Below are 72,089 nucleotides of genomic sequence, written 5' to 3' on the forward strand. Positions count from 1 at the left end.
CACCTCACGAACAGTGCTAGGTGTTTCCCACTTTAGTGCTTGCACAGCCTCTTTTTCTTTGGGGTTCATGCTGTACCCATGTTCAGAGATGATACGGCCTACATAGCAGACTTCCGGCTTAAAAAAATCACATTTCCTTGGCCTTAGCTTACTGCTCCTGTCGCTGTAGCACTTTCTTCAAGTCCTCCAGGTGCTGGTTGAAGTCCTTGCTGAAGACTAATACGTCATCAAGATAGGGAACACAAATGTCATCCCTGAACTCTCCTAGACACTCTTCCATGTACCTCTGAAAGGCGGCGGGTGCATTCGTGAGGCCGAACGGTATCCGTACCCACTCATAGAGTCCCCAGGGTGTTATAAATGCTGTGTATGCCCTACTGTCTTTACTCATGAAGCCCTGATGATAGGCTTTACCCTGGTCCAGCACAGTGAACCAGGAGTTCCCCCCTAGATTTTCTAGGATCTCTTGAATTCACGGGATGGGATGCCTGTCAGCGTATGTCTTCTCGTTGAGCAGCCGGTAGTCCACACATAGACGCAAGCTCCCATCCTTCTTTCTCACACACACAACCGGCGAGGAATAGGAGGATGTCGACTTTTGGATCCACCCCTGACTCAGCAAGTTCTGTATGTGGGTCTTTACCTCTTGATACAGGGGTCGTGGTATTGCATTATACGTCTTTTGGACAGGGATGTTGTCTTTCAAACGAATGTCCATTGTAAGATCCTGAATACATCCAGTATCCCAGTCATCCTTAGCAAACACTCCACTATTCTCTCTCAACAGCTGTCTCACACGCTCCTGTTGTTCCCCAGGTAAGTGACTGAGGTCCACTGGAGGGTCCCATCCTTCACTCTCCTGAACCCTGAGCGGAGTCTCTGGAGTTGAGTCATTGTCACATTGTGATACCTGAAATTGGGATTCAGACGGTCGCGGTGGTTTCACTTCCAGCTGATGAATGGCATCCACTGTATGCAGCCACCCCAGGACAGTCCGTGCTGTAAGTGTCACCTCTTCTTCCGTGGTATTTTCCACCATCACTGTAATGTTGTCATTATCATTTTGAGGCATCTGGATAAGCTGTTTGTTTACCTTTATACCTGCCGGCCAGGGTACTTCTGAATTGGGCTCCAGCATCACGTGTGTTCCAAGGGTAACCGTCTTATTCAGTTTGCCACAGCTGACGTTCACTCTCGCGCACCTTGGAAGAATTATGGATTTTCGTCCAAGTCTTGCAATATGACAGCTGCTGCTGTTTTTGCGTTTCTTCAGCAGTGACAGAACGGCTTTTGCTTTCCTAGGGCTAACTTCCAGAGATGAACTCAGTGTGTTCACAAGAAAACTCAAAGGAATCTGCTGGGCTGCGTTAGCTTGGACCAATTCCTCAATCACATTAAAGCCGATTATGGGTTTCTCCAATTCACTGGATGCAATGAGAATTGGTGCCAGCAGGTGTGTGCCCCCTCCTTCAGTCTCAGTGTTTCCAGACAGACAAAACTCCACTTCCATCCAGCCTTCATATGGTATGCTCGTCCCATTCGCCGCTGTCAGGTTGAGTTCTCCCTCCTCAAGTAGCTCTCTCACTGGTCTCACCTCTGTGTCAGGGAGATGTCTCTTCTTCCACTCCGAGCCCACAATTGAAACCTGTGACCCCGTGTCCCAAAGCACTGATGTATTAACACCTCCAAGAGAACATTGCACCAAGCATCTGCGTCCCACCAGACTGGCTGTTTTCTCCTGTTTGTTCGAACATGGTGCTTCAGATAAGCAAGCTCTTGGTAAGCTTTCAATGATGTCTGATGTAATCTCAATCTTGCTTGACGTCACATTGGTATAGTTCGTTTCCGACAACCCGCTGCCCAGTGCTCACTGCTGCCACACTTGTAGCAGTGTTCACATCTTCCCTCTGGGTTGGACTGCTCACATTGGGTACAGCGCCTGGTGCTTGCTCGAACAGGTGGAAATTGATTTCGAGTGAATCTCTGGTTACTGTTTCTGATTGTCTGAGGCCGTGATGTTTGAGCAAGGCTCGCTACTTGAGACGTAAGGCTCTGGATTGCTTCACAAATCACTTTGTCTCGTGCATCAAGCTTTTCCATCAGGTTGTTAGGCTTTGGAGCTTTCTCTTTTTTTATAATGACACCTTTATCTTGTTCAGCAGGTGCCTGTTCCTCCTCCATAACTGTGGCCACCTTGGCTATTTTTGGTCGAGTGGTTGAGAACTTTGATTTTCTTTCAAGCTCCAGACTATATGACATGTTCATTTTCTCCAAAAGCACTTCATCTTCTACGCATGGGTTTTCCAGGTAGGGTTTTAGATCTGTGCGTATGCTGTCATCATGAAGGCCAGTCATAACTGTCTGCAAAAACTGATTCTGGATTAGTTCATAATTATATCTTAATCCTGTCTTTACATTTTCAGATGCTGACAAAACCCTCTGTCTGAGATCCATGGCTCGAACTAAGAACTGGATAGGCGTTTCTTTGGGTTCTTGAACTGCACGTGTGAGTGAGTGATACAATTCAGTTGGATCCTTTTCTATAAAATGTGCTCTGAGAATTTGTTTAAGGACAGGCAATGTTAAGTCTGTTCTACTCTCCAGATAACTTCTCAAATTGCCACCTGGGATGATGGCTTGAATGACTGCCTCGACAATTTCTCCCTCATCATAACCCCTTTTGCATGCCCTGTGAATCTGTCTGTCCAGGCTGGTAAAGTTTAATTTGTCTCTCTGGCCAGGTTCACCAATTTGTCCAATTATTTTGAGTTCTTTTTTGTACACTGGATGCACTAGTGTGACGTTTTCTCCTGAAACTGATGAATTTGGCATTTTTCGGTCTGTTCTGGCACGTACTGATTCTGTTGCAGTGATTATCACAGGCTTTTCTGATGCAATTCCACTAACGCCCACAGAGTGGTGCTCCAGGTCAACTTTTCGCTGCCCCTCGTTGGTTTCTTCATCTTCTGCACTGGATGATCTCTCGCTTTTCTCTTCGTCAACATTTATCAAAATGTCAATTTTTCCCTTTGTATCTAATAACATAGATAGCCCTTCATCTTCAAGTGAAACAACATCATCTCCCTCTAAATACTGCAGAATACGTCTTCTCAGCGCGCGAGCCGTGTGTGTCTCATCCTCCCTCACATTTAGCATTAACATTTCACACAAATCTCTCAGTTGCGAAGCAGATAACTCGAGTAATTTACCCTCTATTTCATCCATCGTAGCTTCCCACACAGGCAACATTATGGCCACTCAATGAACAGATTAACTCACGTTTGCAGTTGTTTTTCCGCCGTTTCAAAGCCCACTTTCTCCGTGATTCGCGGCTCGTTCTCAGCTCGCACTGCACTCGCGGCTCGCTTCATCACTCGCTGGCCGCTCCGCACTTGCTGCTCTCTTCCTCCCGAAATCCGTCACAAACCGAGCAGAAACACCAATTTTATGTTGCCCCCTTGGACAATAACAACGACAGCTTTTCTTTTCTGTAGATTTATTTGCCCCGGTTGTTTTTCTCTTTTTTTTCTGTGACAGATTATGGGGCTGAAAGTTTTAACATGAACAACGACATGTGTTAACTGTGCTTCTTCTTTTTCTTTTTACCCACTACTCTTTTCTTCTCACAGCGCCCCCAACAGTATACATCATTTCTGAGACTTTCAATATTTATCCTCTACATTATATTAGTGCAAAATATCTACAAGAAACAAAGACAAGAAACAAATTAAATAATTATTTGAGGTCCTTACACCGACTTCATTCTCCAGCAGGATTTGCACCGGCCCACACTGCCAAAAGAACCAAAACCTGGTTCAATGACCGTGGTATCACTGTGTAATTACTGTGTGATTTCATGTAATATTCTAATTTTCTGAGATTTTGATTTTGTGGTTTTCACAAGCTGTAAGCAATAATCATCAAAATTAGGCTATAACAAATAAAGGCTTGAAATATCTCACTTTGCATGTAATGAGTCTATATAATATACAAGTTTCACTTTATGAATGGAATAACTGAAATAAATCAACTTTTTGATGATATTCTAATTACAGTATATGACCAGCACCTGTATAGGCCTATGTGTGTGTGTGTGTGTGTGTATGTGTGTGTGTTAGTAATTGGACTTGAACTTCCATAAACAACCCTTTTAGATTAGTGTGGATTCAAACATTCCAACCATGCAAAATGAAGTATTCACGTTACTTGCACAACTCTTCCACATTCTACTTATTACATGTTGGGAGTTTCCGTTCAGCACACCTACACACATGAGAAGATAGTAACTTAGGTCTACTACGTTTTATGGCTAGCAATTGATTTAAACAATGAATCGTGATCTCTGCATTAAATACCTTGAGCCTGCTGAAATGTTCATATATTTTCTTTCCAACTGTGCATTCTGAATAATAGGCCTAAATAGCCTAGGCTAAATGTATTTACCCACTAAGCTGCAGCAGTTCAATGCTCATCTTCTCATTAACAGTGTTTTTCTCTTTACTGGCATTTCATACCTGTTGAGTTTACATTTTTAAATAAATTTGACTAATGAAAAGGATTGCTTGTCTGTGTTGGTGCTTTTATTCCAGTCTTTGAATGAATGAATGCTTGGTGCCTGTAATGATGTTAAAAGTGGCTAGGCTATTTAATTCATCTTAAACAGTAACGCACACATATATATTGAATATTAATTATGAATTTTGGGCATTTTAAAACATGAAAAATGACACACAATAGTGTTTAAAATATTTAATTCAAATATATAAATGTTCGTTCTGATGTTATTCATCTGTTCTCACACACTTCAGCGTTGCTGTCACTAGACGAACACTGACACCCTGTGGTGAAATAATGGCGTATGTTTAACAGCTTTCTCAGATCGGTTTGTGTTGGATTAAAACTTAATGTTCTGATGAGTTTGAAAAATTCTGTACACAGTAAACATGAGAATATCCCTTCTTCTCCAGTCTATAAAAATCTCCAAATATTTAAATCTTCTTGCGGACACTCATTTTTGGTGGCATACTAAATGACAGTACATTGAATATAGCGTACACATAACCGGAAATAGGTGAGATGTAGGCCTACTATTTCAAAACGGAAGTGCGTCACGATGCTCAGTGCAAGTGGTCCAGTGCCGCTTCGATTTTCGTTGATCACGTGTTTCTCTGAAAACAATAAGTGCTCCGGCATGCTTGGAGCTTCATGAGAAATTGCGCTGCCAACTCGATAAAGCGTTGAACTTCAGTGTCATATGTAGCCTAATCACTACAATATTTAACCATTACAGTTTTTAAAAATTGCTTGCACACAATTATTAATTATTAATAATTATGGCTCCTTTTCTCTAAACTCCACACACAAAACACACACACACACACACACACACACACACACACTCACCATGCAAAACAATCACACATCTCTTTCGAAAGCAAACATTTCCTTCAAAGCTATTTCGTTTTTTTGCATACTTTAAACACCATCCATCAAATGTTAGCCATACACACGTCAGACTACACACAGATGTGAAGAATGTAAAACATCTTTTGCATGTTCAGTATGCAGTGAAGTGCACAGGAGTTTGTCACACATAGGCTATGTGCACAAATACACGGTATAGCCTACAGCATGTGCACAAAATATATGAACTTCACAGTTATGTTTGTAAAGGTGAAGGAAATAGTTTTATACATTTAATCAGTGATTTCCAAACACTTATAAAACAGAAATTCCAACTTAAAAACATTGGAGCTGTCAATATATATGACAGTTTTTTTTCTGAATTGCTACATTTCTTGAAACCATAACTCACTTTCTTTTAAAACCTTTATCACAAAATCGAATTTCAAACCACATTCAGAAAACCTCTGACTCAATTGCCTCAAAACCATTTTATCTGTGCTCAAAATCAAACAGTGCTTTCAGATCATACACACATGAGTCAATATTATAAACACTACAGATCAGACATCAAAACATAGAGAACACAGAATCCAACGCATGCAGTTACAGGAAACATGTATATTGTAACAAAGTAAACAAATTTTGCAATTATGTAAAAAAAATTCTGTATATTGTGTACTGTTAAAACTACAGAACTCTGATCATGAAACTAAGTAAAATATTCTTATTATACTATTTAAATATTATCTTACTAAGACATATTGGGAGATATAGAGAGATAATTATTACAAGCTCATTTTACCTTTAGGCCATATACAGTAAATAACATTTGCACCAAACTGAATAATTTTGCTCAGGTGCTGAGGTGTTTTTGACCTCCTCAAGTATCATGAACCGTTTTAATTGGTCTTTTCATGGTGTTGAAGAAGAGGGCTGGTCGAGTGTCAGAATAAAAAGCATCTTCTTCCTCTTCCTCATCACTCCTGCTTCACTGCAGACTCACACAACATCTCTGAACCTTCTGATCTGAGCAACAGATAACATGGTAAGTTATATTCATACTTCTTCATCTCTTAATACCATCATTAGTGGATCTGAAGCAGAATCGTTGTCTCATCCAAACAATGCTTTAACATAAAAAATAAGCTCCTACAAAGCCTTAAAAGAAGACTTCAGAGAAGCACAGAACACAGCAAACAGAAGTACTTGCAAACAGAAGCAGAAGTAAATACTTAAAGACCACATGTTTAAAGTACTAGGGGCCTGTTTAGCTTTTGTTTAATGCCAGGTTCTGGAACAACTTACCCAAGTTTTGTGTACCTTCCAATAATTTGATTAAGGTTTCAGCTAAGGGTGCTCTGATCAAGATTTTTGGGAAGATACCGATCAAGAATCTGATAACGGGGTCTATTTGAAGACTTCTTTTTATCATGTAGCATTATCTATAGTGATGATCTATCTATCTATCTATCTATCTATCTATATTCTATTTACACACTCATAGTGGCTGTTGTCAGACAAAAAATCTCATTGGATTATTACAATTAATCACAAAAGAAATGTTTGGAAATGTAAACGGATATTTCCTACTGACACACTACAGCAAAAGATATAATATAGATATAGTTCACAGTGCATTAACTAATGTTAACAAATAGGCCTACAACTTTTAATTATACAGATTTATAAATGCAGTTAAAAGTGCAGTAAATAAAAAGTGCAGTTCATGTTAACCAAAGCAGTTAACTAATGAGAGCTTATTGTAAAGTGTTACCGTTAAAACAATAATAAAGTTGCTTTATCAAAAAGACAATTTATAACACCCAATCTAAAAAGTAATTGAACAGTCTGACAAACGCTGAAGGGATGAAAACAAATTTAAGCTTTCCACACAGCACGGGAGTAATAAAATGTAAAATACATGCACATAATTGGTATTTAGAAGACAAATAAATTGTTAAAAACTTACGTGCTCTCGTTATGTTTTACAGTTTTTCTCAGTCGCTTTGGTGCATTTCTCACATCACTATTTACATTTGCACAGCAGATAATGCAGTTCTCAAAACAATTAGTACAAACTGCAAAACCTACAGTAGTTGATAAATCCCCTTGCTCATCACCCCCAATTTTGGCAAGTGCTGCATACATGACATACCCAAAATAAAAAGGTTGCTGCTCATAAGTCATTCTGAATAGACACATAACACACATATATTTAGAAAGCCAACCCTTGAGAGTTTATAGTTCAAGACTCAAAATTAACCAGACTGTTATTAACATTGAGATATATAAGCTCAAACATAAAAACAAAAGCAACAAATATTAAGAATATATTTATTAAATGTATAAAAATATTATTTGAATTTAGGATAGCAACTTATAACCACAACTAAAGTGTAGCCACAACTGTGGTCATGCTTCATTTCAAATCTGAGTATGTTATCTCTAAAATTATGCATTTTATGAAGCCTATTGTGAGACCATGTCAGGGGAGGATTTCAGAGAATTTTTTTTAGAAGGCTACAAGTTTCTCATCAAATCCTGTAAACACCCATTTACTGTCTCTGACTCATGTCTGGCAGGAGAACTGACCCATTAGTGTTCTTTTCATTTAAATCGACCAAACTCACACCTTTGCCGGCATGAAACTTAATCTTCATTATTCTTTTATCCTTATTCTTTTGTTTGAATTCAGCCATTACAGCCTTTCTTCTGGCATAATGCTTGGCCATCGATAGCTATGTAAATCGTGAATACATGATTAATCCTTAAGTCTTGTTAAAAAACAAACAATACAAAACTATTATTGGAACTTTTAAATGCGAATTATTTTTATAAAATGATTGTATGGAACTGAAAGCTCCTGCAGCAGGTGCATTAGCACAACAGGTAGCCTCAAGCTACATGACACAATTTAATTTATTAATATTACACTTTTCTTTAAAGCTCACTTTTAAATACCATCGAGTATTTGTATCATATTCCGGTCGCGGTTTAAAATTGTTTCAAGTCATAAAATTATTTTGAAATATGTTATATTTAGCATTTTAGATGAAGCTATGGGCTATCATTACCTAGCATATGCATTCTGTAAACATTCTTTATTCATATGAAAACCCCAAATCGCACGAAAATCACCCACAAAACACAAATACTTCGTATCGTGCATTTATTAGTTACTTGTTTCAGGTGAAGAGATGTCACTTTCGCTTTGTTATCATGGATGTGCAGAATCAGGAAGTGCAAACATACGCGTCATGCAGAAGAGGTCACGTTGAATCACGTGAAGATGATTGACAGCTGGTACAGCGAATAATAAAGATTTGAGGTCAAGTATGACGCAAATCAGGAAGAGGAGAAACACATCTCGCTCTGTGCGCTGTTTGAGCTCTAAAGATCGCATAATTCAGTGGAAAATGAACAGAATTTTTATTATGTATGATCAAAATATTGTACTAACATGTGATAATTAATCATTTTTCTCCAAATATGCGCACTATTGGACTAATAACCCTGGCGGATGCTGTTTATTATATGTATTTGACCACAAATAAACCGGAGAAGACGAGAATGAATATTTTGTGAGTGATAATTTCTATTCAAAATAACGATCGTTACAGATGAATTATTTTGCACTCCTGGCATAAATTAAGAAATTAATGTCACTGCAAACCACTTAAATCATAAACAGTTGTCAAATATCGAAGCTGGAGTCTTAAACCTTCCTTATGATGCTGAGTTTGTCCAGATCAAGTAAGAGTGTGATGTTTTAAAGAGTAATGAATTTTGAACAACGTTAATTTCGGATCACCAGTGATCCTATGATGGGTAAGGGGGTTGATAACCTGCAAAAGCGTGTCACTTGCTCAAAATGGATAGCTCATTCCTCAAAAGCAAGTATTCATGTCAATGAAAGTGTCAGTGTCATCAAGATGAAAAGTCCTGACACCATCGTTTATGAACAAGATAGTCAAATGGCTTTGTCATGTTTTCATTATGACAGTTTACTCTGTAAATGTTTTCCAATGATAAAAGTCAGATCTTGGTGACACTACCTGAAAATGCTCAAGACAGCACTATATACTATTGGCACAGCCATTTGAAAAATACAGTAAAGTTACACATTACTGTTTTTAGCGAGGTAACTGAGTACAAGACACTGAATATGTATGTTTCACATTTTTACTGCATATGCTCTTTGCAATTCTAATTTGTTCACAGCATTGTGCAAAAGAAAAAATACACTCTTATTTACAACAAACATAAACCCCCTTTGGGTAGAGTTGTGCAAAACTGTAAACAACATTGCAGTACAGATTGGAACTGAACATACAACATACATAGTACTGTAATCATTCATGCATATCCAGATGTTCCTCATCAGTGAAAGCTGAGATTCACCTGAGAGAAATTGTTCAATTTAGGAGACATTTTCAGGAAAAAAAAAGATTAAAAAAAATGTGTCAAATTTACTTGACAGATTTTGACAACTAGTTCAACATTTTTGTGTGTAATGACTCAAGCAATGAAATGAGGACTATTAGTTTTATATGGAATGACTATTCATCATTCACAAGTATAGTTAATTTTGACTGACATGACATAAGCAAATGATAATGTTATAAAACAGCAGAGAGTTGTATGAAAGCAACTGATGCATGTCCAAAAGCATTTGCAATTTGTTGGAAGGAATGAGAAACTGCTACTATGATGTGCACAAATGACTAAATTTTGTGGAGATTGAACTAACTGTTGTGCAAATGTAAATAGTGATGTGAGAAATGCACCAAAGCGACTGAGAAAAACTGTAATAACTCCGCCCCTTCACTTTCTGCCTGGGACGTGTGGCCTGGTTTGTGTGTCAGCGCTTTAAAACTACATATCTGTGTTTCTCTTAGTGTATTCTTTTTCTCAGCTATTTGGTCTTTTATCTAAAGGCATTCATGGTTCCATCGAGAATTCTCATCTTCCTCTGCCTGCTTCATCTGTGTGTTCAAGGCATCCAGGGCAATGTGAACACTGCTGCCCTTGCTAAAATGATCAAGTATTTTGATGACAAGTAAGTTTATTTATACTATTTAGTAAATTAAATAAAATCAACATATTAAATCAGCCAAATACAGGTCCGCTAAAAATTGTGGATGGTGGAAAGTTGCATTCTTATTAACAAGGCAAATACATAACTTTAAGTTTCTTAAAAATTGTGATAATCTTATGTCTTCCAGTGTCCAGCCAAAGACCAAGCCTGATGTTCAGTACGCAATAGCGATCTCTGTCCCACAGTCTCAGTGTACAGATGAAAAATCTGATATCCAGAATGTGTTCAGCAGGGAGGATGCAGAACATGTGAGAAATATTCTCACTAGAGGAGAGAAATGTGTGCTCTGCACTCCATCACAAAATGTCATTGCTGCACGACCAACACCAAAACCAAAGGATCTTGCTGCACAAACAACACCAAAACCAGAGGAGCATTCTGAGCATTTTCTGCTCTATCCTTTAAGTAATTCTCCAATGGACAAACTTCTAGCAAATACAGATCAGAATAGCTGTATAGTTTTCTATTCGTACAACTCACCTTGTGTGACTAAGTGCATTCAGAGAGATAGCAATATTTTGCCAGGTCTTTCAAACTGGAAGAATATCAGAAAAGAGGCAATGGATGTTTTTGTCTTTAAAAATATCTGGCACAAGGACGCCTGGAGGAAGGATCTGGACAAAGAACTCCTACAGATTGATGAAATAGTGCCTCTTTATCGGTGTGACATCAGCAATAATGTGATGGGATGTAAAAAATGTGAGGAAAAGAAAAATAAGAAAGAGCCTTTCTGTCCGCTCGATTAGAAGGTATAACTTTTTCTTTTCCTGAAAATGCTGTAAGGACTGCCCAATCGGTCCGACGACAGTTTCCGATAAGCGGGTGAAGGTTCACTGCGTGTTACTGTCTTTTCAGCGTGGTAAAGTAACTTAATTCCAATTAATCTTTTATCTGACTTCATTTTTATCACAACCTCAAATTCATTTATACAGTATAATAGTTTAGCAGCACTTTTTTTTTTTTTTTAACTCTGTATCTATATCTATGCTCTTTACACTTACTATCCTCATTCACTCGGGTGCCAAAGTCGCAGGGTCCTCACACCGGCCCTTCACATTATGCAGGCCCATGATCACAAACTCGCCAGTCTGATCAATAACCAGAGGTTATGGCTAAAGCAGTTCAACAATGCTGCCCACGTCTGCTATTGTTAAAAAGTACCCATGTAGCCCCCTATGGCCACCTATATTATATATAGGCTATATAACAACTTAGCTAAAGCCCAAACAATAACCATGGTTAGTACATTTAGATAATGCCGCTCCAACGCTTGCTATTACCTCAATAGTATTTTTATCTAGCCCCTAATGCGACTGCATAACAACTCTAGAATCCCACCAGATGTGCCTCACGCTTCATCTAACCTGAGATCTAGTATTTACTTTACCCTGGACGGAGCTTTGCGGTAACAATGGATACAACGTAATCCACTAAAGTTAATAATTTATTATGTCAGGTAAATGTATCATGCCAATTACATAATCAGTTCAAAGATAATCCATAATAACATCAAATGCTCAGAGATAAAGAGTAAAAGATGTACCTGACTCAGGAAATACATCTTTCAGACACTCTGCATTACGGCCCGATCTCATTACAAAATCGCACCGAGCCTCTTGAGGCTCTCTTATTCTATTTTCGTAAAACTTTTTTTTTTTTTTTATCTATTTTCCTTAAGTACTCAGACCGGGGCAGAAACATCCTCCAAATGTAAAACATTTGCTAACAATGGGAACGAGATGGGGAAGGGAGAGAACTGTAAATTGGGAGGTGATCAACTAAAGTGGGATTGTGTCTCGAATGGGGATTTCTCAGAGAGTTGCCCTCTTTTCCATTTCTTCCAGTTTTTCCAGTCTTACAATGCCTGTCAGTGATTAAACGGTGGTGTGTTAATAATTGATTTCCTTCTTTCATAAAACCCAATTTTTCACCACACACACTTCTTCAATTAGTATTCTTGCAAACCTGTTATGTGCCTGCCTAATAAAATTGATTTTAATCATGTGTTCTTTTTTGCATTTATTTATTATAAATGTGTCTAGACTTTGCTTTACTTGCTATTGAGTGCTTGTGCTTCACACGAAACTTATAACACAACCGTATCTTTGAAAGAGTTATTCCTCAGAAACTATCATATATCCACCATTTATGGCATTACGTTATGATGTTTTGTAAGACATGGTTTTCCTGCTAAGAAAAAAAAAAGCTGAGATCAAACACCCTGCAATAAAACTATAAAACTCAATAATCTGGAGAGAAGATCTCACTAGGACACTGCCTTGCCCAAACTTCTCTCCTTGTTTTTGCCTTGTGAATCTATTGTTTATTCCCCTTTCATGTTTGGTATCATTTTAAATGTCTTGGTAAAATGGTCTCAATTTCATTGCAGTCACTGGTATTATAAGAAAGATTGAAAACTTTTTGGCTGGTGAAGTCTCTTTAAGTTCTGTCATGACAACTCTCGGAGTGATTGGCATGGTAATAAGTATGACAATGTTGTACAGTATGTTTGGTGTTTTGGTGGAATAGATCTGCTACACTGCTGCAGCTGCAGAGCTAGTACGGGACTTGCTACTGCCAATACATACACGACACGCTGCTGTGAGCAAGTAAGACATGCTGCTGCTGTACAATATAGCGTACATGCATTACCCCCCAACAGAGCAGGTGATATGGTATTTAACAATACAATACAAGCCGAGTGTACTGTTCGTCAGAAAATCCCCCACCCCGATTAGATCTACCACCATAACATGTATAACAATGTGCAAACAAAACACAAACAACACAACGTACTAGCGTACTGTACAACACAACTCGTACTGCTTCTCCGAAGAGCCATAGGAACGTGTGTATGCGCTGTCTATGTGTGCCTGGCCCTTTAGTTTTGAGTATGAGAAATGGGGCATATTGGTCTAGGCGGACTAGATCTGCCTACCCAGTATTACCCCAAGCAGATCTAGCCGTTAGACATGTGGGCATGCCATGAGGTGCATATAAGGCGCGTGAAGCATCTCGCAGTGTTGGCCAAGCCAAAAAAGTGCATATGGCTTGTCATTAGGGTGACACTGACCACCCGTCCCGCGTAGCGCGTGCGCGCACAGCGTTTGAAGCCCAATTCACGCGTCACGCAAATTGATACCGAGAGGGCTTTTTATGACCTTTGCAAAACGTCCTTCTGACATGGAGGGAGGGGAATACGAGGTCAATCGTATTTTTTTTAAATACTTTTTTTTTTAAATGTTCCTGTGGTGTTGAGCAACTACAATTCCTGTTAATCCTATAAATGTATATTATAATTTATTAATTTATTTAAAGTAAATAAATTGTAATGAAAAATAAATAAAATTAAATAGTAAATCTTAAGTGGAAGTACATCTGTCAATTCATTGAATGTTCAAAATATTATGAGTCTTTATTTAGAAAAATTACACATTGGTTGGCCTATTCATGAGCATACATCAAAAATTACACGTTTAGGAGAATAGGGCATTATTAATACTATGCAAGGTGGTATGTGCTAGAAATGGGTAAACCACTATCAGTGAGTCTGCCAGTGGGGCACCGCCGCGCCAGACAGTGTCCCACATTGTCCCTCAGAAACATACCCCTTGTCCCCCCTTGGGCTTATTAGCAGGTGGTCACCCTACTTGTCATTATGTTAAAGAACTTTTTATACATAACATTCTCTCTTCATTCGCTCACTCTGTACTTCAACCTGTCAAATGGAAATCATCAATTGTTATTCCTGTTCCAAAAAAACGCATCCATCAGAGTTAAATCACTACAGGCCTGTATCATTAACCTCTATCATAATGAAATGTTTTGAGAAAATCGTCAAAAACATTATGCTTCCATTACAACATCTCTAGATTGTCTAATTTGCATATAATCAGAAGAGAGGTACTGATGATGCAGTGGCCTGTCTCTTACTTACGTTGTCTACTTCAACACCTGGACATCTCTGGGAATTATGCCAGACTTATTTTTATTGACTTTATGTCCGCTTTCACCAATACGTTGACATATTGTCATCCACATATTGTGTGGCAATAAATTAAATGTAGTAATAATAATAATTATAATAATAATAATACCAACAGAGTTGTTTGATGCAAGTAAATGGTGCTCTAATTATTGTGTGTGTGTGTGTGTGTGTGTGTGTGTGTGTGTGTGTGTGTGTGTGTGTGTGTGTGTTAGTAAATGGACTTGAACTTCCATAACCCCTTTTAGTGTGGATTCAAACATTCCAATCATGCAAAATTAATTCACGTGACTGGAAAGAAAGGGAACTTGCACAACTACTTCCGCGTTTTACTTATTACATCCTGGAGTTTCTGGTTACAGCGTTCAGCACACCTACACACATGAGAATGCAGATTATCACTATGTGTTATGGCTGCCAATTGATTAAAACAATGAATCGTGATCTCTGCATTAATTAATTTGAGCCTACTGAAATGTTCATATATTTTATTTCCAACTGTGCATTCTGAATAATAAATAGGCTAAATGTATTTACCCACTAAGCTCCAGCAGTCCTATGCTCGTCTTCTCATTAACAGTGTTTTTCTCTTTCTGATATTTCATACCTGTTGAGTTTACATTTTGAATTTGACTAAGAAAAAGGATTGCATTTCTGTGCTGGTGCTTTTATTCCAGTCTTTTAAAGTAGTTGAATGAATGAATGCTTGGTAGGTGCCTTTAATGATGTTAAAAGATGTTAAACAGTAACACACCGAATGACTACTTTGAATATTAATTAAGATTTTGGGCATAAACATGTAAATAGTAAAAAGACTGACATTGAAAAATGACACAGAACAGTGTTTGAAATATTTAATTCAAATAAATAAATGTTCATACTGATGTTATTCATCTGTTCTCACACACTTCAGCGTCGCGGTCACTAGACGAACACTGACACCGTGGGGTGAAATATTGGCATATGTTTAACAGCTTTCTCAGATCGGTTTGTGTTGGATTAAAACTTCATGTTCCGATGAGTTTGGAAAAATCTCTACACAGTAAACATCAGAATATCCCTTCTCCATCCTACAAATCTTCTTGCGGACACTCATATTAGGTGGCATTTAGTCAACTCAATGACTACAGTACATTGAAAATACACAGAACCGGAAATAAGTGAGATGTACTATTTCAAAACGGAAGTGCGTCACAAAGCTCAGTGCAAGTGGTCCAGTGCCGCTTCGTTTTTCGTTGATCACGTGTTTCTCTGAAAACAATAAGTGCTCCGGCATGCATGGAGCTTCATGAGAAATTGTTCTGCCAACTCATAAAGCTTTGAAACTTAAGTGTCATATGTAGGCTAATCACTACAATATTTAACCATAAAAAATTTTTAAAATTGCTTGCACACAATTTCTGAAACTATGACTCCTTTTCTCAAAACTCCACACACAAAACCACAAAACACACACACACCATGCAAAACAATCACACATCTCTTGCGAAAGCAAACATTTAATTCAAAACTATTTTAACTCTTCTAAAAATTGTTTTTTTGCATAATTTACACAGCATCCATTATGTTACATGTGGATGTGAAGAATGTAAAAAATCTTTTGCATGTTCAGTATGCAGTGAAGTGCACAGAGGTTTGTCACACATAGACTACATGTGCACAAATACATTGTAGCTGTCATGACGCACTGGAAAAAGGAAGCAAATGCAGGCGATCTCAAGAATGTATGTTTATTAAACACTTAAACACAGAAGTTCAGACTCAGGCAGATGGTGAGGGTCAGACGGCTGAAGCAGGGTGGCGCAGGGACTAGATGGTCGCGATGAATCCGGCGGTGAAACGGCGTGAAGGTGAAGACAGGATCCAGACACGAAGAACACACAGCACAGGACTCCAGGAAGAAACCAACTCACGGGAAACAGGAAACACAGCACAAACATCGACCAACGATCTGACAATGAGAGAAGAATTCAGTGAGTCTTTAAAGGAACTGGAGATGAGTGGCAGCTGGCGCCGAGCTGATTACAGATGAGATGATTGACTGATAATTGATACGGTGACACTCACACACACACGCACATGGCACACAGACAACAATAACAAATGCACGAGACAAGCAGGAAGCAGCGCACTCATGAACCGTGGCAGTACCCCCCCTCCTAGGGACGCCTCCTGGCGTCCCCAGACTCCCTTACCTGTCGATGGAATTCATCAATAAGGGAGTGATCTAGTATGTCTCTCGCAGGAACCCAACTTCTCGCCTCCGGACCGTAACCTTCCCAGTCCACCAAATACTGGAATCCTCGTCCCCTCCGCCTGGTGTCCAGAATACGGTTAACCGAATACGTCGGTTCCCCATCTACAAGACGCGGCGGTGGGGGAACCGGTACAGGCGGGTTAATTGCTGATCGAAACACAGGCTTAATTTTGGAGACATGGAACACGGGGTGTATCCTCCTGTACGCTGGAGGAAGGTTGAGGCGGACTGCCACCGGACTAATAATCTTGGTGACAGTGAACGGGCCAATGAATTTGGGTGCTAACTTATTCGAGACGGAACGGAGAGGAATGTTCTTAGTAGAAAGCCACACTTTTTGACCGACGACGTAAACGGGAGGCTTAGACCGGTGGCGATCGGCGTTAGCCTTAGTGCGCGCCCCCACCTGGAGTAGAGTCTCACGGGCTCTAGTCCAGGTGCGGTGGCACCTCTGGACAAAAGCGTGTGCGGAGGGAACCGCGACTTCGGATTCCAGACTGGGAAAAACAGGTGGCTGGTATCCTACACTACCTTCAAACGGAGAAAGGCCCGTGGATGACACTGGTATCGTATTGTGGGCGTACTCCACCATAGGCAGTTGTTGACACCAGGAAGTCGGATTCTTGGAAACCAAACACTGTAACATTCTCTCTAAATCCTGGTTGGCTCTCTCGGTCTGGCCATTGCTCTGAGGGTGAAACCCAGAGGACAGGCTAACAGTCGCGCCCAGTAATTTACAGAACTCTTGCCAGAATTTGGACACAAACTAGGGGCCCCTGTCAGAGACCACGTCAATCGGAAGGCCATGTAAACGAAAGACGTGGTCTATGACGGCAACCGCTGTCTCCTTGGCTGATGGCAATTTGGGCAAGGGAATGAAATGAGCCGCCTTCGAGAACCGGTCCACCACGGTCAAAACAACCGTGTTGCCCTGGGAGGGCGGGAGGGCGGTAATAAAATCTAGAGCGATGTGGGACCAGGGTCTCGAAGGGACTGGCAGCGGTTGGAGTAACCCATCTGGCGCGCGATTGGAAGTCTTACCAGTGGCACATACCGAGCAAGCCAATACAAAATCGTGAATGTCGCGGGCCATCCGTGGCCACCAGAATCGCTGCTTAACCAAAAACCTCGTGCGATTGATTCCTGGGTGACAGGCTATGTTGGAACAATGACCCGACTGAATAACCTCAGACCGTAGTTCCTCCGGCACGAATAAACGGTTCGGTGGGCACCCGACCAGGGGCGTTACCCCTTCTAAGGTCTTCTTGACCTTCGATTCGACCTCCCATACAAGTGTGGAGACAAATAGACTCTCCGGTAAAATGCACTCGGGAGTAACCAGGCGTTCGGAACGATCAAAAAGACGCGATAAAGAATCGGGTTTAATATTCTTGGAACCCGGGCGGTACGAGAGAGTAAAATCAAAACGACCGAAAAAAAGTGCCCACCGAGCCTGCCTGGAGTTTAACCTTTTAGCAGTACGAATGTATTCCAGATTCTTATGATCGGTCCAGACAATAAAAGGTACCCCCGACCCTTCCAACCAGTGGCGCCACTCCTCCAACGCTAGTTTGACGGCCAACAACTCTGTTACCAATGTCATAATTACGTTTGGCAGGAGACAGACGGTGTGAAAAATACGCGCAAGGATGCATCCTCTCGTCCGTGGGGGAACGCTGGGACAACACTGCTCCTACCCCCACCTCTGACGCGTCGACCTCCACCACGAACTGACGTGAGGAATCAGGGGCGATGAGAATTGGGGCCGAAACAAAGCGGTCCTTGAGTTTGGCAAACGCGGAGCCAGCCGCGTCTGTCCACCTGAACGTAGTTCGGGAGGAGGTCAAGGCGGTCAGAGGTGCGGCTAGTTGGCTGAAATTACGGATGAAACGTCTGTAGAAGTTGGCGAATCCCAGAAACCTCTGCAGGGCCTTGCAGGAATCTGGAATTGGCCACTCTATCACAGCCTTAACCTTGTCAGGGTCCATGCGAATCCCCTCGGACGAGATAACGTACCCCAAAAATTGAACCGACTGTGCGTGGAATTCGCATTTCTCCGCCTTGACAAAAAGCCCATTCTCTAGCAACCGCTGAAGCACTCGTCAGACGTGCTGCACGTGTTCCTGGAGAGATGAAGAAAAAATCAATATGTCATCCAGGTAAACATATATGAACTGATCTACCATATCTCGCAGCACGTCGTTGACGAGTGCCTGGAAGACCGCTGGACTGTTGGAAAGCCCGAAGGGCATAACCAAATATTCAAAGTGTCCCCGGGGGGTATTAAAGGCGGTCTTCCATTCATCACCCTCCCTGATGCGGACCAAATGATAAGCATTGCGTAAATCCAGTTTCGTGAAGAGAGTCGCTCCCTGCAACCTCTCGAAGGCTGAAGACATCAACGGCAAAGGAGAAGTATTCTTTACCGTGATGTTGTTCAGCCCCCGGTAATCAATGCAAGGTCGCAGGGATCCGTCCTTCTTCCCCACGAAAAAGAACCCCGCCCCTGCAGGAGAAGAGGAAGGGCGAATGAACTTGGTTGCCAGAGAATCAGAAATATATTTCTCCATGGCCTCCCTTTCTGGAGCAGAAAGTGAATACAACTTGCCCTTAGGCGGAGATTTACCTGGCAGTAGATCTATAGCACAGTCGTAGGGATGATGAGGAGGAAGAGAAGCAGCTCGAGACTTACTAAACACCTCCTTCAGGTCGTGGTACTCCTCGGGCACGGTTGACAAGTCCGCTGCTTTCTCCTGTAAGACAGACACGGAAACAGACGAACAGGCAGACAAAAGACAAGACTTATGACATTCAGTGCTCCACTCATTGATAGTTCTGTGTTGCCAGTCTATTTTGGGATTGTGTTGAGTGAGCCAGGGGTGTCCAAGTACTATGGGGGCCAGGGGGGAGTCCATGATGTAGAAGGTGATGGTTTCAGTGTGGTTTCCGGAGGTGGTGAGTGTGAGGGGGGCAGTGGACAGGGTGATGACGGGGAGGTCTTGGCCGTTGAGTGCGTGGACAGAGATGCGTTGGGTGAGTGGTTGTAGAGGAATGTGGTGCTTGATGGTGAAGTGATGATCCAGAAAATTACCTTCGGCCCCTGAGTCCAAGAGTGCATGACAGTGGTGTTGGTGATGCGACCATCTAAGTCTAACCGGGAGGAGAGTAGATGTCGCTGATGGTGTTCCTGAGGTCTTAGCAGCGGAGATCCCACCCGACAGTAGCCTCATAGTTACTGCCGGGCTGGGCCTTTTAACGGACACGTGTTCAGAAAATGTCCAGATCCTCCACAGTACAAACAAAGGCCCAGGGATCTCCGCCTCTCCTTCTCCTCCCGGGAAAGCCGAGCTCTTCCCACCTGCATGGGTTCGGTGTCGTGGATGGTGCTGACCGCGTCGGTGCCGCTGGACCTCGGGAAGTCGAGGAAGTGGACTGGAAGTTCGGTTGGCGCGCGTCGACTCATCCGGCCAAGCCTGGAGTCCACCCGCAACGCCAGCTCTATCAGACCATGGAGGGTCGTCGGGAGGTCCAGGGCGTAGATCTCCTGATGTACGCGGTCAGCCAGCCCATGCAGGAACATGTCCCACTGCGCCGTGTCGTTCCATTGGCACTCGGCGGCCAGGGTGCGGAACTCAATGGCGTAGTCCGATACAGAGCGATTACCCTGTCTGAGTTCCGCCAGCCTCCTAGCAGCCTCCTTCCCGGCCGCCGTGCGGTCGAAGACGCTCTTCATGGCTTCCGCGAGTGCCTGGAACGACGTGCAGCAAGGGTCTCTATTCGCCCACACCGCCGTGCCCCAAAGGGCCGCCCTCCCAGTCAGGAGAGTGAGGACAAATGCCACCTTAGAAGTTTCCGTGGCAAACGTGCGTGGCTGTAGGGCGAAATGCATCTCACAACGGGTAATGAAAGCACGACAATAATCAGGTTCTCCAGCATACCTCTCAGGAACTGGCATACGAGGCTCGGACTGGGAGGGCGGATCAGCAGGAACGGGAGGCACGAATGGCGTGGGTGGCGCAGTGGGCATGCGCAGATGTTGAATTTGCTGGGTTAGCTCGGACACCTGCGCCACCAGTGCCTGTATGGCACGTCCGTTGTTGTTAAGCCCCTCCTCTTGAGCGTCCATTCGCTGAATGCTCGTGCCGATGAAAGCTTCCATCGATATCTGGGTCTCGCCTGCTGCTTCCATCGATTGGTCAGATCGTTCTGTCATGACGCACTGGAAAAAGGAAGCAAATACAGGCGATCTCAAGAATGTATGTTTATTAAACACTTAAACACAGAAGTTCAAACTCAGGCAGATGGTGAGGGTCAGACGGCTGAAGCAGGGTGGCGCAGGGACTAGATGGTCACGATGAATCCGGCGGTGAAACGGCGTAAAGGTGAAGACAGGATCCAGACACGAAGAACACACAGCACAGGACTCCAGGAAGAAACCAACTCATGGGAAACAGGAAACACAGCACAAACATCGACCAACGATCTGACAATGAGAGAAGAATTCAGTGAGTCTTTAAAGGAACTGGAGATGAGTGGCAGCTGGCGCCGAGCTGATTACAGATGAGATGATTGACTGATAATTGATACGGTGACACCCACACACACACGCACATGGCACACAGACAACAATAACAAATGCACGAGACAAGCAGGAAGCAGCGCACTCATGAACCGTGACAGTAGCCTACAGCATATAGGCTATTCACAAAATGGATTAACTTTACAGTTGCTTGTAGAAGGTGAAGGAAACAGTTTTATACATTTTGTTTAATCAGTGATTTCCAAACAATTATAGAACAAAAATTCCAACTGTTTCGGTGATGGGAAAGGACTGTATAATTTGACTGGTCTTTAAAAGGTTGTGACCACCAAGGGGCATCGATTAGAATGCAGACAAGATGTTCTGTTGAGGTGTTTTATTAAAATAAAAGTTTAAATGTGTGTGGTTCTGAAACAGAGATACAGGCATAAATCAGTAAATGTAGACACTTATTACAGGCCTAGCAAATATATAATAAAACAAACACAATTAAGAAATTAAATTATAGTTTTGTTATGTATGATTTAAATGCTGTGTTATAATAAATGCTTATTACTAAGTACATACATAAATTTAGTAGTACACTATATCCCTGTTCAAAGATTAATTTGCTGCACAATAACTGCAACAATATACGTACAACATACTAAATTCAGCTGAACATATAATAATTATGAGCTGCAGAATTACTCCTTAAATAAACAACATTACACATTGTGCAATAACAACAAACATTATTTCAATTGAGACACATAAGGCTTGCAGATCTCCATCTCCATTAATTAACAGCGTTCTCAATAAACACACGAGCAGTGCGAAGCTCCGCCATTATACAACAACGAGCAGCAACATGTCACGACATTATTGTGAGGTAAAAACAACAACAAATTTCAGTAGGCCTATACTTACTGGTAGTTGCACGCACACAATACTTGGAACTCGTAAATAAGTACAGCAACACTATCTTAGATTATCTATATAAAAATTAATATATATATATATATATAAACTGCACAGTCTTTCGACGCCAGCGCTATCTTCCAAACGTTTCCGAAACTGAAACTGTCTGCTCCCGCGAACCGCATAGCGCAGTGATGCTCCTGATTGGCTGATTCTCAAGCAGCCAGTTTTATCTGCCTGAAAAAGGTCGTCCTTCGTCACACCAACTTAAAAACATTGGAGCTGTCAATATATTATTAATCATAATTCATTTTAGAATGTCTTTGTAATGAGCATGTTAACACTGCACGAAGTAGCACGTTTCCGGACCGTTCAGGTCTGCACAAAACCCCGTAAACGCCACGATTCCGGCAGTTTTCGTGCTCTACCGTGTCTGGTTTCTTGACACGGCCAGAAACGTTCCACTTCGTCTGCTTCCGTTTCTCAGTCCGTTCATTAACGCGATAAACCTGGACGGAAATGTTCACTCACTCACAGGTAAATCCCCGTTCTTGTGCACGCGATGTTAAATCTCCACAAATTCCAGGGAACAAGCAGTTAAATCTCCGGAAACGGCCTCATGTCTAAATAAACTTCTATAATTTACAATATCATTTATATATTTTAAATGCTCCTGGCCTTCAACATAAAAATATGTAATTTTAGCTAATCAACTTTGTCAACAGAGCCACAAACACAGCAAGAGTTTATTTTTCAACTCTAAACACATTCTCACTCACTAAAACACATTTTGCGCTGTGATGCACTTTTGTTTCAAAATGCTAAACACAGGCAGGCAAAAGTTGAACACAACTAGCTACAACACAGTTGTCATCGTTTACACACAACGACTCAGTTGTTCACACTTATTTCTAATGATGAGACCAAACCAACTGTACATCATACAAGTCAGTTCAGAGTGCCAAAATTGACTCAAAATGTTGCTCTGAATATTGACCAACAATGGATGGAAACAATACAAGAGGGAGAGGAGGAAGAGTGTGTATAAGAGGAGGTGAACGAGGATGAGGATGAGAAAGAGCAGGTGTGGAGAATGTTGTCAAGGCTGGATCTGCTTTAGGTTGTTTTTCTCTTTTCCTGCAGAGACGGCAGTGTCTGAAATGTGGAGAAACTCCTCTGGCCGGACCAACATGACCACATGATGCTGAAGCAGAATAAAATCTCTCTCATTGACCTTGATTCTGCAGTTGCACAACTCTTCTGAATGTACTGTAACATGCTTTTCATTTAGAGTTTTTTTTTTACTGTCTGTATTACACAAGTACTGAATATACAGACATTCAATACTATACAATATCCAGTACAATACTATACTTGCAGTGATTACAGTATTTATTCACATTAACACTGTAAGTTGTCATTACTATACTTTTTTACATAATTGCAAAATTTGTTTACTTTGTTACAATATTTTTTTTTTTTCTGTAACTGCATGCTTTCCATTTTTTTGATGTAGTGTCTAAGGAATGATCTGTAGTGTTTATAATACTGACTCAATGTGTGTGTATGATCTAAAAGCATTGTTTGATTTTGCCAGAAGAGTCAGACATTCTCTGAATGTGGTTTGAAAATTTGGTTTTGTGTTTAATGTTTTGAGAAATTGTGTGATGTTCTCAAGAAATGTGTTTTAGCAATTCAGAAATACTGTATATTGTTTCCATCCATTGTTGGTATCAACATTCAGTGCAACATTTTGAGTCAGTTTGGGCACTCTGAACTAACTTCTTGTATGTTGTTGAGTCGTTGTGTGCAAACGATGACAACTGTGTTGTACTTGTGTTTAAATTTTGCCTGCCTGTGTTTAGCATTTTGAAACAAAAGTGCATCACAGTGCAATGTGTTTCAGTGAGTGAGTTTAGAGTTCTGCAAATAGAGTGCATTTGCAAACAGTGTCTTAACTACCTGAATGTTTTACTGAAAGAGTGATTTATTCGACAAATTGGTTTAGGCTATTGAGAAAATTTGTTCAGAGAATGGGATTTAGTGTTTTAGCAATTCAGAAAAACTGTATTAATCATAATTAATTTTAGAATGTCTTTGTAATTAACATGTTGCATTCAGTTCAGACAACATTTAGAGTGTTAACAATGTCTTACTGCAGAATACAAACATATTTTCCATTATTCCCCACAGCAGCATCAAAATGTTCTTTCAGTAATGGGCACAGTAATACAGTACTTTCAGTACATTAGAAAGGCCATTATATCAAGTAGGCCATTATATCAAATAGAACTTACTCACATAGTATGTTATTTAACTCATACTCCAATGTGTTTCGTGACACTGGTTTTACTTGAAGTATAGCACCCTTGACAGGTTCCAAGAGCAGATGTCAACTAAACAAAAAAGACATTTGTCATCTCTGACAAATGATAAGATAGATTTTCAGGTTTGGTTTCAAATCACTGTAAATATCCTCTTCCTCCATCATCATTTTTGTTATTTGTGTTCTAAACTTTCTCGGAGTGAGAAAGCGCTCCAAATGATGCATTCCCTGAGTGAACTTTTCGAAAGATCCAGACTGAATCGCGAACCGATTCAAAGCATATTCCTTCTTGACTGAATTTGAAACTACTTAAAAGAGTGATTTATTCATGATAAGTAATGCAGAGTGCTATATTGATTTAAATTCCAAAGAAATAGGCAAACATGCTTAAACATAGATGCAGAGAAAGCCAATAATCTTTTTTTTCTCATCCATAACTGATTCTTTCTAAGAGCCGTACAAACACAAAATGCCAATGACATTATTGAAGATTGTGAAAGTCAGTGATTACCAGGGCCAGATTTACTCAGACAAGCTCATTGCCGACTCATTTTCTGTCAGTTTATTTTCATGAATTTAAGTGTGTTCAAAGGATTGTGGGTGATTTAAGGCCGAGAAAGATACATCCAATGCGTCCTTCAAAACAGGCCGAATAAAGGACACGAAACGAAGGCTGCCTACCAAGGATCCTTCAAATCGAGATGGCCTTTAGCAACATTTGATGACAGCTGAGATATGCAGCCTTCGTTTGAGAAACACCCATAGTCTTTTAAAGAAGAGGGCTGGTCTACACTCAGAATAAATCCCATCCACTTCCTCTTTCCCCCTTATCACTTAGAAATTTGAAGTAACAAACAACATGGTCAGTGACATTAAAGGCTCATAACACACAAATAGTGTTGGTGGGAGTAGTAGGTTTTTTTCACTTAGAATGTTTTTTTTTTTGTTTTTTTTTACTATGCATATTGTATGAATGTATTTTGTTTTTCTCTGTGTGTGTGTGTGTGTGTGTGTGTGTGTGTGTGTGTGTGTGTGCTGTTTTGTGATTTCAGAAGTTCACTGTGTTTCTGAGTGGACTCCTGCTGCTCTTCCTGCTTCCCGACTGGACAGAAAGTGTTGAAAACACTGAAGACACTGTGGACATCAATACTCTCGCCCGTATTATAAACTTCTTTGAGCAGAAGTAAGTCTTCTCCTTTTTATGGAAAAGTAAAAGCTCAAAGTTTGCATCAAAAGTTAGCAATGAGGAAGTAGCAACAAGAGGGCTTTTCACACTGTCATTCTGAACAGCGTTTTAACCGCAATAGAGGAAGGTTTTACACTTGTAATTTAGAAGCAGATTTGACACTGCTTTTTATTCAGTGTTATGACCATTGAAAGCATTAAATTCCTACCTTTATAGTCTGAAAAGTCTATTCTGGTAAAACTTGACAGCAGTCGACAATTTATAAATGATAAATCTAGAAACAATGTGAAACGTCAACTTATGGATACCCATGAATAAATTGTTAACCCTGGGTAAATTATGAGTGAAACGTGAAGTGATAACCTACGCTGGTGTCGAAGTCATCCATCCGCGCTCATCTGCGGTTGAGTAGAAATCTGAGACACGACTGACATGCGAGACGGAGCGGAATGCGGAAAATTAAGTGTATACATGAGCCTTTAGAATGACCCAGGGTTTACTATTTCAAGTGTGAAAAGCCCTAATAATGAGGTAGCCTAGTAGAGAAATGAAAAGTGATTGGTTGATAATTTTTTTTATAGTAATCATTAATCACATTAAACAATATTAACAGATACAAGAGAGGCACTGAGAAAAACCCCCGTCAGTACGCTATCGCCATCAACGTGCCGAAGGAACAGTGTCAACAGAACTTAAATCTGAACACCTTCCTGACTCAGGAGAATGCTGTGAATGTGAAAAATGCTATTAATGATGACTCAAAGGCACTTTACCAAGGATCAGAGCTCATCGCTGCAGGAACTAAAAAGGATGTTGATGGACAGCAATTCAAAATGCATTCAGAGTTTCTCCTGCTGAATCCTGCTGGCAACTCACCCATGAGCAATCTTTTGAGTAAAAGAAAAGAAGACAGCTGCTCCGTTTTCTACACCTTTAATTCTCCCTGTGTTAAAACATGTCTGAATGCGATAGGCAGTCACAACATTTTAGATGCTCTGGAGAAATGGAAAGAACATGATGGAATTAAAGCTTTTGTCTTCAAGAATTTCTGGAGGCATGACATTAAAAAAGATCTTCAGGATGATTTTAAGCAGATTGTGGCTCATGTTCCTCACTGTAAAAACCAGAATGAGTGTTATGCTTGTAATGGGGAAGGAAACACTCCCATAGACGAACACTGTCTGCCTCCTCCTCCAAAAAAGACCAATATTGAACTGTAACATTACAGGTATTTTCTTTTCTATATGTGATTCTAAATTAAGATCTACCATCTTTTGTATTAAAATTCAATATGCATAGATTAACGAGTAAAATCCATTTAAAAATAATCTTGCTGTGGCAATCGTTTTTGCAAAAAATATATTATGCTCCATTGCGTTAGAAAATAACGTATACTACCTCCTAACTAATCTGATATCGTCAATGTCATATAAAAACCTAAAAATTTGCTGAAACAACTGTGACATTTTACCTTGTTTTTACAGCACTGCGACTAATGAATTTAAGTCTTTCTTTCCCAGAAAACCGAATTTAAAACCAGAATATTGGGCCTTATATAATGAAACAAATTAGATTAAATATTAATATTCAAGAGGGTTGCCAACAGGTATGTTATGGGTTAGTGGTTGGTTAGGTTAGAATTGAATAGTTAGTGCTATAAAATAGTTGAAACTGCTAAAAGAAAAAGAAAAGAAACAAATCAGGTCCTAAATGCGGTCCTGAAACTGCAGTCTCTGGTCTTTCCGGAAATTCCCACTTGTAATTGGTCTTAATACGCCTTTGAAAGCACTTCTACCAAAGTTACATAGTGCACCTTTAACAAACTCACATTAACAAGAGGAAGTATCGGCTCTGTCTTGTGCGACAGCTTGTAAAGGAGAAGGAAACATTCCCATAGATCAGGACTGTCTGCCTCGAACTACTTTACCACTTAATCACTTTACTTAACAGGTTAAGCTTGAAATGAGTCTACTAGTAATGAGTAATGATTAGTCTTGTAGGTCGCAGTAATGGATTGATGAACAAAGACTGACATTTCATTCTTACAGAGATCTAATCAGGTTAGAAAACCACCTGTTCATGTGCGGACTTAAAAAAAAGGAAGACAGAGAAAAGAAAAAAGAAAAACATGTTTGTAAAAAAAAAGAAAGAATGGTAGGCTATGCCTTGAATTGTAAAATGGATTGTTAATTGATTGCTGTTTTTTTCCATTGGGCTGGTGTGAATTGTGAATTGTTGATAATTATTTGATGTTAATGATGTAAAATAGTTTTTTTTTTTTTTTTTTTTTAAGCTACACTGTGTGATTTTTACCCCCATCTAGCGGTGAAATTATATATGACTACCCAGTGAATATTAGCTTCTGTTCCTCTCAATAGGCTTTATGCCCAGCTCCACTACTTCCTGAACTTCAGCCAGCTCCTTTGTTTCCTGTCTGCCATTATTGGACAAACTGATTAATCCAGGTGTGCCTGACCTCAGTAGTCCCAACAACACTAATCAGACACACCTGGATTAATCAGTTTGTCCAATAATGGCAGACAGGAAACAAAGGAGCTGGCTGAAGTTCAGGAAGTAGTGGAGCTGGGCATAAAGCCTATTCCAAGGGCGTTTTAACTCCTACGGTGGCCGTATTATTCCAAGATTAACATGGCTTCCAGTTATCGACTTCGTCCATGACAATAATAAACAATACGTCTAAAATGAATAAAACTACAGGACAGATGTCAGGAGGTAAACATCACCCTTGGAATCGACTATCCCAGCATAATCAGATTAGGCTAACGTTACAATGTGTACAAAGTAAAAGCAATTAAAAATAACTAAAATTTACAGTGTCCTTTTTTTTATATAGCTTAAAAAATTGCGCCTTTAAAACTATTCATCACCTGTGATCCGTCGCAGCACAGATTTATGTTACAAGGTAAACAATATTTTTTCACCATTGACGCAAGGATGAAGTTATACTAGAGGTCGTTCTGGCGTTATGCACAACCATGCTATGGTTAGACAAGCAACTATAAAACTTCGAATTTACACAAATGAATTACAACAGGCTGAATTACCTGTCGAGAAGAAAGCAGGCAACCTCGGCGTCCGTTTTAAAATCTTTTCTCCTCATGAGCTCTTTCCATCTGGGAAAAGTTACTCCAATATTGACTATGGTCTTGCTGATTTGTCTGTCGCGTTGACGTTTTAATTCTCTCTTTCAAATATGAGTACACACACACCACACTATCTTTCAAATCTGCCGGCACTCGCAAGCTCGCGAGTAATCTCCCCCTCGCATTCGTCACGGTGTCACTGAGTGAAAAACGCAAAAGGCGAAGCTTGAATTTACTGGTATGCCCCTCTTTGGCTAATGTAGTTTCAAGATGGAGGGGCAACATGGCGACCGGCATTCGAACCCCTCACCCGTATGTACTTTCAAGGGCAGATTATAAACTTAAGAGAATACTTTATTACTTGAAAGAAGTAAATATACATTAATGAGCACATATATTTTTGAAAGAACTAAGTGTTTTTTGCTAAGAATCAACTAAAAAAGTTACACAGTGTAGCTTTAAATAAAACTGATGTAATGAGCCTAATAGTAGGGAGGGGTCAAGATGGCGCCGCGTTAACAGCAACTTTATTACGCTCTTATCCATTGCTATGTGCTGTGCTTGAGGCTTGAATTTCTATGCTTTAATTTCTTATATAACTTGTAGTGGAATCTCAACATATCCTTTTAAGACTGTTTTTAACGTTATTGGGACCCTCTTTCGTTTATTTTAGTTAGTTTCTACGCCTGAGTGAAGTAGCTCCGTTGATACAACCATGGACGATAATATGGATACAGCCTCTGTCGAGGCTTCTGCAAACAACGAAAAACTAAAGGCACATAACTACACAAGGCGTCTAGAAGATGCATTTGGGGGCTCTCCTGACACTCCTAGTAAGTCCCCTGCTCTGAAGAAACCTCGTTCCAATGTCTCCGATACGGTCTCTAATTCTGTGCTGTTAGCGGCAATCGAAAAGGTTAGCAAATTACAAGAAGAGTCATTGGTAAAACTGCATTCCGTCGAGGCATCGGTGAAGGAAAACACTGCTTCAATCTGTAACCTCACCTGCTCGCTTGAAGCTATCAACAAGCAGGTGGAGGACGTGATGGATAAGGTGCTTTCTCTGCAAACAAAAGTTGTGAAGTTGGAAAAGGAAAATAAATATGGCGGCAAATCAATGCCAATAATCACCGAGCACACAACTGATGCTAGCGCGCGCGGTGAATGACTTCCGCGAGAGGATAACAGATCTACACGCGAAGAAACGGGAACTCGCGAGCTCATTCAAACCCTGCGCGCGCGCATGACATCATCTCAGCACGCAATACAAGCCCTCGCGCGCGCGCATGATCATTCCCCACGCGCTCGCGCTTTATCTGCTCTCGCCTGCTGCTTTTGCTCGCTCGAACAGTTTTATTTTTGGCAGTCGAGGGGCGGGACTTACTGTTTTAATAAACTCAAATGTCATTGGTTACTTTTCCCCTTTTCCAGAAGTCAGTTGCGATTGGACGCCTGTCCAATGACTTGACTTGAGACATGAGACATCACTTCATTTGTTTTATTTATTGTGGTTTATTAATGTGTAATGTGATTTAATGCATTGTTAATATAGAATAGATTCTTACCAGATACTTTATTAACAAAGTCTTATTGCGTTGTGTTGTTAAGAGATATTTAGGCTACAGACTAATGACGCATTTCCATGGTTATTAGCATTGCAAATTGACCAAATATTTTATAAATTTTTAGGTAATATAAGTGGTTAATTATGTTTTCTATTAAATGCAAAAGGGGTTCTGGCTTCTCAAGTTAAGATACAGTACACAGCATGAATTAGCTTACAAATGCCTTTTCAGAATTTGCTACAAAATATAGAGGAACAAAATTAAACCCAGCAAATTATTAAACACAGCAAATTAGATATTAAAATATTATATAGTGATCTTAACCATCTAACTTTTTGTAAGCTAATAACCTAATAAGAGAAAGTATGAACGTGCAGTACTAGTTGAGGTTATTTTATGATTTAGATCAAACTAACATAAAATCACAGCATTAGCTATAAAATGGAGTTTGCAAGCCTGAATAGTGGAGGAAAACTAATAATTGGGTAACAGATAAATAAAGATGGAAAAAATCGATTCTCGGCGTCTGAGAATCGATTTTGAATCGACCACATTTAAAAAAACGATTAATCGAAAAATCGATTTTTTTGCCCAGCCCTATGAGGCAAGTACAGTACACAGTATAAATGATTACACCCCATCTGAACATAACATATCTTTAAAAAATAAAATAAAAAATAAAATATGTCCTAGATAAAGAAAAAATTCTGAATTTGTTGGGTTTCAGAGGGGTGTAATCATTTATGCTGTGTACTGTATCTTAACTTGAGAAGCCAGAATCCCTTTTACATTTAATAGAAAATATAATAAACCACTCAAAATGGACATAATAGTAATACACAGGATGATAACAAAAAGCTTACACAACAACTCTTGAATATTGATTTATACAAGTAATGTATCTTTCATCCAAAGCCCTTGTTATATTTGCAACTATTTAATGGATACGTTTTACATTTCTGAGGTTCTCAGAACCAATATAATTTTGGTTGGGTAAACGTAAATAGTGGTGAATGGGAGTATAGTGGTAATGTAGTGGTGATATACAGCAAATACAGGTGAAACTCGAAAAGTTAGAACATCATGCAAAAGTTCAAAATTTGAAACAAATTCAAAATTAGAATATTGTGAAAGGGTTTTCATAAGCTGTAAGCCATAATCATCAAAATTATAACTAATAAAGGCTTGAAATATCTCACTTTGCATGTAATGAGTCTATATAATATATTAGTTTCACCTTGTAAGTTGAATTACTGAAATAAATGAACTTTTGCACATGAACTTATATTAAAAATTTTCGAGTTTCACCTGTATGACTTTACATTCCCATTTTTCTCCAATTTCTTTTAGGTATTTTAATGCCAATAACACAAATCACAGTGTTATGAATATAAAATGTAAAAATGTATACAAATTTGGGTCAATTTGCAATGCTAATAACCATGGAAATGCATCCATCATTAGTCTGTAGCCTAAATATCTCTTAACAACACAACGCAATAAGACTTTCTGTTAATAAAGTATCTGGTAAGAATCTATTCTATATTAACAATGCATTAAATCACATTACACATTAATAAACCACAATAAATAAAACAAATGAAGTGATGTCTCATGTCTCAAGTCAAGTCATTGGACAGGCGTCCAATCGCAACTGACTTCTGGAAAAGGGGAAAAGTAACCAATGACATTTGAGTTTATTAAAACAGTAAGTCCCGCCCCTCGACTGCCAAATATAAAACTGTTCGAGCGAGCAAAAGCAGCAGGCGAGAGCAGATAAAGCGCGAGCGCGTGGGGAATGATCATGCGCGCGCGCGAGGGCTTGTATTGCGTGCTGAGATGATGTCATGCGCGCGCGCAGGGTTTGAATGAGCTCGCGAGTATGGAAAGCCAAACTGTTCACAATTCGCGTGCTTTTGACCGCCGTATCAATATTAAAACGGCGTCTTCATAACGCCGGTAGGCGTTAAATAAACGCCGTCAGGCGATAAGTTAACGTCACACGCCGCCACGCGTTAAAATAACGCCACTCGCCGATAGATGTTAAATTGACGCCACACGCCACTCAAAGTGCAGATTTATGAGCTCATCTACATGGCCCCTCCTCTACTGAGTTTGAGGACTCTACGGCAAGTCGGAGAGGACAATACCGTTTGGAAGAGTGCGAAAATGGCAAGGAGAGGATTTGTTTTGCGGTGTAAACACACTGTAAATGACTGCACTCGCCTTTTTACTCTGATAATCCAGGGTCTGATGTCTTTCAGTCATCATTTACTCTCTGCCCATTTCGTATTTTTAGCCCAAATCAACTCAGATATACAATGCACTTTGCATAGCACAAGGCTTAATTTAAAGAAGAAAGAAAAACCATAAATAATTTAAACTATGTGACATTATGATAACAGACTAACAGTAAAATGTTCCGGAAAAAATATTACTTTTATAGCACAATAACCTGTTTTTGGAATTAGCAGTTTACGTCTTATAATTAGGGCTGTGACGGTGGCAGTTTTTTACCACCGCGGTAGTAAATGGACCAACTACCGGCGGTGTTGCGGTAGTTGGGGGGTTGTTTTGAAATAAAAACACACTAAAAAAAAAACACACTAAAGCCTGTAAAGCATTGAAATAAATATCAGTAAATACTGGTAACTTACATAATATAGCCTAATAAAGTTGAATCTTTAAAAAAATAAAAAATAATAATAATGTTTGTTTAATATTTCCACACAAAGACGCGTGATACTGCTCTGCGCTTTGAAAGGGATGTGGGACACGAGCAGGAAAGAAGAGACCATCGATCTCTTTTCTGATATCTTCATGTTTTCTTGTTGTAAAAGGTATGAAGAGCGAATTTTATCTTCCACAAGTGCAAGGCGTTTAGGCTATGTTTGCGCGCTGCCAGAGAAAGCCAAACTAAAATCACCCGCGCGTATGAAAGGCGCTTTACAAACTTGACGCGCCTTAACAATTATCTAATAACAAGCACAAACTGTGTTAAAAAGAATTTGACGTACAAGTAAAAATGTAGGCTATCTGTCCTACAGCGTTTTTCTAGGCTACGTTTACCAGAGTAAAGAATACGAAAATAATTAGACCTAATTAAAAGCGAACAAGTCAGTGTCGGGCTGCAAAGATGAAGTTGACGATGCTGACTCATCATCTTCGCAGTGAACGCGCCTAGAGAGAGATGCACACTTCATACGGAATACAAAAGCATAGTCGGTTTATTTTCGTTTTTAATTGTTTTGTTTAAAAGTAGACAATTCAAGCTTTCTATATGGAATAGGCCTAACTAATGGAATATTCAGTAGCAGTTTTAACATTAAGTGACATGGCATCTGACGCACAGAAGCCAATGGCACATGTCACCATGCGCACTGGCACATCCGGTGGCACATCCGGTCTTCATTGGCATGTGCCAGTGGATAGTGGCATGTGTCACTGACATTACTGGCATGTGCCACTGACATCGCGACACACTGACACTGGCATGACACCTGACTGACACCGAGTCGCGGAACATGTCACCGTGTTGCGACACCTCCAGTAGTGACTGACAGATTAATCGAACACCTATAGCCTACTGACGTAATTGTGCCACAAAATCCTAAATAAATAGCCTAATTTTGTGATATTTAAAATATCAATTAAACGAATTAAAGTGCATTAATGTTTTTTCAAACGTGTTATTCACGTCTGTAGCCTATGTGATTGGTATGTGTCACTGAATGTTTTGTAATACCAGTGCTACTTTATGTTGTTTATCTCGCAAAGGCACAAACTGGCCATTCTAGGAAAGACACGAAATAAATCTATCATGGGTCACTACGAATAACGCATTAACAGTCGCGTCCGTTACTGTAAACCTTTATTTTTGCGTGATGCTGCACAGACGCACGCCAGTAGCCTAGGTGTGAGTGTAACACTGGCCAGTGGCCAGCGCAAGATTCTCATCTGTGGCTTAAATATTTCAAGTCCTTCCAAAAAGTGTAAAAAAAAATTTAATTGTTAAAAATCATATGTTTGTTAGGCTATGTATCTGAAAAGGAGTATACCGAGCTACTAGCAATATTCTTTATTTATACAAGTGCAAAAAAGTGCTCAGTGCAACAAACGTTCGGTCGCGCAGGACCTTCCTCAGTACCTTTAATATTTAAAAAATAATTTTATGGAATTATTCAATAAATAAAATACATTTTTGTTCTACAAATTAACGATGTGCATATGGTACATAATCTACATTATACTCTGGCAGACAGCTGCAGGTGTCACTACTGGAGGTGCCACAACATAAAGAGACATGTCAGCTTTAGTGACACAGGCCAACTAGCATGTGCCAGTTGGCATGTGTCACTAAAACGTGAGATGTGCCAATGGATTGCGTCATATGCCACTTGCATAACAATTTGCTTTATGCTGTCAAAAAATATGATTTATAACATCGCTAAGTTAATGTGTAGCCTACAACATACATAATTCGATACAATTATTTTGAAATATTTAAGCCACAGATGAGAATCTTGCGCTGGCCAGTGTTACACTCACTTATACTGACACCTACTGGCGTGCGTCTGTGCAGCATCACGCAAAAATAAAGGTTTACAGTAACGGACGCGACTGTTAATGCGTTATTCGTAGTGACCCATGATAGATTTATTTCGTGTCTTTCCTAGAATGGCCAGTTTGTGACTTTGCGAGATAAACAACATAAAGTAGCACTGGTATTACAAAACATTCAGTGACAGCCTAGTGCGGTTGTCAAGTTTACCGGCACAGCCCTGGCTACTTATAATAATTACAAATTCAGAAATGCAGGTTTGTTGTGACTGTGAGTGCAAATCTCAGCATTCAATTTCAGATTTTTATTTGACAGGTTTTCACATCAGAGCTGTAAGTGCAAATTTTAGCATACAAGTTCTCAAATTGAACTTCATTTTCTACTGAGCGCTTTATTATGTCGCTGTGTTCATGAAGTGCTGAAATGTCAATACAGTATCTTTATGACAGGAAAAGAAGAACCAAAAGCGGGAATATGTAGGAAATCAAACTTTATTAACGAAACAGAAGATCAGAGGGAATCATTTCTTTAATTTATTTTTATTACCGGGCCGGTCACGGCTTTCATAGTTTTCATTTAGACTGTGGGGACCTTCAGTTATTTTCATTTTTAATTTAGTTTTATCAATATTTTGATTTTGAATTAGTTTTAGTTTTATTTTTCGTGGTAAATTTAGCAATTTCGTTATGTGCTTTTGTCATAAAAAAAAAAATGCTATTTAGGTTTAATTTAGGCTATATTAAATTATTTAGGCCTAGCCTATACATCATTTAGCTATAGGCTATTTAAGTTTAGTTTTTATTTCTTTCCAGGTCATAATTTTAGAGCTTCAACTTAAACTTATTTCAGTCTATTGCAAGGCAACATTTCTAATTCAACTAGCCTAATATTAGGCCCATTTTATTTAGCCTAATTTCAGCTTTATTTCAGTTAACTTAAATGCTTAATGTTACGAATTATTTAGTCTAATGCCTCTAATGCCCGGGAGTCACACACTTAGACAGGCCACCCCATAAAAATAAAGTTTGATTTGCTACAAATTCCCAGCTTTTGGGTCTTCTTTTCCTGACGGCGCTGTTCCTGATGATGATTATCATCAGATGATACATTGACATTTCAGCACTTCATGTAGGCAGCGACATTAATAGCCTAGTTCTAAGCCAAATGGCTAACTCCATCCTGCCTATCGCACTCAATGAGTTGATTAACTCATCCCGTGCTGATTTGATTATCTGAACGTGCTCCTCCCAAACTTTATTTAATTTAAATATAATTTAATGAATGAATTTAAGGGATTGCATAAAGGGAAATTAAGGGATATTTATGCACAAAATAGCTGGGCATTTGCGATCCCTAATCGCAGTTAGACATCTGAAATGATTTGACTCAGACATTTTTTCTGGTCTCTGATAATGGGAGGGGCGAGCCAGACTACATCGTGCCGGATCTTAAGCTAGACCTTTTTATTTTATTTTATTTATTTATTTGTATTTTTTCTTGAACAAAATTCATTTACATTTACACTTCACACTCAAAGTCATTTAGGACAGTGTGTTTACACCGCAAAACAAATCCTCTCCTAGCCATTTTCGCGCTCTTCCAAACTAGATTGTCCTCTCCGACTTGCCGTAGAGTCCTCAAACTCAGTAGAGGAGGGGCCATGTAGATGAGCTCATAAATCTGCACTTTGAGTGGCGTGTGGCGTCAATTTAACATCTATCGGCGAGTGGCGTTATTTTAACGCGTGGCGGCGTGTGACGTTAACTTATCGCCTGACGGCGTTTATTTAACGCCTACCGGCGTTATGAAGACGCCGTTTTAATATTGATACGGCGGTCAAAAGCACGCGAATTGTGAACAGTTTGGCTTTCCATACGCGAGTTCCCGTTTCTTCGCGTGTAGATCTGTTATCCTCTCGCGGAAGTCATTCACCGCGCGCGCTAGCATCAGTTGTGTGCTCGGTGATTATTGGCATTGATTTGCCGCCATAAATAAAGCTCTTAATGAGAAATGCAGCGGTTTGGACAGCTACAAACGCAGATGGAACCTCCGTGTTGCCGGGATACCTGAGCGCGAAGGGGAAAACGTCAAAGTGGTCGTTATCGAGTTGTTCAGGAACCTCTCTCCACACACCGCAGAGAAACTGCAGGACATGGTCGACATCGCGCATCGGCTTGGCCCCAAGTCTGGAAACACCAATCCGCGACGGATCATCGTTCAGTTTTTATCCCGCACTTGTCGAGATGCAATATGGGCAGAAGCCAAACGATCCGAACTTCGGATCTTGGAAGATCTGACGCAGGAAGACAAAGAGGCGAGAAACAAACTCGTTGAAAAGGCAAGAAGGGAAGGAAAGAAAGCTGGGTTTAATGGGCCCGTTGCCTTCATAAACGGGAAGAGAATTTCTGTTTACGATATTTAATATGCCCCTTATATTGTGAATTTGCGAAACGGGGAGGCGTTTATTTTTATTTTTATTTTTGGGTCCACGACAGGGTGTGTTGATCTTCCTAAATTTTATTGGGAGTTCGAGCCTTAGGCTCTGCATATCTTCTAAGAAGCATATTTAGTTTCTGTACTTTCTGACAATTGCATTACTCAAGAGTTCGAGTTCTGAATTATGTTTAGTTCACATTTCTCATGTTTCTCTTTGAATGTTCGGGGGCTACGTGACTTAAACAAGCGAAAAGCTTTATTTTTGTTTTGTAAATCCATGAAAAGGGACATATATTTTTTGCAAGAGACTCATTCTTGTGTAAACGATGAAAAATTCTGGCGTAATCAGTGGGTGAGCACTATTTCTTTCTGTCATAACTCTAGTTCATCAGGTGGGGTCGCTATATTACTTAATAGTGGATTTCAAGGAAAGGTTATAGAAACACTTTCTTCAGGGATTGGAAGGTGGATTATCTCAGTTGTTCACTTGGATAGCAATTTTTTAATAATGATTAACATATATGGGTTCAATAGTTCTGCAAACAACAAAACTCTACTTGATAGTATAGTCATTTATATAAGTAATTTAAAACTAAAATATCCCTCTGCTTTTATTTTATTTGGTGGCGATTTCAATGAGGCACCAGATTTAGTTGCTGATAGATTTCCGCCTAGAAATGTGTCTAACAGCGTTAACCACCTAATAGCAAATCTCTGTAATTGTCTGAACCTGATCGATGCACACAGATATTTAAATCCCGATATACACATGTACACTTGGTTTAAATCAGATTTTTCTCAAAAATCACGTATAGACCTGTGGCTGATATCAGACTCTTTAATTTCATTTTTGGTATCAGCAGAAATATCACCCTCACCTCTTACAGATCATGCAGTAATTGACATTACTTTATCGGATGATAAATCCAAGCGGAGAAGAAAAGTGAACCCTGGGTATTGGAAATTAAATTGCTCCTTTTTATTGTCTGAATCATATTGTCAGGAGATTGAGAGAATTGTAGAGAGTGTTAAATCTCAGACTAATATCTCGGCCATTTCTAAATGGGAGCTATTTAAATATGAATGTAGGAAATTCTCGGTTAAATTTGGGAAAAATAGAATGTCTGTTAAAAATAAGGAAACTACAGACTTAATTAAAAAAATAAATGAAATTTTAAAGAACCCTAACCCAGGTGAGGATGACAAGGAATCTCTTTATACTTCACAAGCTTGTCTGGACGATCTCTTTCTAGAAAAGGCAAGGGGTGCATATATTAGGTCGAGATCAAAATGGCTTGAATTTGGGGAAAAAAATTCTGCCTACTTTTTCAACCTAGAGAAGAAGCGCGGCAGTAATAAAAAAATCTTTTCTCTATATATTAATAATACATTATCTAATGTCCCCTCTGTGATTTCTTCTCATGTTTTTAATTTTTATCAAAATTTGTATACTTCCTCTTTTGACCCTAATGCTTCTTCTTTGTTTTTTCATAAGATTCAGTCTTTTATTCCTAAAATTAATGCCCAAAATAGGAAAATTTGTGAGGATCCTTTTAATATAGATGATCTTTATAATATAGTTAAAAGAATGCCAAATAATAAATCCCCAGGGCCAGATGGGTTACCTTTTGAATTTTTTAAAGTCTTTTGGGACTCCATTAAACATCTTCTTTACGAAGCCCTTATTGAGTGTTCAATGAAAGGTGAACTGGCAGAATCAATGAAACAAGGTCTCATCTCTCTTATACCCAAGCCTAATAAGGATAGCAAATTTTTAGATAATTGGCGCCCGATCACCCTTTTGAACTCTGATTATAAGTTATTGGCTTCTATATATGCTGAAAAGCTCAAGCCTTGTTTGGCAGACATAATTTCTGACACTCAATCTGGTTTTCTAAAAGGTAGACATATCTCTAATAATATTAGATTAATTATAGATATTCTTGATTACTCTGAATTCATAAACGAAGAGGCTTTAATTTTGTTTATCGACTTCTACAAAGCATTCGATACAGTTGAGCATTCCTTTATTTTTGAAGCCCTTTCTAAGTTTGGTTTTGGTTGTTCTTTTATTAAAATGATTCGTACTCTTTATAATGGTATTAATAGTTGTGTCTCTTTAGCTTCCGGAACTTCTCCCCGATTTTCAGTGAGTCGAGGTATTCGCCAGGGATGCCCCATCTCTCCTTTTCTTTTTCTATTGGCCGCTGAGCTTCTAAGTTTGTATATAAAACATTCAAATATTGAGGGTATAAATATTGGTGAGAATACTTAATAATAATAATTAGTCAGTTAGCTGACGATACTTGTCTCTTTCTTAAAAATGATTCACAAGTCTCTGGTGCCTTAAGCAGTTTTAATCTTTTCTCCAAAGCTTCTGGATTGGTGGTAAATCCTTCGAAAAGTGAAATTTTGTATGTGCATGATTCAGATAAAATTTCTGTTGATGGTATTAAAGTTAAACAGCAGGTAAAATATCTTGGGGTCGATATTTGCAGATCAGGTTCAGAACGTCTTCATAACAATTTTCGACCAAGGTTAGATAAAACCAAAAAAATTCTATGTTGCTGGTTGCAGAGAGACTTGACAATTTATGGGAGAGTCCTGCTGTCTAAGGCTGAGGGCATATCACGGCTAGTTTACCCTGCACTGTAAAAAATTTCCCCGTTAATTTACAGTAAAATGCAGGCAGCTAGATTTACCTGTAGAATGCTGTAATTTTACAGTGGACCTGCTGTAATCTGAAACAACAGTTTATTACTGTAAAAATGTTCCCGTTAATTTACAGTAAACTACAGGCAGCTAGATTTACCTGTAGAATGCTGTAATCTGAAGTAACAGTTTATTACTGTAAAAAATATTACAGTACTGTGCTGTAGAAAATATAGGCTGCACAGTATAATACTGTCAGGTGTTCAGCTGCATATACACAAACTGTGTATTACTATAAAGTGTATTAAAGTACTCTAAAATGTGAGCTTTACATTGTAACACTACTAGAATCTTACAATTTAAAATTTGCATTCTAAAACACACTGAAAATTGCTTGCAAACAAATGGCTCAAACAAAAGATGACCTTAAAACATGCTTTATTAAAGCTAATACCTTTAAGAACAACACAACACTAGATAAACTTTTAGATTTATTCTCATACAACATTAGATAGACTTTTACCATATGCCTTAAAACAGGCATACATAATTACATACATACATACATACATACATACATACATACATAACCTGTTCATAAAATACAAATATACTCTTAAGTCAGGCTTCAGTGAACACTAGCCAATTATTTTATATCAAAACAAATAGTTTATAAAATATATATCAGCATTTTAGACTTTTGGACTGATGGTTAAAGTCTTTTTCTGCAGTTTTCCCAGTTATTTTACACACCTCTTTTCTCTGTGCAGCTTTGGTTCTCTTTTCCGGATTTATTCCAATAAAGTATCTGAAAAATAAGAGGAGAAAATTTTCAATTAAAATGAATTGCAGTGTATAATTTTGGTTATCTAAAAATTTCTAACTAAAAACTACTGGAAAATTCACTGAAGACTTGGAATTAACTGCAGAGATCATACAGAGTACATTTATAGTCAGTAGATTCTAGCATGAGGCCCATAAATGTGGATCTTATCCTGATAAACAAAACTAACATGTCTAATATGACATACTTACCAAGAAGGATCAAAGGAGACACAGGCAAGCATTTTCTCAAGGTCAGCAGGTTTGGCAGACATCTATTGGTAAAGAAAACAATTTAAGATGACTGACAGTATTTGTATCTGTAAATAAAAAATGTAAAACTTAATGTGCTACTTGTTGCTTATATTCTAGAGAGGCAATAGGCCTAACATATTCAGAATATGAATGGTTTATGTAAAAATTATAATTTTCTCATTTACTCACCCTTATGCAGATTTAAACTCTGATGATGCAAAGGACGATATTTTAATGGAAATGAAATGTCTGTTTGTCCCTACAATGGCAAAGAAGAGAATGGGGATCAATAATGGGGAACACCAATAGTCATAGTAAATGAAAGATAAAATTAGCCTAATTTATACGGGTCACATGTTTTAACCAGTTTTCTGAAGTGATTCAGTTTCTCTCACCGTACATCTAGCAATTGGAGTCTAGTTTTTGATGCTTTGGTCTCAAATCTTTGATATTACATGAAACGACAGGTGACTTAGATTAAAGAGATAGTTCACCCCAAAATTAAAATTAGCCCATGATTTACTCACCTTGAAGTCATCCTAGGAGTATATGACATTCTTCTTTCAGACGAATACAATTGGAGTTGCATCTATCCATCATAAAAGTGTCCCAAAACTGCTTTGAGGGGTTAATAAAGGCCTTCTGAAGTGAAGCGATGCATTGGTGTAAGATAAAATACAAATATCCATATTTATAACTTTATCAACTAAAATAACTAGTTTCCGCCAGGCGGCCGTACGCATCGATTTACGGCGAAAGAGTAACACTTGAACATGACGCACGAAGTAATGACGAACGCGGTTGCTCAGCCCTGTTTGTTTGAACTGGCATAAGTCGACTTGCGTATAGCCATCTGCCGGAAGCTAGTTATTTTAGTCGATAAAGTTTTAAATATGAATTTTTTCCTTACAAGAATGCAACGCTTCACTTCAGAAGGCCTTTATTAACCACCGGGGGTCATTTGGGACACTTTTATGATGGACAGATGCACTTCGATGGACTTAAAAAAATGGTGCCCATTCACTCCCATTATAAAGCTTGGAAGAGCCAGGACATTTTTTAATCTAACTCAGATTGTAATTGTCTGAAAGAAGAATGTCATATACACCTAGGATGGCTTCAGGGTGAGTAAATCATGGGGGAATTTTCATTTTTGGTTGAACTATCCCTTTAATGGTACTGTACCTTTATGTTCCTTTTGGAGCTTGAAGGTTTGGTCCCCATTCGTCTTCCATTGTTTGGGAAAACAGACATCATTTCTCCACAACAATATCTTAATTTTTCCTCCAAGAGAAAGAGAACACAAGGTTAAGTAAATGATGAGATAACTACTATTTTTAGGTGAACAACTATACAGGTGTTAATAGAACAAACAATAGGCAAACTCACAGTTCTTTAAAGAATGAGTCCTTGCTTCTCTACAAAGTTAGCCTTCAGGAGTTTAACTACAATGACAAGGAAAACATAATGTAAAGAAGAGATACCTAAAAAAAATAATCTCAATAAAATAGAAAAATCTGAAAATTATCAACATTCCGTCCGTCCATCTGTTATGCTGTTATTTCTGCAGAGGTTTGAACATGCACGTTCACAGTAATCACGCAAGATTTATGAATTTTGATCATACCTCACCTATCTTTTGCTTCGATAAAGATTGGGACATGTGTCCGTTGCATATGCATAAACTGTGCATGACGGTAGCAAATACAAACGAAATGCAGTCTTGAGTGTTTGCTAACAAGCTCACAAGCATGCAATCGGTTACTTTTCCATGATTAAAACACGCTATCCTGTCATCTAATTACACTTCACTGGATACTGTATGTTAATATTTAGACGTACCACTTGGTAACTTACAGATCAAATCAAAGAGTAGGCTAGTTGCAAATAACAGCAGCAGATAATGGACGGTTTGAATCTCACGTAAAAAAATTAACCACATAAGAAAAAAAGAACGAAAAAAAAAACATTCCACACTAATTGTTTACTCAGATAAAGTTAAGGAAAATGTGCAAGTTGAATAAAAGTTTCTTACCCGTTTGAATGTGATGTGATGACAGTCTGTAGGCCTACAATGGGCTCACATTCCTGTGGTCAAAGTCTAAAGTCGCTTCATCCGATTAAAATCGCAAAAACATCACTGGATGTTTAAAATGTAATATTTAAAAGTAATAGGTAGTTTACATGTAAAATAATACTAGGCAGAGCTGCAAAATAACCTCATGCAGATAAACTAAAATGTCTTCCTAAACTCACATGTGCATGGAAAAATATGGTATTATACTGTTAAATAACAGTGTCATACTGTTGCTGGTCAACACGCAATTTGAAGCGACCAAGTTCTCCCATAATGCATTGCAAAAAACGGTAACTTGCAGTTATTACATGAAAACAGCATTTTGCTGTTAAATTTTCATGTAAATTTACAGGAATTTTTTACAGTGTGCTCTTTCCTTATTTGTTGATAAAAAAATGATTAAATCTATTGACTCTCTGCTTTTCCGTTTTATTTGGAAAAATAAAGTGGAATGTGTTCAAAGGAAATCTTTGATAAGAAGTTACAAGGAGGGTGGTCTTAACGCTTTAGATTTTCAAACTATCAACCAGACATTCAAAATTAACTGGATTAAGTATTGTATTTCTAATAATAGTTTACCCTGGTTTTGGATCCCTAACTTAATCTTTAAACACTGTGGTGACCTAAAATTTTTATTATCTTGTAATTTTAAGTGCAGCAAATTACCTATTAAACTCTCAAATTTTCATAAACAAGCTCTAGAATCCTGGAAGATTGCTTTCAAACATAATTTCTCCCCACACACGTATATTATTTGGAATAATGAAAATGTACTGTGTGGTACAGCCGTGGTAACAAATCACTTTTTTTCAAAGAATGGGTGGATCAAAATATTCTTTTTGTTTCTGATTTGTTCAGTGCTCAAGGAGACCTTCTTTCTTTTTCTGAGTTTATGTCCATGAAAGATGCTGTGATTTCTGTAAGAGATTTTAATAAGGTGACTAAAAGTATTTCTGTCAGTGTAAGAACTTTGTTTAAAGCGCATTTAAGATACTACTGTTTAAACTATACTCCTACACTTGCAATCAATGGTGTTAACATATTAGATAAAAAATGCAACAATCTCTTTATTAGAAATGTTCTTTCTTCAACTACAAGAACCCTTCCTAAAGTACGATCTAAATGGAGTATCTGTTATCCAAACTCTGATTTGAATAACTTATGGGCATTTTCTCACAAACTTTTTATCCCTAATAAAATTAAAGAACTCCATTTCAAAATTGTTCATAGATATTATCCTTGTAATTTATTTTTGAGCAGGTTTTCTGAGAATGTATCTTCTTTATGTTCCTTTTGCAATATTGAAGAAGAATCTATCCTACATTTATTTTATCAGTGCCCATTTTCTAAGTCTTTCTGGTCAGATGTTACCTTGTTAGTTTTTTGCTGTTGTAGCAAATTGGTGCAAATGTCAGAATCTATCATTTTTTTATCTGATTTTCATTCTAATGATGTTAATCTTAATAATACAGTATTATTACTTTGTCTTCTGGGCAAGTTTCATCTTCACAAAGCCAGAACCATTCATTGTAATCCTGATTTTAGAATATTCTCCTCTGATATAAAGTCCCTTTTTTCTTCCTTTAAGAAAATGTCAAAACCTTTAAACTCAAAGGTTTCTAAAACAAATAATATCCTTGAGTCTGTTGTAAAGAATCTTTAATGTGTTATTTTGACAAACTGTAACATTGTATTGTTTTGTGTAGCCTATCTCATTCTCTTTTGATGTCCGTATACCCCCCTTGTTTTATTTATTTTTATTTTTTAATTTTATTCTCTTCTTACTGTTAATGTATGTATCTTTCAATAAAAAAAAAAAAAAAAAAAAAAAGAGTCTAATAGTAATGAGTAATGATTTAGTCCAGCAGATGGCAGTAATGGATTGTATAAACTTAAGTGCATTTGCTAAGGAATGGTGTGGTAATTTGTGTATGATGGGTGTTTCATGGCTGCGTTCCAGTCCACTTTTAGACACGCACTTGCGAACTTCCCTAAGCACTTCCCCTCGGGGGAATCCCTGCCGCCATTTTGAAGTGCGTTCCACTTCGTGAAGTGGACGAGGGAAGTTTATATGGACAGACACTTGTTCCCTCGATTTTGACCGAGGGAGTGAGTCTACTTCATATGTACACTTCAGGCACCTATATGTCCCACAATGCAGTACGATTGTGACGTCCCCACAGATCTCATCTAATCACCACCACACAGACAACTCTATGATATATTAATTCTATTTTTTATTTTTTTTTAACAACTCAAACACACATATAAACATTTGGATGCTGCATTAAACTAATTCTTAAAGGAAAAAATAAATAAATAAACAAATCAACTCCACAGCTGATTCCAAGTGATCAAGGGCTTAGGTCGTTTCAATTCAGCCCGCCGCAGTTTCCGCCAGTAGTGGGCACTCATGCAACGAAAGCAATGACGTACATCCGAGTGAACGAGACGGAGGGAAGTTAGCGAGTGAAGGGCATGTCAATTTTGGACTGGAACGCAGCACCAGTGGGATAAAGACGCCAGCACCCACAATCCCTTTCTCATGTGTGGTCTATTGAATAATACAAAGCTGTTTTGCTTTTTACATTTTAACAGAATTCCCTCATTTTCACAGACAAGGCTGAAGTCTAGTCCCAGACTAAAATGCATGTTTGAAATGTTTGACAGTTTTTAACAATTGCTAACATCCTTTTGTCCGATCTGTCTGTAGTGACTACAATTCACGAGTTCACACTTACAAATAAGTCAGATAGAATAAATGCGTATTGGGCGTGCTGTCCGAGGAGAGGGCTCCGGGCTCGGTATTTGGCCCGAACCCAGAGTACTCCCCCCGTATTCCTGGCTGTGAAAGAACAAGCCAAGAGTGAGGAGTCGGGGTGGTGGAGGGATGCTGAAACTGTCAAGGAAGTTAGGTGAGTTGACAGAGTGAATATATATATGCTTCCTCTCATGCTGATAGTGTAGACATGGTAATTGTTTGATGAGTTGATTGATTGATTGATTGATTATTTGAACGTGCTCCTCCCGAACTTTGTTAATAAAACATCATTTCATGTTGTTTTCACACAATATGCAGTCAATTAATACGTTTCTAAAATTCTTACATTTTCTTTTCATACAAGCTTTACCCCACACCAAAATCTTTCTGGCCTCATTTAGCCTACAAATCCTTCAACACAGCATGACAGAAATGAAGACCTAATGTTCCAAACCTTAAATATAGTATAAAGCCTTTACTTCTGAAACATCAGCAGCTCAAAATAAAACAAATACTAAAACAACTGATAAGCATTTTTAAGTATCAGATCACTGAAATATTGAGAAATAGCTGAGTCCAATCTCAGTCTGAGGCAGAGTCAGGTGTTGAATTTCTTTCATTATTTGGAAATATACAGTAAAAAACGGACTCTTTGAATTGCCTTTGTTCAGTGTGGATGCCGAAAAAGCAGAGTGAGAAAAATAATGTCTGGGCGAGGGCGAGGAATATAGATGGAGGAGGAGAGGAGTAGTTGGATCAGGAAAAGGGAGAAGAAGAGTTAGGGGAAAGGAGGAAGAGTGTGTGCATCTCTGTTTCTTCCCCACATGTGGCACCTATGAAAGCTTATTTCTGCCATGAATAGAAAAGTAATTAGGTAACTGTAACTATCTCACAATTCTAACTTTTTACCTCTCAATTGAAACAAACTCGCAACTGCAAGAAAAATCTGAATTGTGTGGTAAAAACTTTTATAGAAACAAAACGCCGTGTTTGTTGGATTTTTTTGTTGATCACTGGCATATTCATGTTGCTATAATAAAGCTTTTACTACAGCATTTCCAGTACCACTGTTCCACATATATAAAGAATAAGAAATCTGCATAGGGCACCAACTATATCGTCCCACCTTCCATCGGGCACCATCAACACCATTCTCCCACCAAAGCAGTTTCAACCAAGGAGGCAATTGAAGTTCTGCATAGAGGACATATTTGACCAGTGGATGCCCTGAGAAATTCTGTTTCTTATTTTCCTACTGTACATTCTATATAGTAATGATTCACTTTCTGACTTCACTTTTAGATAGTATATTGCCAATAATGCACACATTGAACACCAAAAATGTAGAATGGCTTTAAGTAAAAGTGTTGTAGAAATATGTGTAGAAAAAGGCTTTTAGCATTTTTAAAAGCGGAGTTTGTAGTTATTTGGGCAGAATGTTACAGCCTAAAGGAACATGGTGGTGGGAAAAATATGGGATGGGAGTAAAAAATATTTTTCAAAGCTTTTGTGTTCTCCCGAGAAACTTTTGTGTTCTCTCGCAAAACCTGTTGTGAGTTCGGACAAAGACCTCCTGTTTAATGTCCCGCTGGCAGTGTTTCAGACAGCTCCACACATTAACAGTGGAGCGGTTCATAGAGGGTTTTTTTTAACTTGGACTCAAATATAAAGAAATACAGTCAGTGCTTAACACAAGGAGTTCAGTAAAGTTTGCAATAACCTACATTCACAGATTCAAACTTCTTGGATCAAGAACTCGTGGGCTAAACATTAAAATACAAAACTTGTTAAAATACAAGCGACACCTCTTTCCAATCATAGTAACATGGGCAACGAGCTACAACTTTTTTTCCTCAAACCGAGCCTTTTAATATAATGTTACGGAACAGAGACTCACAACAAGATTGGTAAAGATGAGAAACAGATTTATTAATATCAGGAGGTTGGGAGCACCAGCGGGTAAATGAGATTGTCTTTGAGAAATGGTAAAATGAGATACTGACAGTTCTTTCCATTGCAGATGGTTGAGGAAGTAAATGGCGGGAGCACACACCAATGCTGGAAGAGGTGAGGAGTGGCTGGACGAGGGGGAAGATGAAGGAGATCAGGAAGACGATGGAGACTTGGAGAAACAGGACTGGAGACAAACAGACGTAGCGTACACTTCAATTTAGTTCTGCCGGGTTGAAAGCAAAGTCGAAGCAATGTGACAAAATGTGAGGTATAAGCGTGCCTTCAGAGTGTGTGATTGGCCACAGGTACGATTCTACATCAGCCGCTTCTGAGCACTTATCTGCTTTTATTCATGAGAATGAACTCTTTTAACCCAATCATTGCATTGTATTATGAGATCGCATTACAGCAGAGAATTCAAACAACAGGCGGAGCATGCGCATGAGAGCGGTTTCTGCAGTTTTTTTTTTTCTGTACTCTAAACATAGCCTGGGAAAACCCAGACAACTTCCGGCAAATTTAGATTTGCTCTACAAGTAGTCTGGCAAAGAGCACCCATTTCTAATCCGTCGAAATTGCGGCACCAATCAGAAACGTTGAGGCGGGCTTTACACGATGACGATCGCTCTGATTGGTTTTAGGTCTGTCCAATTGCGCCCAGAGGCATTTGAGCGACGTCCGTTGGTGAAGAAAAACTTTTAGATGCATTATTATATTCAAATTGCAAACACACGAGGACAGTCTCCATGAAAGACCCACTGGCAGATGAACGTGCTACAACATTTCTATCCGAAACGGTAGGAAATTAAATTAGATTTAATAGAGGATTTTAACTGTGACAAGATGATTGACAGGGCAGTTTACGTGACCGGACGCACGCGACAGATCCGTCCGATAAAGATGACGAAGTAGTATGTCCCAAAGCTTGCCTACTTTTTTGCTACACATTCAAAAGTAAATACCTTTTCTTCACAAAAAGAGTACATACTTTTATGGCGTAGTGTAACTTAGGCGAATTGGGACGCAGCATATGGCTTTACACGATGCCGATCGCTCTGATTGGTTTTAGGTCCATCCAATTGCGCCCAGAGGCATTTGAGCGACGTCCGTTGATGACGCCCCTTTGGAAATGAGTTATTAAAGAAGCTTTGCCAGACCATAACTCAGTTACTACTGAGAATGGTCTGGTTTTAACCAGGCTACTCTAAACATGAACCCACACTGTGTATGCGCACATATTTAATCACATCTTCTTCAAACGAAATACATGCACTAAGTCATGGCACTTACGTTTACATTTAATCCTTTAGCAGACGCTTTTATCCAGAGCGACTTACAAATGAGGAGAACAATAAAGCAATCAGACCAACAAGAGGGCAACAGTATACAAGTGCTGTAATCTCAGTTAGTCTAGTACAGTACACAGCAAGTTTTTTTTTCTTCAGAAAAACAAAACAAATAGAATAGGTTAGTATAGAATATAAAATAAAAGGTAAGTGCTAGTATTAATTGGTCAGGTGCTGAAGAAAAATATGTGTCTTTAGGCACGAATTGAGATAGGCAGGTCATTCCACCAGCAGGGAACAGTCCAGGAAAAGGTGCTTGAAAGTGATTTCATGCCTCTTTGGGATGGCATCACGAGGCGTCGTTCACTTGCCAAACGCAAGCTTCTGGAGGGCGCCTCCTCCCATCCCATATTTTTTCCACCACCATGTCCCTTTTGGGTCTCCGTAGTGTTGCTGTGTTGAAAGTTTAGAAAAAGTTCTTTAAGTATTGGTAAACACTTGTTAGCAATTGTAAAAAAAATACATGACAAAAATACATGACAATTCTTATATACAGGCCTAGCCTCTAACAGCTCTAGCTGGGAGACAGTTTCACCTCAGCACTTTTAGGCTGAGTTTATTTTATTCTACAAAAACTCGAGGTGAACTCTAACTATGAAATGATGAAATAATGATTTTGAATTTTGCTGTGGGTCTAGATCAAACAGCATTTGTAATAAATGTGTTCTGTTTTGAAACTTCTGAATGATCTGACAGGTTTTTTTTGTTGTTTAATCAGTTCTGACAGGATGAGATATTCTGCACTTATTCAGTCACACTCAACCTCTGGTCTTATGAGTAGCCCATGTATAGGGTTTTTACATGTTCACACGTTCACTTAGGGTCATTTTTTGTTTCACACTTCTCATACTTTGTAAATTAGGTTCCAGAGTATCGAGAGTCTCTGGGCCGATGATCTTTCATCACCTTTTAGTGACCTTTTCCCAACTCAACAGATTTAATAAACAGGCAATTTGCCTCTGTGTCGCACGCTAAACTAGTGGCACCGAATCAAGCAACATAACTTACCAGTTTTGGAAATGTTGTTTTGGAATTTATTGCACCAGTGTGTTAGACTACTGTATGTTGTAGTGTGTGTGTGTGTGTGTTTGTGAGGGCTTGTGTGTGATGTCTGAGGGTAAAGTTTGGTTTTTCATTAAGAGTGAATTGTTCACATTCGCAATTCTCATTCCAATATCGACGGGAAAAAATCAAACATGTGCCACAGTGGTCAGCACGGATTGTATATTAAACTGAGCAGTGCAACTTTTTATTTGTTTGTTATTTTTATATTTTATTTTGATAATGAACAGGCTTGATAATGAACAGGTGAACTCTAGGTGAACTCTAACTATGATATGATGAAATAATGATTTTGAATTTTGCTTTGGGTCTTGAGCAAACAGCATTTGTAATAACTGTGTTCTGTTTTGAAACTTCTGAATAATCTGGCAGTTTTTTTTTATCAGTTCTGACAGGATGAGATATTCTGCACGTATTCAGTCACGCTAAAAAAAAATCACATAAATCAGTATTTTATTCTATAATAATATGAATATCTTTTCATTTTACTGACTGTAACAATAATGTATTTTTGTAAAATGTGTATTTTGCACATAGTAATTTACTTGTGAAAATATAAAGTTGGGGGAAACTAACTGAAAAACCAGGCCTGTAATTAGTTTTTCTGAATTGCTAAAACACATCTTTTGAAACCATCACTCAATTTCTTAAAACCTTAAACACAAAACCAAATTTTCAAACCACATTCAGAGAATCTCTGACTCTTCTGGCAAAATCAAACAATGCTTTCAGATCATACACACAGTGAGTCAATTTTATAAACTACAGATCATTCGTTTGACACTTCATCAAAAAATGGAGAACACAGAATCCAAATTATGCAGTTACACAAAAAAAGTAGATTGTACTAAAGTAACCAAATTTCACAATTATGTAAAAAAGTATAGTAATGACAACTTACAGTAGTAAGGTGAATAAATACTGTATGCACTGCAAGTCTAGTATTGTACTGGATATTGTATAGTATTGAATGTCTGTATATTCAGCACTTGTGTACTGTGAAAATACAGTGACCCAACTGTAAAAGCCAAAAAGGTTACAGTAAAAAACTCAAAATGAAAAGCGTATTACAGTACATTACAACCAGTGAGAGAGACTGATTCTGCTTCAGCATCATGTGTTCATGTTGGATCTGAGGAGTTTGTCCACATTTCAGACACTGTCGTCTCTGCAGTCAAAGGTTAAAAAAAACCTAAAGCAGATCCAGCCTTGACAACATTCTCTACACCTGCTCTTCCTCGTCCTCTTCCTCGTTCACCTCCTCTTATACACACTCTTCCTCCTCTCCCTCTTATATTGTTTCCATCCATTGTTGGTCAACATTCAGTTCAACATTTTGAGTCAATTTTGGATCTCTGAACTGACTTGTATGATGTACAGTTGGTTTGGTCTCATCATTAGAAATAAGTGTGAACAACTGAGTCGTTGTGTGTAAACGATGACAACTGTGTCGTAGTTGTGTTTAACTTTTGCCTGCCTGTGTTTAGCATTTTGAAACAAAAGTGCGTCACAGTGCAAAATGTGTTTTAGTGAGTGAGAATGTGTTTAGAGTTTTGCAATGAGATTTGCAAACAGTGTTTTAACTACATGAACTTGTTTAATGTTTTACAGAAAGAGGGATTTATTCAACAAATTTGTAATTGAGAATTTGTTTCAGAGAATGGGTTTTAGTGTTTTAGCGATTCAGAAAAATGTTAATAATAATAAACATGATCAGTGAAATGCGACACTATTTATCAGCTTGATCTGTTTGGCCTTGTGAAAGCAGCAGATTTGATCAATACTGCCTTACGGTCCATCTGACACTTATCTCTGTACATGTGAATGATCTGGCAGTTTTTACCGGTTGTTGCAGTCGTGTGAATAATTTGCGTATTACTGTTTTTTTTTGTAGTGTTGTTTTGAAATTATCTCACCAGTGTGTAAGATGTTGTAGTGTGAGTGAGTGAGTGTGAGTGTGTGTGTGTGTGTGTGTGTGTGTGTGTGTGTGTGTGTGTGTGTGTGTGTGTGTGTATTTTTTTTTGAGGGCTTGTGTGTCATGTCTGAGGGCAAAGTTTGTTTTTTTCAGAAAGATTGAATTATTTTGACCTGAAAATAGGAAGTTTAAGGACATGGATGAGAAGTCATGGGTTTGTGTTTAGAGTTTTGAGAAAAGCCTCCTTTTTTAATTTCACGTTTAAACAATCGAAGAAAAACTGTAATCTCCAGTAGTTCACTCCATTATATTGTGGTGGTTTATATACACTGTAAAAAATTTCTAACCCTCCCAAATCAAAAATTGTGTTAGCATTTGAACAAACTAGTGCTGTAAATCCACAGTGTTGTGCAGGTTGTGGTTAAAGTCATGGGATAAGTGTGTAGAGTTTTGAAAACTGTGTTCAAGCAATGAAAAACGAACTAGAGTTTGGTCCACATGAACTGCTGCTGTGCAGACTGTAGTTAGAGTTTTTCACATGTGACTCCAGTTGTGCCCACTGTCGTTTAGCAATCGAAAAAAAACTGTAATAGAGAATTAATTAATAAACCGAGAGCGGTTTCTGCAGCTTTTTTTCTGTGTTCTAAACATGAACCCACACTGTGTATGCGCACATATTTAATCACGTCTTCTTCAAACGAAATACATGTGCACTAAGTCATGGCACTTACATTTACATTTAATCATTTAGCAGACGCTTTTATCCAAAGCGACTTACAAATGAGGAGAACAATAGAAGCAATCAGACCAACAAGAGGGCAACAGTATACAAGTGCTGTAATCTCAGTTAGTCTAGTACAGTACACAGCAAGGTTTTTTTTCGTCATTCCACCAGCAGGGAACAGTCCAGGAAAAGGTGCTTGAAAGTGATTTCGTGCCTCTGTGTGATGGCACCACGAGGCGTCGTTCACTTGCCGAACACAAGCTTCTGGAGGGTGCATAAGTCTGAACTAGCGAGTTTAGGTATATTGGTTCAGACTCAATGGTTGTCTTGTAGGCATTTTTCACTCCCATTCCATATTTTTTCCACCACCATGTCCCTTTTGGGGCTCCGTAGTGTTGCTGTGTTAAGAGTTTAGAAAAAGTTCTTTAAGTATTGGTAAACACTTGTTAGCAATTGTAAAAAAAAAATGAAATAAAATAAAATCATACATGACAAAAATTCTTATATAGGCCTAGCCTCTAACGGCACTATCTGGGAGTTTCACCTCAGCACTTTTAGGCTGAGTTTATTTTATTCTACAAAATTTGAGGTGAACTCTAACTATGAAATGATGAAATAATGATCTTGAGCAAACAGCATTTGTAACAACGGTGTTCTGTTTTGAAACTTCTGAATGATCTGGCAGTTTTGTTTTGTTTTATCAGTTCTGACAGGATGAGATATTCTGCACATATTCAGTCACACTCAACCTCTGGTCTTATGAGTAGCCCATGTACAGGGTTTTTACATGTTCACTTAGGTTCATTTTAAGTTTCACACTTCTCATACTTTGTAAAACAGGTTCCAGAGTGTCAAGAGTCTCTGTGCCAATTAATTATGCACTGATCTTTCATCACCTTTTAGTGACCTTTTCCCGACTCAACAGATTTAGTGGCACAATGTCTTGATTGATTGATTGATTGAACTTTATTGTCCAGTCTGTTTTCACAGAGCGGAAATTTTTCTTTGACACTGTAACATACATTCACTGCTTAGAAAAACACATCACACAACAACAGCACAAATACAAAGAATTATAGTTAAACACTGTAAGAAAGAGGAAAGAATGTAAAATATCAGTCATTCTAATTAAAACACTGTACGATTTAAGATAATCACTGCCATTGGAAGAAAAGATCTTTTATAGACATTTTTCCTAGCCAAGGGAATTTTTAGTCTGCGTCCAGATGGGAGTAATTCAAAAGCAGAGTGAAGAGGGTGCGAGTTATCTTTAAAAATCGCAATTGCCATTTTTCCCATAAAATGATCGAACAAGCTCTGAAGTGACTGTTGTTTTTGTCCAGTAATCTTATTTGCTTGATTAATTATTTGTGAGACTTTGTTCTTTTGTTTTAATGTTAGATTGCCGTACCATGAAACAATATTATATGTGATAATACTCTCAATCATTGATCGATATAACATAGTTAGGGTCTGCTGACTAATATTGAAGCTTCTCAGTTTCCTGAGGAGACCCAGGCGTTGTCGTGCTTTTTTATAAATGTACTCTACATTACTTTCAAAATTGAGTTTCTCATCTATAATTGTACCCAAATATTTAAAATTCGAGACCTGCTCTACAGTTTTTTCCTTTATGACAACTGGTTTATATTCAGACGCGGTATCTACTCTTCTCGATTGATTTCGCAAACATAACTCTTTTGTCTTTTCAATATTAAGATGTAAAAAACTATTCTCAAACCAACAGATAATACTGTCAATGTACTCAAAATATGAGGTGCAGTTCATTTCTTTCTGACATGAGACCAATGCCATATCATCGGCATATTTTATAAGAGTAAGGTGTCTTTGAAAAATTCAGTTTTGCTACACTGTAAAAAATATTTTATAACACAGATTATTGAAGTATGTTTTACAAGAAACACTGTCAGAAACACTGCCAGCGGGCATGAAACAGGAAGTGTTTGTCCGAACTCACATCAGGTTTTGTGAGAGAACACAAATATCTTTAGAATAGAACAGATATCATGCGTATGTGACATATTATTGAAAAAATAAATAAAAAATACAACACCCTTCAGTCTCACTAAATTTGGTAACACTTTACAATAAGGTTCATTAGTTAGGTACTTTGGTTTCTACTAATGTTAACTGATGAACGTTATTGTAAAGTGTTACCGTACATTTTTAGTCAAGTTTAGCTGCATCATGATATAAATCAAGAATCTGGTTTTGAGTTAAAGGAGTGTGAATAAATACATTTATTAAGCATTTATAACGTGAGTTATAATTTTATAAAAGTTATAAAATTTGTTAAAGCCACACATAATGTGTGTTCTTCTAATTGGATATGTTTGTCAAACACAAATAGTCATAGGCCACTAGAGTTAAGCCATTCGGCATGGTAGCCCAGGCACACATAGTCAAAGGCCAACAGAGTCAAGACATTCGGCAAAGCAGGCCCAGGCACACATAGTCACAGGCCACTAGAGCCAAGCTTACAGCCCAAACTACTTAGTTTAGTGGCACGTATACACTGGTATGCAGGCACATATGAAGAACACCACATTGGTAAGTCACTATAAGGACACCCATTAGAAGAAAAAAAAAAGGGAGGGGGGGGGGGGGTGGGGGTGTACACTAGTACACATACACTGCGAGATGCTTCACGTGCCTTATATGCTCCTCATGGCATGCCCACATGTCTAACGGCTAGATCTGCTTGGGGTAATACTGGGTAGGCAGATCTAGTCCGCCTAGACCAAGCATATGCCCCATTTCTCATACTCAAAACTAAAGGGCCAGGCACACATAGATAGCAGCATACACATGTTCCTATGGCTCTTCGTAGCAGCAGCAGTACATATGTTTTGGCGATAGATCTGCTGGGGTTGGGGGATTTTTTGACGTACAGTACACTCACCTTGTATTGTATTGTCAAATATCATATCACCTGCTCTGTTGGGGGGTAATTCATGTACGATATTGTACAGCAGCAGCATGTCTTACTTGTTTATTCTGAGATAACAACCAGCTGGATGTACATTATCTCTTACTTAACTAATACCTTTATAAACCCTTTACAAAGGGAACCTTAATTTAAAGTGTTACCAAAATTTCTTATTTAAGGCCATTTCTTTTTTGAATATGTCATTGTGTATTGTCAACACTAAAAATAAACTAGCCTTCTGTATTTCCAGTTTGAAGTCTGAATCATTCACTTTTAACCCGATTCAAGAAATAAGAGAGTTATCTGCTTGACAAGTAGGCTAATTTATGCTGCTTCTCACTGACATGCCCCAAACTCCCCTAGTAATTTATCATTTATAAAATTAAACTGTTTTTAATTGGCCCTTAGGCCTAAAGGTAAATATCCATTTCATCTGTCCTCTTGAGCTCTCTAGCACCTGCAGCACCAGCAATTTATTGACTTGGAATTACGTATTTACTAAGAATATTTTTATTCCTGTTTCTACTTTCTCCTAGGCTACTTGTTTCTTCTTTTAACTTTTTTTTTTAACTAAAATGTTACGAGACTTTACAAAATTACACACAGTGAAAAAGGTCAATTTTCGATACAGCAAATATCAACTAGAGGCTAAAGTTTGTAAACAAACTTTGATGCTGAGAAGCCCGAACCTCGAGCCTGGACTTGAACTCGAGTCGCCTGAAGCACAGCTGTGCCATATGACGTAGTGCTACCAGATTAACGAGTGTGCAGAACTCTAGAGCGATGAGTAGATTCTAACTTAAAGGGGGGGTGAAATGCTATTTCATGCATACTGAGTTTTTTACACTGTTAAAGAGTTGGATTCCCATGCTAAACATGGACAAAGTTTCAAAAATTAAATTGTACGTTTGAAGGAGTATTTCTGTTCCAAAAATGCTCCTTCCGGTTTGTCACAAGTTTCGGAAAGTTTTTTTCGAGTATGGGCATGTGTGACGTCAGATGTGGCGGAATTTCCTTATATGGGTCCTAAGGGCACTTCTCACGGAAGAGCGCGCGCGCACACGTAGACCAGAGCAGAGACATTCACTGACCAGAGCGAGAGAGCGAAATGTCACCAAAGTGTGTTTTTGGTTGCCAGGGCAAGACAACCCTGCACAGATTACCAAAAAAAAAAACAGCATTAAGGGACCAGTGGATGGAGTTTATTTTTACAGAGCATCAACGGAGTTGTGCAAGTGTTTTTGTTTGTTCCCTGCATTTCGAAGATGCTTGTTTTATAAACAAGGCCCAGTTCGACGCCGGATTTGCAAATCGTTTATTACGATCGTGCGTTGGAACCGCAGGTGGTGAGTAAAACTGCTTCAAACTGCTTAAAACTTTACTGCTTCGCGTAAGCACAGCAAGTAAACAACATGATCACGTATAGTTAAAGAAAAGAAAAAAAATACGACGACATAAAGTGGAACTTAGTCATTTACAAAAACCGCTAAGCAAATATATAGGCTACAGTTTCAAAACATACCACATAGAGATGTCCTGCTGTAGTCGTTGCTGCTGCTGCACGTGTTCAATTTCAGCCTCGGGATCTGATTCTGGATCATAAATGTATGGCTGAATCTGACTGTTAGCCATGGTTTGTTTTGGATGATGTTTTTTTCCTCACGGTAAAGGATGTCACAGCTTCCAGACGCTCTCAACGCAAAAACCTATGCGCACTCGTGATTCTTTAGCTCCGCCCACACGTCACGCCTCCAGCCGCTCATGTTTTTCCGGAAAAACTCAGTACAGCCTATCTTTTTTTTTATAAATATAATAAAACTAAAGACTTTTTGGAGATATGAAGGATGCAATACTAATCTATAGGTACTCAAGATTAACAGGAGATTGAGTGAAAATGAGCATTTTAAACATGTCTGATTGGCCATTGCTCTCAAGAAATCAACAGATTTGTTTGTGATAGGCTATATTGCTGCAAAACATGTAAATAGAAACCTTTGACGCTCTCAAAAGCGCAAAAATCAGATCTGCAATTATTCTTAATTATTACGGAGAAAACTGATCCTGGACCAGCAGTTATGGGCAGCTTTTCCCTCTAAAAGCAGTTAGAAGCATCAGAAGCAGCAGTCAGTGCTTGAGTGAGAAAATTCCATACGAGTCTCAAGTCCGTAGAAGCATAGGCGTCGATTTCGGTGGGGACGGTACCCACCAGATTTCGTCACGAGTCATTTTGTACCCATCACTTTTAACTTAACGTCCATAATAATTGGACTTTTGGTTAGATTTTTTTACAGTTTTCAGTGGTTATGAGGAGCAATATGAGAGAGAAATTTGGTGATCATTGTTTAGGTAGCCTACATTTAACCATAAAGCTTTTTCTGTCACAGTGTCTGGTTGTGTTCCCTGGGGTTCACTAGAGGTCCTCGTTCTCACGGTGTCATTCACATTAGACTACAATTCCCAGCATTCTGTTCTGTCACTTATCTGATTATTGCACTCAGCTGGTTCCCATCACCTTGTTAGTTCTGTGTGTATATATGCCCTGTCTGTGTTAGTGTTTGTTACGGAGTCCTTGTTTTATGTCAGCACTTCTGAAGTTTGTATCTGCCTTGTTCATGTTTATTTCTTGTGTTTTGGATTGCCTTACCGGATATTTGACCCTTGCCTGGACTAGTTGTGAGTACGGATTACCCAATAAATATCACTGCTTTTGGATCTACCTTTTCCTGTGTGTGTACGTGACAGAAGGACTCCGTCACAATGAATAGATCCAGCAGTTCGGGATTCCGTAACCCTTCTCCTGTGTATGGGGAAGGAAGGGGACCACAGAGAGGAGGTTCGCAGGTCGGGGAGGAAGCGCCTCGACTAAACATTTTTCAATGTTTTGCCTTATGGGCCCAGCAGACAGAGGAAGCAGCAGCGGCTAAGGCTTCAGCGAACTCGTCCATCAGAAATGGTGAGTCGTTTCTGGGGACTCGTCTGGCGAAGTTCTCCGGAACTAGGGGAGGTTGCAGGGGAGGAGGTGGTCGACAAATTCCACGACACCGTCCTCCGCCTTGCCATTCTTCTGATCCGGAGCAGCCGGACTGGTCTAGTACAAGATCCTCGCCGCTGGTTCCGTCCAGCACAAGATCCTCAACGCTGGTTCCGCCCAGCACAAGATCTTCGCCGCTGGTCCCGTCCATCATAAAACCCTCGCCGCTGGTTTCGTCCAGCCCAAGGTTCTCACCGCTGGTCCTGTCCAGTTCAAAGTCCTCGCCACTGGTCTCGTCTGGTACTGAGGCTGCACCTCGCCATCAAGGACGGAGGAGGAGGAGGAGAAGGGCCTCTTATCTTCCGAACGCCCCGGTGGTCGTCCCTGTGCAGCATGCGGTCATTTCAGAGGCCGTCCCTGTGCAGCGTGCGATCATTTTGGAGGCCGTCCCTCTGCAGCATGCGGTCATTTCAGAGGCCGTCCCTGTGCAGCGTGCGGTCGTTTTGGAGGCCGTCCCTGTACAGCATGCGGTTGTTTCAGAAGCCGTCCCAGTGCAGTCCGCTGTTATCCCAGAGACCATCCCAGAACTACCCGTCATCTCTCCTGCCATGGTCAAGAAGGTAGTCTTCCTTTTCTACTCATTAACGGTGTTACATGCTTGGAGGAGGTTTAGGAGGTCTGCCGGGCCAGAGACTGTTCACGTCACGTCTGCCCAGCCAGAGACTGTTCACGTCACGTCTGCCCAGCCAGAGACTGTTCACACCACGTCTGCCCAGCCAGAGACTGTTCACGTCACGTCTGCCCAGCCAGAGACTGTTCACACCACGTCTGCCCAGCCAGAGACTGTTCACGTCACGTCTGCGCAGCCAGAGACTGTTCACGTCACGTCTGCCCAGCCAGAGACTGTTCACGTCACGTCTGCCCAGCCAGAGACTGTTCACGTCACGTCTGCCCAGCCAGAGACTGTTCACGTCACGTCTGCCCAGCCAGAGACTGTTCACGTCACGTCTGCCCAGCCAGAGACTGTTCAATCCATGGATGCGCCGCCTGAGCCCTCAGTGACCGCGACACTGGCCATTATGGCCACAGCCATGTGGTGTGTATGGGCTACGCACACACTTGAGCCGGTGGTGTCTGTTCCTGAGCCGGTGGTGTCTGTTCCTGAGCCGGTGGTGTCTGTTTCTGAGTCGGTGGTGCCAGTTCCTGTTTCTGAGTCGATGGTGCCAGCTCCAGTGCCTGAGCCGTTGGTGCCAGCTCCAGTGCCTGAGCCGTTGGTGCCAGCTCCAGTGCCTGAACCGGTGGTGTCTGTTCCAGTTCCTGAGCCGTGGCCGCCCGAGGGGTCTTCACCGCCGTGGCCGCCCGAGGGGTCTTCACCGCCCTGGTCTTCACCGCCGTGGCCGCCCGAGGGGTCGTCTTCACCGCCGTGGCCGCCCGAGGGGTCTTCACCGCCGTGGCCGCCCGATGGACTGTCTGCTTTGCCCTGGCCGCCCGATGGACTGTCTGCTTTGCCCTGGCCGCCCGATGGATTGTCTACTTTGCCCTGGCCGCCGGATGAACTGTCTGCTTCGTCCTGGCCGCCGGCTAAGCTATCACCCCCTGTTCCTGTTCCCCTGCATGGTCCTGGCCCTCCCATCCCTCCCTCGGTTTTTTCACGTTCCACCTTCCTCTTGGACTCTTGTGTTGTCTTGGTTTCTGTCATGGAGCGTCTGGTAGCCGCTCCGTAGAGGGGAGGTTCTGTCACAGTGTCTGGTTGTGTTCCCTGGGGTTCACTAGAGGTCCTCGTTCTCACGGTGTCATTCACATTAGACTACAATTCCCAGCATTCTGTTCTGTCACTTATCTGATTATTGCACTCAGCTGGTTCCCATCACCTTGTTAGTTCTGTGTGTATATATGCCCTGTCTGTGTTAGTGTTTGTTACGGAGTCCTTGTTTTATGTCAGCACTTCTGAAGTTTGTATCTGCCTTGTTCATGTTTATTTCTTGTGTTTTGGATTGCCTTACCGGATATTTGACCCTTGCCTGGACTAGTTGTGAGTACGGATTACCCAATAAATATCACTGCTTTTGGATCTACCTTTTCCTGTGTGTGTACGTGACATTTTCACGTTAGGACTTATATATAAAGCCCATGAGAACGGAGGGGAGTCAACCCACAGCTGCTCCGCTACCCTGCTGAAAATGTGAAGCAGAAACGCTTAATGTCAGATAACGTCCATAATAATTTGACTTTTGGTTCGATTTTTTGACCGTTTTCAGTGGTTATGAGGAGCAATATGAGAGAGAAATTTGGTAATCATTAAACCACATCATATTGTCAACACGGTACTTATGAAGCAGAATAGTGGGTCATATGTCTAATGCTTTTTGAAAACTTAAGGCTTTCTTCTTCATAAAACGAGTCGGACATCATCACATTTTTGTATACATTTTTTATTCATTTACATTAGTAAGCTACAGGACATCGTCTTTCAAAACATGACCTGCGCGAAAGAGAAAAAAAAAAATGAATGCGTCATTGTACCCAGCACTTCTGAAAATGCACTTCCGAATGGGTCTCTGTACCCAGCACATTTCAAACCAAACTGACGCCCATGCGTAGAAGGCTAACCTTGCCCAACCTTACACACCCTCCGCCTATATCTGTTATTGAGCAATACAAACAAAAAAGGCCAATGGCATTATTCAAGATTGTGAAAGTCAGTGATTAAGGCAGTTTTCTTAGTAATTTTGAGGTAGTCATGTTTTTGGATAAGAAGAGGGCTGGTCCAGACTCATAATAATCTCCCCTTCCTTTTTCACTCTTATCACTCCTTCGTATTTGAAGACTCTCAGAGCATATCTGGGCTTGAAGATTTGAAACAACAAACATGGTCAGTCACATTCAAGATTTACTAGCAATTTTTTATTATTAGAAGTTGTGTTGGTGAGAGGTAGTATGTGCAGGTCCTATTATAATGATCTATACACATGATATTTACCAATTTATTTTGTTTTTCTCTCTCTCTGTGTGTGTGTGTGTGTGTATGTGCTGTTCTGTGACTTTAGAAGTTCAATGTGTTTCTGAGTGGACTCCTGCTGCTCTTTCTGCTTCCTGATTGGACAGAAAGTGTTGACACTGTGGACATCAATACTCTCGCCCGTATTATTAACTTCATTGAGCAGAAGTAAGTCTGTCTCCAGTGGAAGTAAGGTCAAAATGTCATGGATTGAAAACATGGGAGTGTGTCATTAGTCAATACTTGATCTTGTTTACTGTTTTCCAGCTATAAGAGAGTCGATACAGATGGACATCCCCGTCAGTACGCCACCGCCATCAATGTGCCGAAGGATCAGTGTCAACAGAACTTCAATCTGAACACCTTCCTGACTCAGGAGAATGCTGAGAATGTGAAAAATGCTATTGATGATGAAACATACGCACTTTACCAGGGTGCAGATCTCATTGCTGCAGGAACTAGGAAAGTTGTAATTAGTAAAAAGAAGCAATACAACATGCATTCAGAGTCTCTCCTGCTGAATCCTGTTGACAACTCGCCTATGAGCAAACTTTTGAATAAAAGAAAAGACGGCTGCTCTGTTTTCTACACCTTTGAATCTCCCTGTGTTGACACGTGTCTGGATGCGACAGGCAGTCACAACATTATAAATGCTCTGGAGAAATGGAAAGAACATGATGGAATTAAAGCTTTTGTCTTTAAGGATTTCTGGAAGTTTGACATTAAAAAAGATCTTGAGACTAAGTTTAAGCAGATTGCGGCTCATGTTCCTCTTTTCCGCTGTGATGAGAATGAGTGTTATGCTTGTAATGGGGAAGGAGACACTCCCATAGACGCACGCTGTCTGCCTTAAAGAGAGATCTAACAGTTGTGCAGTAACAATCACTTCTTTCCCATGTGATTCTCTATTAAGATCTACTATATTGTTTTGAAAATCAGTATGCAGATGAACTAGTCAAATGCATTTCAAAATGAATCTTGCTTCCAACTTGAACAAATAAAATGCTTCTGCTTGGCAAACTTTGTGTTTGGGTTTTATTTCAAGATGAAATTACAGTAATGCACAAAAACACACGCATGTAGGTCATAAAAAGTCAAAAGGGAGGATATAAGAAGGCCTTTTACAGGCAAAAATGCAAAAGGTGGTTTATTTTGAACAGTGTAGATGTATGGGTGTTTGTATTTACTTGAGAACTCTGGCACATTGTTAACATTACTGACAAGAAAGAAAACAAGATTTATGTAGCTGTTGGGTTTCATTTTAAACAAACAAAAGAGAAATTGCAGAAATCGCTTTCTATGTAACATACTGGGAAAAAAAAGTCAAAATCAGGCTAAGAGTACTGAAAATAAATACAGACTATTCAACAGACATACACTACCAGTCAAAAGTTTTGGATTGTTAAGATTTTTCATGTTTTTGAAAAAAGTCATATTGTTAAATATTATGCAATTTAAAATAACTGTTTTCAGTTATTAAGAAAAATAAAAGAAAGAAAAATAAATGTAATTTATTCCTGTGATCAGAATTTTTTTTATTCCTGTTAAAATAAAATATATAAATATATTTTATTCTTCCTGTGATCAAAGCTGAATTTTCAGCATCATTACTCTAGTCTTCTTCAGTGTCACATGATCCCATCAGAAATCATTCTGATATGCGAATTTGATGCTAAAAAACATTCATTATTATTATCAATGTTGAAAACAGTTGTGTACAAAAATAATTCAGGATTTTTTGATGAAAAGAAAGTTCAAAAGAACAGAATTTATTTGAAGTAGAATCTTTTGTAACATTATAAATGTCTTTACTGTAACTTTTGATCAATTTAATTCATCCTTGATGAATACAAGTAATGATTTCTTTTATTTCTGTCCCCCCAAAAAATAAAATAAAAATTCTTACTGACCCCAAACTTTTGAACTGCAGTGTTTAATGTTACAAAAGCTTTCTATTTCAGATAAATGCTGTTCTTTTGAATTTTCTATTTATCAAGGAATCCTGAAACAAATATGTAAATAACTATTTTCAACATTGATAATAATCATAAATGTTTCTTGAGCATCAAATCATGATATTAGAATGATTTCTGAAGGATCATGTGACACTGAAGACTGGAGTAATGATGCTGGAAATTCAGCTTTGCATCACAGGAATAATTTACTTTTTAATATATATATATATATATATATATATATATATATATATATATATATATATATATATATATATTCACATAGAAATTATGTTGTTGTTTTTTTTATCAAATAAATGCAACCTTGGTGAGCAGAAGAGACTTCTTTTAAAAACATAAAGAATTGTACCGATCCAAAACTTTGACTGGTAGTGTAACTTTAAGAAAAAAAGGATACAAATTTATGATGATGATCACAAAAGCTTTCAGTGATGTTATAATTTTAGACAGTAAGGGTTACACATGACTGTATCGACTTAAAAAAAACTGCCATGCAGATCCTTCACATGGACCAAACCGAATGTCAAACAGTGTTGCCGTATCTCTCCATGAGCAAACTTAGGTCTAACAGACAGCTCTCCTTAGATAGGAAAATCACTGGCCACTTTATTAGGTATACCTGGCTAGTACAGGGTTTTACAATTTTGCCTTCAGAACTGCCTTAATTCTTCATGTCATATATTTCACGAGTTCACACTTACAAATAAGTCAGATAGAATAAATGCGTATTTGGCGTGCTGTCCGAGGAGAGGGCTCCGGGCTCGGTATTTGGCCCGAACCCAGAGTACTCCCCCCGTATTCCTGGCTGTGAAGAACAAGCCAAGAGTGAGGAGTCGGGGTGGTGGAGGGATGCTGAAAACTGTCAAGGAAGTTAGGTGAGTTGACAGAGTGAATATATATATATATATATATGCTTCCTCTCATGCTGATAGGGTAGACATGGTAATTGTTTGATGAGTTGATTGATTGATTGATTGCTTGATTATTTGAACGTGCTCCTCCCGAACTTTGTTAATAAAACATCATTCAATAAGGTGCTGGAAACATTCCTCAGAGTATTTGGTCCATACTGACATGATATCATTACACAGATTTGTCGGCTACACATCCATGAATGTTAATCTCCCGTTCCTCCACTTCCCAAAGCTGCTCTATTTGATCGAGATCTGGTGACTGTGAGAACATTTGAGTTTAGTGAACTCAGTGTCATGATCAAGAAACCAGTTTGAGATGATTTGAGCTTTGTGACGTGGCGTGTTATCCTGCTGGAAGTAGCCATCAGAAGATAGAAACACTGTGGTCATAAAGGGATGGACATGGTCAGCAACAAGACTGTGGCGTTTAAATGATGCTCAATTATTGGTACTAAGAGGCACAAAGTGTGCCAAGAAAATATCCCCTAAACCATTACACCACCAGCAGCCTGAACCATTGATACAGGCAGGATGATCCATGCTTTCATGTTGTTTACACCAAATTCTTTGTGTTATCAATGAAGAACTCAATGGTGCCACTAGTGGACTCTTTCTGCTTTTCTTTTGACTCGAAGTGCAGAGTCACAGATTGTGTGCACATTCCTACTCTTGGTCGTATTGTAAACAACTTTGACCAGAAGTAAGTATGCCTGACATAACTTCAACGACTTCAAACTATCGAATGACCTTTCACCATTTAAAGGTAATATTAGCAAAAAAAAGGTAAAAGTAAAGTAAAAGTATGAAAAGAGTGTTTGCTTGAGTTATGTTTCGCATGTTTTCCAGCTATCAGACATTCAGTGTGGAAAAACCACAGTTCACTGAAAGTGTTTCAAAAATCTTCTGATCTTACTAAAACATGGAAGATCCTTTAAAAGAACTTTGATAAAATGAAGATTGTTCCTCATGCTTTCCTCATCCACGGTGTGAGTGAGAATGAATGTCATCCTTGTGAAAGTGAAGGAAACACTCTCACTTCTGGTACAGTTAGAAATCATCATCATTTTGGCATCTGTTGATATTTGACTGGCAGCAGATGAAAGCTCACCTCATTGGACGATGATCAGTGGGGCAATAAAACGGTCAACAAACTCAGTGATCCAAACGTCAAGGCGGAGTCACTGAAATTAGACACACACTACTAGCTACTAAAAATAGCCAAACTTAGTGATTTGAAGTGTTGACATTCCATCTGGAGATGCTGTTTACACGACAGCTAAGTAAATGTAAGTCATCTAGATACAGGAAAAAAATATTCTAGTTAATAAAAACATCTTGACACCTGCTTCCTTATTTACCTTATTTTACCCCAACTCAAAGGAGATTATGGTAAAGATGCTGGAATTTACACCATATTACATTTAGAGGGAGAACTCATTTTATAGTGGCAGCCCATAGAAGACCCTGCAGATCAAGATATGTCAGGGCTGCTTTTCTCAAAACAGCCTCTCTATATCTCAGTAAACCTAAACTCAACATTTGCCGCCCAGGCTGACTCATAATGTTATTATTGGCATGTGAATTAAACTTGTATTACCCAGTTATAAATGTACAGACGTAAGTCTGGAGTTTTGCTTTTTGCCTACAGGAACACATAGACATTGACCAGAGTTTGAAATCACTGGTGCCCTCAAGACCTACAACAATAACAACATATAAACAGTAATACTCTTTAATGACATTTAATGCCGTTATAAAGATCACTCAATTCAAAGAATAACAAAGGTGATAAAAATTACTGACAACATTTGTTTGTCAGTGATTTTTTACAATATAATTTGTTAGGATAACAACATTCTCAAAAGAACAACAAATTTTAAATCTCTGACATGCATCATCTGTTTGTTGTATAATATGCAAACTGACGTCTGGTCTTTGGTAAGACACTCATTAAATAAATGATACAATTTTGTGGCTTACAATATATGTGAAGACAGAAGCTAGAATTTTACTTTGTAGCGTGTTAAATATGAATATTTTTCTTACACAAACTCATTTTGCTTCAGAGGCGCCCTGGCGACGTGTGGAGTTCGTTTTTGATGGAGAGATACACTTTTATGATCTTCATACTGATACTGAAGCTTACATCACTTACTGATGGCGTCAGGGTGTTTATTAATATAACTCTGATTGTTTTCGTGTGAAAGAAGAAAGTCATATGCAGCTAGGATGTCTTGAGGGCGAGTAAATCATGGGATACTTTTCAATTTAAAGTGAACTACTCCTTTAAAGTGGCTCATTTAGCTGATTTAGTTTACATACTCAAAATTTGATTTTTTTTTTTTTTTGCTGAAATCTCAAAAGTATGTTTGTGGTTTTGGCCATTTGACATTTGGTGGGGAATTACTCACATACTGTAAGGAGAAGCTTAAACACTTGCAAAGACCGCAGTGCAAGTGAGTAATTATGTGGTTTCCATTGGTCTTGTAAATGTTGTTGAGGAAGATAGCCCAGGGTTCAGGATCAACAGTTAGACTCTTACTCAATGAACTGCTTCAGAAAGGAAATCAATTAAAGAAGGTGTTTCATGTAAGTAGGATATGTTTGCATTTGACCAACGATATAAATACTGTTCGTTTTCTCACACAAACCGCTCGTTTCATGTCTTAGGCCATCAATGTGTACTTACGATGGGGAATTGTTTAATTTGGACGACGGGGAATTGTTTTAATTTGGACTCTGTGCATGCTCTTTGAGGGGGTGACCATAGACCTGCATGAAATGACTGACAGACAAGAACGGTTTGACCTAAAAATATCAAAATTGAAACTACTGCGGAAAAAAAGACACCTACATCTTGGATGCCCTTGAGGTAAGCTAAAACATACCAAAATTTAATTTCAAAGTGAACTATCCCTTTAATACAACAAAAAACTAAAGCCCCGCCTCACTCAGTTCAGTTACCGGACCTGGTTGAAACACTCATGCATCTAGCTGGCAGAGTGCCAAAACTTCGCCGGCGCCTTCAGCACCGCCCTAAACACGGTCGAGCCAACGCTGGACTAATATATCTGTGGAGGTATTTTGTCATGTCAAATGTATTAATAATGCCATCAGAATGCAACCAAAGCACAGGATAGCAATAAGTAGATGGCTATAAATAATTGTAAATCATACAAAATAAATGCCATGATCACTAGATTTTATAGGTGTTGCTATAATGCTTTTGTTAATGGTGATCAGCAACCAAATATTGATAATGTGGAAGTTACTGCCTTTTGCTTTGGCATGACTTCTCAGTTTTTGCTGACAATACAAAGGCAGAGTACAGTAACTTAAAAATAGTGGTCAAAAGTTTGGTCAAGTTTGAGCTCAAGATTTTTTTAGGTATATAATTTTCATTACTAAAACATCTATTTGCCAGGTGAATAAGGTGAATAAATCTATGGATTTTCTTTTACTGTGGGTGATGTAGAAGAGGATCACACCACCAGCGTCCTGCCCCACTCAACATCCATCACCGCTCCAGAGCCAGGGCCAGATGCAGTGCCAACACCCACCGCAAACCTAGAGACCCAGCTATTACCCGCCATGGACATCAAGCCTGAGCCAAAGCCCACAAGAGAGACAGAGCCAGATGCCAATTCCTCCCCGAAGCAGCGCCTGAGGGCCTGGCTGACCAGGTGTGTGAGCCAGCCGTAACATTAGACAGTGGGGTTTTTAACCTCTTAACCAGCTTAACCAACAAACTATTTTTGAAAATTTTCTAAAAATGACATACCCAAATACAAATGTCTGTAGCTCTTAAACCCAATGGTCCACATTCATAACTCTGATCTTTTTTTAAACTAGACACTTGAAACTTTGTTACACAAGAGACATTATATCTCAAAGTAGCATAGGAACAGAGTAAAACAAGGTAAATTTTACATGAAAGTGACTCACGATTTCTTTGAATTAACTTCACTTAGGGACAAATTGATCAGACTTTTATGCTAAGGGACTGAAAACACCATAAAGATAAAATTGAATGTCTGGCCATGTGTAGATTCAAATTTGAGGATCATACTCCCAAAAATGTAGTTTCTGTAAGCTTTTATTCAAGAAAAGTATAGGCGTCCTTTCCAAAATGCAATTTGGAGACTCCAAATGGACACCTGGCACCCAACCACTTGACATAAGGAGTAAACACTACATAGGCCTACTACATACATGTATATCAATTCAGAACTGTTCTGCCCTTAAAAACCACACAAGAAAAAAACGATTTCAGCACAACATTTGAACAAAATTCCCTTTATTCTGAACAATTCTAATAGCAAAAACAGTGATTTCTCACTACATGTACTACTAGACATTCCATAAGTGATCGTTTTCAAACTAATGTATAAAATATATAAAAAGAAAAGAATAAATGTTTTAGAACATTTGTAATTACAAACGTGGTTTTTTACACAAATAAATTGCAATAAACTGATAATTATAATGAATATCCTATTTCTTTCTGCTGCTCTTCGTCGCTGCTCCTCTTCATCTTCTGCAAAAACACCTCCAAATCTCTTCTGTAGTCGACGATCCATGATAGAGATGCTCAGATATATGCTTTGGAGTAAATCCGTGCATTTATGCAAGCTCCATGTGTCAAAACATTGCGTGTATGTGTGTGTTTACAGTCTATGGTCGGCGCACTATGTGTGTGTTTACAGTCTATGGTCGGCGCACTATGTGTGTGCGCGCGTGCGAGTGGCGAAAGCACACATGTGAATGAAAACATTGCGCACTTGAATTTGACGAATATGCTTGCATAAACTGTCTATCACTGCAATCGATTTTAGTTGGCTAATACTCCCATCAATCAAAACTTTCCTGAATAGACATAGAGAGCCTAAGTCCCTCCCCTTCCGGTCGACCACCATGGGACCTTATTTCGGAAAAATATTGTATGGTAGTCAATGGCGAGAGACAACAAATATTTTGATCTCGTTTGAATTGTGCCCTGATTTACACATATGATGTTTGTCAATTTAAAAGATACATTTTAAAGTCAAGAAAGTCGCAGCTTGATGTAAAACTGCTGAGGTATAAGACTGTGAAAATACGTAATTACAAAGACTACAAACCCAGAAGGCGCACATGCGACGTCATACCTTTTCTCTCAATGAATGAAGCTAACTTTACTGAAGCTAACGTCTGTCATTTTTTCTATAGTCTTACATTATAATCGTAACGTTACGCCGTCATGCCTGAGTGTTTTGAGCCAGAATACACACATGAGCAACGGATCTTGTGACGTACATAGTGCGAGACGAGAGATGTAGTTCATTGAGCGATTTTAACATAAATCTAAACGTTACTCTTCTGTTTTATGACAAACTGCGACTTTCTTGACTTTCATAATTACCTTTTAAATTGACAAACATCATATGTGTAGTTCAGGGCACAGTTCAGACGGAATAAAAAGATAAGTTATCTCTCGCCATTGACTTCCATACATATTTTTTCCGAAATAAGGTCCCATAAGCCGGAAGCGGAGGGGTGGGACTTAGGCTCTCTATTGGTTGCCTTAATCCAAGCTTTTACCCAGTCGAAACCCCAGGTGCGAGATTGACAGTGCGCTCAGCCTGTCAGGTGCTCTCTTACTGTTACTTGGTCAGTAACAAAGCCTGTGATTGAAGGAGAGATAAGTGGAATGTGGAACTCACAGTAACATGCCATGCAGGCTAGAATTGCGAAACATTATTGGATAATTCTTATAATTGACATTTCTTTGGGCCAATCGGAATCTTAGCACTTTTTCTCTTGGCCAATCGGAATCTTAGCACTTTTTCTCTTGGCCAATCGGAATCTTAGCACTTGCGTCAGAATCTTGAAGCACACAGCGTCAACTGAGCTCGCCATTGAATGAGACGCCTGGCTACCGTGCGAGTCTAATGGAAACTCACGCATGAATTTTCCTGCATTGAACTTGTTTTAGCACCCGCCAAAGTTATTTTTTTGTCCCGCCAAAGTCTTATTTGATCGGTGAGTAATGTAGATGAACTGCTGCGCTTGTGACAGGGCGCATGTTTAACTGAAAGAACGAGCAGAGAGAGAGAGAGCCGGTCGCGCGCGCGCACTCTCTCTCTTTCTTCGGAGCCAGGCGAAAGTGTAAACAAGACTTAACCGTCTCCAAACTAAGCGCTGTCTTGCTCTCTCTCCCTCGCACATATTAATCAAAATAAATCGACACGGTGGTAAAGGGTCGGAAGACCAAAGTTTCATGTGGAGCATTCAGAGATTTTTTCCCCTGAATTACCGCTGGGTGTGAATTGTGCTAAATAAGTTGCCTTATCTTCTCTGAAAAGCGTTCCGGACATTCAGCTGACATAAAACGACACTTTAATTAAACGAAAAAAACTATCCAGTGATGAAATGTTTTCTGTGTTGACACAAATCTTGGATGTCCATGTCCTCCTAACTGCTGGGATAATCACACAACGCGCACGACACGTCCAATTCGCGAACTAATGACTCCTTTGAACCGATTCATTTTAATAAATGGTTAAAACAACTGATCTTTCCAACAGTGAACTCACGAGACGTCTGAATCGGTGTATAACTAATCAGTAACACTTTACAATAAGGTTGTATTTATTACATAAATTACATAAAAAGTACAGTTTGCTTACTCGAGCTTTAAAATAAATAAAACCACATGTTTTTTTTTTAAAGCATATGACTACATTTTTCCACACAGTGCTATCAAGAATCGATAAGAGAATCGTTAAAGAATCAGATCGATAACCAGAATCGTCAGTGGCATTATTATTATTGATAAAATCTTATCAATTCCCATCCCTATGTGAAGACAGTAAAATTATAATCAAACATTAAAGAACATACATGTTTTTTTAATAGTTTTTTTTTTTTTGAGTTAAAAGATTAAAACATTTTGCTAACATGAGGTCTTATTGTGTCACTGTCAGTCTGTTTACATCAGTGGGGTATGCAGATTAAGACCAGTATTCATCAGCATGCATTGATTAATCCCATGGCATGTAGCAAAAAAAAAAAGGTGCGACCAAATCATATGCTGGTGCGACCAACTGAGAAAGTTGGTAGCACCAGTGCAACCAGTGGAAAAGTTAGTCTGGAGCCCTGATGTTAATCTCTTTTTGCATGGGATGTGCCGCATACCTGGTAAACAGTAATTTCTAACAACATAGGGCTATTTAGATAAACAATCTGGCGAGTGTGTTGTTTTCGGCTAATACACCAACAGCAAATTTCTGTATAATAAAGCGCTCAGAAATGTGTAATTTGCCCCGTCACCTTTTTTACCCTGAGGAGTTTGCAGGTCTGTGTTTACA

At 39.1% G+C, this 72,089-nt stretch overlaps 2 protein-coding genes across 4 annotated transcripts; both read left to right on the plus strand.

Moving 5' to 3' along the window:
- The first annotated feature begins 6,381 nt into the window (after positions 1-6,381).
- Positions 6,382-27,834, plus strand: LOC307167631 (uncharacterized protein). Of its 3 annotated transcripts, none has more exons than XM_079886889.1 (3): positions 6,382-6,451; positions 25,565-25,695; positions 26,312-27,834. In XM_079886889.1, exons 1-3 carry the CDS (start codon positions 6,449-6,451, stop codon positions 26,916-26,918), a joined length of 741 nt encoding a protein of 246 aa, XP_079743015.1. In that variant the 5' UTR covers positions 6,382-6,448; the 3' UTR covers positions 26,919-27,834. The 3 variants fall into 3 exon arrangements, with proteins under 3 accessions (XP_079743015.1, XP_079743014.1, XP_079743016.1); XM_079886888.1 differs by lacking the exons at positions 25,565-25,695; positions 26,312-27,834 and adding exons at positions 10,344-10,465; positions 10,632-12,502 and having other exon boundaries at positions 6,395-6,451; XM_079886890.1 differs by lacking the exon at positions 6,382-6,451 and adding an exon at positions 25,342-25,374.
- Positions 27,835-61,560: 33,726 nt separating this feature from the next.
- Positions 61,561-62,867, plus strand: LOC307167634 (uncharacterized protein). The gene is made up of 3 exons (XM_079886893.1): positions 61,561-61,724; positions 61,900-62,018; positions 62,118-62,867. Exons 1-3 carry the CDS (start codon positions 61,722-61,724, stop codon positions 62,701-62,703), a joined length of 708 nt encoding a protein of 235 aa, XP_079743019.1. The 5' UTR covers positions 61,561-61,721; the 3' UTR covers positions 62,704-62,867.
- The last annotated feature ends 9,222 nt before the right edge of the window (positions 62,868-72,089 follow it).

The sequence above is a fragment of the Squalius cephalus genome (genome assembly GCF_949319135.1).
Source record: "Squalius cephalus genome assembly, chromosome: 11".
Lineage (NCBI taxonomy): Eukaryota > Metazoa > Chordata > Actinopteri > Cypriniformes > Leuciscidae > Squalius > Squalius cephalus.

Excerpts from the sequence above, each read along its gene's own strand:
- LOC307167631 (XM_079886888.1), top strand. Across the intron at positions 10,466-10,631 it reads ATCAAGTATTTTGATGACAA|TGTCCAGCCAAAGACCAAGC; the intron begins GTAAGTTTATTT and ends TATGTCTTCCAG.
- LOC307167634 (XM_079886893.1), top strand. Across the intron at positions 62,019-62,117 it reads ATTAACTTCATTGAGCAGAA|CTATAAGAGAGTCGATACAG; the intron begins GTAAGTCTGTCT and ends ACTGTTTTCCAG.